Source organism: Sander vitreus, chromosome 19 (assembly GCF_031162955.1).
Source record: "Sander vitreus isolate 19-12246 chromosome 19, sanVit1, whole genome shotgun sequence".
NCBI classification, from domain to species: Eukaryota; Metazoa; Chordata; class Actinopteri; order Perciformes; family Percidae; genus Sander; species Sander vitreus.
The window spans coordinates 4244766-4310952 of record NC_135873.1 but is presented as its reverse complement, the minus strand read 5'-3'; the positions used below and the strand labels follow the sequence as shown (position 1 = coordinate 4310952).

General features: G+C 41.4%; 2 protein-coding genes across 2 annotated transcripts in view; both read left to right on the top strand.

Moving 5' to 3' along the window:
• Positions 1-8391: 8391 nt before the first annotated feature.
• arhgef40 (Rho guanine nucleotide exchange factor (GEF) 40) lies at positions 8392-55250 on the top strand. The gene is made up of 27 exons (XM_078276497.1): positions 8392-8629; positions 18267-18356; positions 19282-19389; positions 23187-23472; positions 23908-25051; positions 25328-25548; positions 25647-25835; positions 26533-26647; positions 27417-27510; positions 27640-27726; positions 28702-28818; positions 29514-29612; positions 29736-29887; positions 31027-31165; positions 32174-32293; positions 33899-34090; positions 34192-34704; positions 34832-35217; positions 35659-35908; positions 36510-36599; positions 38410-38616; positions 40581-40760; positions 41412-41592; positions 45206-45316; positions 48332-48441; positions 51711-51754; positions 51983-55250. Exons 1-26 carry the CDS (start codon positions 8627-8629, stop codon positions 51735-51737), a joined length of 5211 nt encoding a protein of 1736 aa, XP_078132623.1. The 5' UTR covers positions 8392-8626; the 3' UTR covers positions 51738-51754; positions 51983-55250.
• A 6606-nt stretch (positions 55251-61856) lies between these two features.
• The window catches only part of znf219 (zinc finger protein 219), an 18610-nt gene continuing 14279 nt past the window's right edge, over positions 61857-66187 (top strand). Inside the window, exon 1 of the mRNA XM_078275523.1 lies at positions 61857-62029. The gene's annotated coding sequence lies outside the window, so the exon portion shown is untranslated. The remainder of the gene's footprint in view (positions 62030-66187) is intronic.

Below are 66187 nucleotides of genomic sequence, written 5' to 3'. Positions count from 1 at the left end.
TTGTGCTCAAACATGTGGAAACAATTCAGGCGTTTCCATCAAAAATAGAATTGTAGCCGATTTAAAAGTAGCAACAGTGTCACTCTGGGGTCAAGTTTCTATTAGGATCCTCTAATTAGACTCTCAAAAGATTCAGCCACATTAGTGAATATATATTTTAGTTTAGACTGCTGGCCTGGTATCTAGCTAGATATAACGTTAGCTAACGGTAGCCATGTCATAGCCTAGCAGACACATGCTAATCAAAAGTATGTAGCTAGCTTAGTTAAAATACTTTACCTTACTTTAGCTAATTGTTGCCCAGTTAACAAAACCAAGTAAGCAGTAAGTAATTTCCAGAAGAAACGACGTCTTGAGTAAAACTGGGCTAGAAGTGAAAATGTGTTTACACTCAAGGTTAACGTTACGCATTTCAGCTAGCTAAAGTTGTAACGTTAGCTAGGAGCTGTTACAATAGCCCAGGTTCGTGCGACTTTGTTACACAGCTATTTTTTCTGATAGATAGAAACCAAACAAGTCAGCTGACAACACTTACCGCTGTTTTTAGGATATTTTCGGGATAACTTGATGACTATTCAACTGAAAGAATATATATTATGTGGGCTGCACATCTAACATTACGTCATTTGCCAAGTTGCTACTTTTTTCAGCAAAACAAAGATGGTCGCCGGAAGTGACATTCGCTATTTTATCACCATCGATTACATGAATGTATTGAGTGATAATTAATTGTAAAACAATGTATGTGTCTTTCAAATTATAATAGGCCTACTGTGCCATAAATCAAATAGTGTACCTAATACGACTTAATTTTAGATAATTCCACATAGATTTCCTGACAAGTTTAGATGGTCCATGAAGGTTATCATATGCATCACTGACCTTGCCAAATACAATGTTCAGTCTTTCCCTTCATACCCAAATCTAAAAGAATAATGTTAAGCTGGCTAAATGTTCATTACTTTCGTGGGAATAATGGGATATTTGTTACACTTTTGGAATCATTACACTTTTAAAGCATATTTTTATGGCACCTTAAAATTTAACAAGTTTTAACATAAAGAAGGCAACACTCAAGATATATCAACAGTTTTAAGCCATTTTTCATGTCGTGGCAAGTATATAACTATTAAGAAAGTAGATATTATAATGACCAGAAGAAGATACAGAATAATAATCACCTTTACTGTATAAACTAAGGAATAGATATTTTTACTTAATATGGGTGCATTTCATATTAATGATGACAATGATCACAATGTTTTTGACAGTTCAATGACTAAACGATTACTCAAAAGAAAATCAGAATAATTTAATGAATGTTAGTTGTAGCCCTACATAACATCACAAATATAAAGCTGGATTTATCTTTAAATGTTTAAAAAATATTATTTCTGCTTTCAAACCTGATATCTGGTACAAAGTACAACCAGAAACATTTAGTTAAGGCGTAAATCTGTTAATAAATCCATTTGGCAGATACATAATGAGCGACAGGTGGTTCTGGATGTCTGGCGATTCCATGAAATTCACCAAATGGCCATGAAATTGTGCCCCTCATCGTTATTCCAACCCCTGTGGAGGCATGGCCAGAGGAGAGCTCTACCTGTGGGAGGACCAGCCTTGTGAGGAGCTCCTCAACTTCATCTGCCAATCAGATAAAGGTTACACCTCACATCCTGGATGTGTGCATTTATTTTCCTTTACTTACTCTTTCTGTCCCATTGGTGCTGAGGAGGGAGCACAAAAAGTGTATTTCGACAGCACCAACAAAGCCACAAGTCCTAAGTAAGGGTTAACAATATTCAAACCTGTATTTCTAAGTTAGAAATAGCAATCTTAAACTTCCTGCACTCCTTGTATATCAGCTAGTGTTGGATTGGCATTTCAAGATGTTATGTTTCTACACAAAACATAGATCAGTCTCAACCATCTGGATCTCAGGAAAGCTGCTGGACCGGATGCTGTCTCCCCATCCAGCTTGAAGCACTGCGCTGATCAGCTGTCTCCAGTGTTCACAGACATTTTTAACACCTCACTGGAGACATGCCACATGCCAGCCTGCTTCAAGACCTCAACCATAATCCCTGTCCCCAAGAAGCCAAGGACCACAGGAATTAATGACTTCAGACCCGTCGCCCTGACCTCTGTGGTTATGAAGTCCTTTGAGCGCCTTGTGCTTTCACACCTCAAAGACATCACCGACCCCCTCCTGGACCCCCTGCAGTTTGCCTACAGAGCCAATAGGTCTGTAGACGATGCAGTCAACCTGGCCGTTCACTACATCCTCCGGCACCTGGACTCCGCAGGAACCTATGCCAGGATCCTGTTTGTGGACTTCAGCTCTGCCTTTAACACCATCATCCCGGCTCTACTCCAGGAGAAACTCTCCCAGCTAGGCGTGCCTGACTCCACCTGCAGGTGGATCACTGACTTCCTGTCTGACAGGAAGCAGCATGTGAAGCTGGGGAAACACGTCTCCGACTCACAGACCACCAGCACCGGATCGCCCCAGGGCTGTGTTCTTTCCCCCCTGCTCTTCTCCCTGTACACCAACAGCTGCGCCTCCAGTCACCAGTCTGTCAAGCTCCTGAAGTTTGCAGACGACACCTCCCTCATTGGACTCATCTCTGATGGTGACGAGTCTGCCTACAGGTGGGAGGCTGACCACCTGGTGACCTGGTGCCAGCAAAACAATCTAGAGCTCAACGCTCTAAAGACAGTGGAGATGGTTGTGGACTTCAGGAAGAACCCAGCCCCACCTGCCCCCATCACCCTCTGTGGCTCCACAATTGACACTGTGGAGTCTTTCCGCTTCCTGGGAACTACCATCTCCCAGGACCTCAAATGGGAGCTGAACATCAGCTCCCATTTGACGTTGCTGTCACTGCCAAGGACAAGGGCAGACTGCAGCATGTCATTCGGTCAGCAGAAAAGGTGATTGGCTGCAATCTGCCGCCGCTCCAGGACCTATACGCCACCAGGACTGTGAAGCGTGCTGGAAAGATTGTGTCCGACCCCTCCCACCCCGGTCACAAACTCTTTGAGACACTCCCCTCTGGCAGGAGGCTGAGGTCCATCAGGACCAAAACCTCACGTCACATGAACAGCTTTTTCCCCTCTGCCACAAGCCTTATTAACGAGGCCCGGAAACCACCCTGACACTCCACCTTCATGCCACTTTTCTCTCTCTGCTGTAATGCTCTTTACTCTTTATTTTTTATTTATATCTTTATTTATTCTTTATTTTTAACTTAATACATACTGTGTAAATATACTTATACTTAGGCTATATTGTTTGTACCTACACTTATATTGTTTAATATTCCATCTAAAGAATGTGTGACGTGCACCAACAACACCAAAACAAATTCCTTGTATGTGTTAAAAAAACGTACTTGGCAATAATACCCTTTCTGATTCTGATTCTCTGTTAAAATTACTCCCATATTTTGAATGTTCTGAGTTGAAATCACATGTTATAATTCCTACTCATTACAATATCAACATAAATAGTGTATAAAAAAGTGTGAACTTGCATTCCTACATTATATATGCCTCAGTATAATTTGTGTAAGATGTGTTTTATCCCTCAGTAGGATGTACAGTACCTGGGCTGTATATTTGATTATTCTAACTTAGGATGGTTGTGTAATGTGTAACAGAACTGAACTATGAATAGCCATGTTCACCACATCAAAGGTAGGTACATTTGCATTAAAGCAACAACACATAAAATGTGCAAGGTGTCTCTTTGTAGCCAGTATAAATAAAGCTGCATGATTAATCTGTTGGACTGTGCTTTATCACCCACCCATCCACCCCGTCCTCCTCACCACACGGACCAGGGCTCTCTTATACAGCAGCAGTCAATGTGGTGTGTGCAGCAGTAAATACATGGCATACATACGAATTACAGTGCGTTACTTTTCGTAGCTATATGTACAAATGTACAGTATCTCACAAAAGTGAGTACACCCCTCACATGGGGTAATTTTCATAAAATCATCTCTCAATGCAAATCAAACCAGCTATTAGGCAAACCAACATAAAACCATGCCAATCTCTAGGTATGGTGAAGGGTATGTGATGATGTGGGGCTATTTTAATTCCAAAGGCCAAGGGAACTTTATCAGGATGCATAGTATCCTGGATCCATGAAATAACTGGCCTTTAAAAATAAAGCTCTGCCTGCCTCTATGGGAATTTAACATAGGGGTGTACTCACTTTTGTTGCCAGCAGTTTAGACATTAATGGCTGTGTGTTGAGTTATTTTTAGGGGACAGCACATTTACACTGTTATACAAGCTGTACACTTAATACTTTACATTGTAGCAAAGTGTGATTTCTTCAGTGTTGTCCCATTAAAAGATATAATGAAATATTTACTAAAATGTGAGGGGTGTACTCACTTTTGTGAGATCCTGTATGTACGAATGGTTCATGCGAACAGCCTGCTCAGTTGCGTCACTGGCAACCCTTTTTCAAGTAGAATTTAACCCTCCCGGTTCTACAGATTAACATACTGTAACAGAACATCCCGAAAGGATAAACAGCTAAACAAAGTAACACGCATCTCTAAATTATATAGTGCATGCATAGGTGTAGCAGAGACCTGTTTGCTAAAGTAGTGTGTTATAGAAACTGACTTAAGATGCACGGACACACCAAGAGGCAGGGAAATTACCTGCTCTTCTTGCCAGGTGCTGAGTCATCATCACCTTTATCCAGCACTGAAACCCCAACAAATGATACAAGATTCAATAGAAGTCAAATTTGGTAAAATGCTTTTCGAAACCCAATATGTCATTTTTTTGTCCTCCTTAACGTTTTTGATAAACTAGAATCAATCAGGTAAAAAATAAAATCTCATATAGGCTAGTTCCGACACATCGTAAGAAATGTTGTCACCCCTGTTGGACTTAAAACATTGCTCTTTCATCAACATTGTTCTTTATAAAACTGAGCCTGAAACAAATGTGTATTTTACTAAACCATATTTTATTCAAGCAGAGATAAGTGTTTGCCTCTATCTATTGCAGGTAAGCACATGTGTAAATAACATTAACGATGGCTGAATTCCCTTTAGCTGATTTGATTTCAGATTCCTGGTATCATGCATGCTTGCTCACTCACACTCACATGAATATAACAGAGCCATAGTTAGTGTTGTTAGTTCTTGTTCTTGTTGACAAAAGGATAGGTAACTATAAACATTCAGGTAAATAATAGTAGCACATGCAGATCAAATATAAGTGATAGAAAAACCTATATATATATATATATATATATATATATATATATATATATATATATATATATATGGACAATGAGAGTATTAAAGCACAATTATTATATACAAATTATAACATACAAATAAAACTGGAGTATATATATATATATATATATAGTATAAAGTATACAAATATTCAGTCAGAGGTTTTGGGGGGGCAATCATAATTTTTTAAAAGCTTATTACTTTTTTGTAGTTTTTGTTATTGTAGTGCTTTTCCTACTATGACAAGTCACATGTCTGCTGGGATAAAGGGAAATTTTTGATCACCTCTGTCTGCAGTAAGCTCCTTTTCCTCCTCTTTCCATTATCACACAATAAACACAGGGAGGCGCTGTTGAACCATTGTAGTGGATGTTCAAAACTGACTCGATTCCTTCATTCATTACAGCAGTCCAAACAAACCATAGAGGTTAAATTTAGCAGTGGCATAGCAATCATTGTGGCACAATTATGGGGCAAAAAAGCTATAAAAGACATAAGAAATAGTAAGTAATGGCAATTTAAGCCTCGTGTTTAGGAAAAAGTAAGTCTCCATCACCATGATATAAACATTTCTCCATACTGGATGACATTTTAACACATGGCTTACATAGGTAATAGTGTAAGTACATTTTAAACAAAGTATGTAATGTTCTGTCTGAAGTGACTTAAAGCGTAACTCTCGCCAAAATGCAACACAGGCTCTTTTTGTGAATGTACCTGAGTCAAACTTTTGTTTAAAAGCATAATTAGTACAGACACGCCACTTTTAAAATCTACCGTATTTTCGTTTTTCGGTCAAATGGCCGTTTGAAAAAGAAAGGTTTTGAAAAACTCACCTTAGCAGTTGGTTTTTCCGGTCGCTGCCATCTCGCCAGTCAAAAAGAGTCGATCTCCGAATGCAACGTAACAGGAAGGAGAGTAAAGATGGAAAGCTCCTAAAGCTTAGTTCCATATAAATGCACGGATTATTCGTTGTTTTGTCATTAGTGAAAAACAATATTGACCTTGCAGTTGAAAAAGGAGCCTCATATAAGAATGACATTTCCTCCTATGGAGTCCGTTCATTCGCATTCGGAGATCGACTCTTTTTGACTGGCAAAGATGGCGGAGAGCGTAAACAACAACTGCTAAAGTGAGTTGTTCAAAAGCTTTCTTTTTAGTAAACTCAGTGTACACAAACAATGTTCATGTGTAGAGCCCCTGGTGATACTTCGAGCAAAGTTTCATGTTGCGTCGAGCCTTCTTAGTGTTTTAAAAATAGCGATTTTGATGCGATCATAGTAGTGCCCCTAGCTCTCCCATTCAAAAGGCCATTTGACCGAAAAATGAAAATACGGTAAATCTTAAAAGTGGCGATTCCGTCCTAATTATGCTTTTAAATGAAATTTTGACTCGGGTACAAAAAAAAACCCTAGGTTGCATTTTGGTGAGAGTTACGCTTTAAGTCCTTTAATGACAAAATGACAGCTGTTATGCAAAGTTTGTGATCTTGAGGACAATCCCCACTCCTAAGGGGATAGAAAGCAACTCCAACTGTGTGATTACATTGTTATATAGAGCCCAAAAACTTTGTAAGAGTTTGTTACTGAATGATTCACATAAGATCAAACACTAAAACCTTTCAACAGCTGAAACTTTGCTGCGTGATGTAAATCATATTCCCAGACACTTTTAATCCCATAAATAATGTACTATATTTCCTTGCTTAAATCAGACTACTGTGGTTTAACCTGAGAAGACACTTACATTTACTGTATGAACCCTTCAAGCCTGGCTAACATATAATCAGCGAATAGCTTTAAAGTGGCTCTTAACATGATGTCCAGTTAATTGGTCATGGCGAGCACTACTTAGCAAGTTAAAACAGAGGCTAACCCTTTCCTATGTGACTCTAGGGGAGCTGTCTAAAGTCTGAGAAAATAGCCCCTGATGATGTCATAAGGGTGATCTCGGTTTTGGCTCGGAGACGTCACATATTTAACAGGGTCATGGAGTAACTAGGCATATTTACGCAAGTATTGTGTTTAAAATCTACAATTTTAATGTAGCCTACTTGTATTTCACTTGAGTATTTCCATTTAATATTACTCTGGAAAAAATGGTGGTCTACTTTTGACAAAATGTATTTAAAGTTACTCTATGTAACTTTTAAATGTTTCTGAAAATGTGTAACGTTCCATCTGATGATCATAAGTGACCTCTAACAGCAAACGTGACTAACAGTTAAAAAATGATATTTTTATGTAGTTTTTAATAAAGCCTTTCCTGCGAATTCACAAAATGATTCATGGCAGGTAGATGGCACTACAGACACACATTGGAAACGATTTGAATACCTCTTCCACACCTGAGGAAAGATGGTATTGAGCTGCATTATGGGAAATTTAGGATCCAGCGTTTTGAAGCTGACCCAAGGAGTAAAAGTCATGACATCTCCACTTCTGCCACATCATTTTTAGCCATTCTTTTTTAAATTTGTCTCTTGCATGTCTACCAACGTTGTGGAAGCCATATCGTTGGAGTAGCCCTTTAACCCTTATTTGATGTCAGATGGGCGGCAAAAGGGCACTTTCAGTGACCCATGAAAAGAATGTAGACTACCAACTTCATTGAGACAGTATACAACATTCAATGCTGGAGTAAATTCCACTCCACAAAAAATAAGCTATTTGTAAATGTAATTTAGTGTGTTTGTTCCCTATCTGTTAACGGTTTTCTGCCATAATGAGACATGTTGGAGCATGCAGGCTATACACGAAAGACGTGCAGAAACAGATTATAGCAGCTCTTCTGTGAGTGAGTAAGCTATTTTCAGTGATTGCACCAGCCCTTTTCATCATAATCAGCCAAATTACGAGCAGACTTAATTATCTCCTTGCTTATGAGAATAAAGAACGTGCGATCTCAACAATAAAACATCAGAGGTTTAGGCTATTTTTGCAATTACGCCTGGGTGGGGTAAACGGCTTTTCATTGTCTATTCATTTAAGTTACTCTGGGGGGGGGGGATACACGGAAAGTTTGAGTGTAGAGAGTGACTGTAGTGCTCTTGTTAGGTGAGAGGAGGGGAGGGAAGGAGGGGAGGGAGGGGGGAGTGCGTGGGACTGGCGCAGACGGAGAGGGGAGGGGGAAAAATGCTGTAGGACATTCCCAGGCTGGGAAACATAGCGGAGAGTGAGAAGGAAAGACTAGAGAAGATGACTATTTTCTTGAATAAAAAGGGGGGAAATCACTTAAAGGAGGTAATGTAGGCTGTTTGATAACGACCGTTTTTTTGCGGAGAATGCGGAGAGGAAGCAAATGCAGGAAAGGAGCTGAGGACTATGTAGGAATTCCTGACTGAAGTCATGGTAAGTCCCCCTTTCTTAAACTATGGAGAACTCAAGTTTGTCTGGAAAATGCTAAAAGTGATCTAACTTTTCCAATATGAAGATACACGTTCCCAAACTCTTCCACAGACTCAACTTTAGTCCTAAAAGGCTGATAGTGTTTTCCCATGGCAACATGGCAACACTTTATAAGTTGTGTCTACCTTAAATTTAATTTAGATCTATCTATCTATCTATCTATCTATCTATCTATCTATCTATCTATCTATCTATCTATGTATGTATGTATGTATGTATCTATCTATCTATCTATCTATCTATCTTTGTTTGTATCTATCTATCTGTCTGTCTATCTATCTATCTATCTATCTATCTATCTATCTATCTATCTATCTATCTATCTATTCACCCAGGCTTCAACTTCTAAAACTCAAAACAGCTAGAATCACTTTAAAAAAAGTACACTTTAATCATTCTCATGAAGGCATGTGTTTGATTTGGGAAGAAGTTTAAATCAATAGTTATAACTCCCAGCTTACAAAGTTGTCCAATCCCAATAGCAGCAAATTACAATGACATTATTTAAGTAGTGTGATGTTGGTGATTTTTGTGGTTGACTTGCAGATGGAATCAAAAGGCTCTCTGTTGCATCTCTAGGGATTTTGTTTTACCATCCCCACCCACTCATGGTCTGATCAGTGACATACAGAGGCAGAGATACAGAGAGATGAGTCAGGCGGGCACATGCACACATATAAGAAGATAAATTGAATTATGAAGAAAAAAAAAAGATTAACAAAGAACGATTTGGATCATATTCCCGCTTCTGTGTGTCAGGCAGGGTGGAGCAGTTTGGCAGGGAGAGCAAGAGAAAAAGTGGAGAGAAAGGAAGAGCTGGAGTGGGAAAACGGAATAAAAGAGGAGGGTAGGGTTACTTTTTTTATTTTAGGAGACTTGGACAGCAGCAACGGTGGTTTTAGTGATGCCGCATTTTCCACATTGGACCTGGGAGAAAAGGGGAGAGAGAGAGAGAGAGAGAGAGAGAGAGAGAGAGAGAGAGAGAGAGAGAGAGAGAGAGAGAGAGAGAGAAAAAAAAGAGAAAGTGGGAACAAGGGATGGCATGGACTTCAGGGAAGGAAGAACATGTGCAGTACAGTTTCATCTTCCTCTTTAACCAGTTGGGAAAGTTTAGGGTGGAAAACAGCTACAGATGTGCACACAAGAATACATAGCGTCACAGCAAAGTAGAGAAATGGAACATTTCCTATAACACCAGGCTCAAAAGAGCAACACCTTACAGTAACAGACCTGTGTAAGCTCTAGGAGTGAACAAACAACCCTCCAAACATGTGCCCAAAAAGTAAAAACCCTTAACACATGAGAAATGTGTGCATGCATACTCGCTCATGGACAAACATGACTACTAACACATGCACATAGGTGTTAAAATGCATAATACAGTACCGTGACACACACAGCAACCTTTGCCAAGAGTATGTGACAGAGGGTATTTCCATTCCCTCTGTCTGGTCAGCTCTGATTTTGAAACTCCAATGGGGTGTACCAGTCCTCAAGTCTGGCCAGGGGAAAAAAAAAAGTCTGATTAAAGTTATTGCAAACGATTCTCTGTGTTTGTTTTAACCTGCTTGGAGTACCAGGCGGGTGGAGATAACAGCAGTAGAATAATCCAGACAGGGTCAGCGATATTGTCAATCACAGGAATCTTTCTTTAACTGAGTTTCCTGTGATTGTCAAGACTCTCTGCCATAAACAGTGCATGCAGACTGAGGTTGAAAAGTTTCAATGCAACTATTTGCTGATTATGGCTGCTTCATTGGCATCTTTATTGGGCAACCATGCAGTTAGTTTTTTCTTGTTTATAATTTGCAGTACAATCCAAAGTATAGCCATAAACATAATCTGGAAATCCTTCAATCTTGAGTTAAAGCTGTTATCAATATTTTCATTTGTTTCATTCATGTTTCATTTATTTTCATGTGTAATGCAACAAGTGTCAAACCCACAGAGAATTATCACCTGACTCTGTTGCTCTATGGAGCATTTTAGCGTCTTTCAGCTCATTGTTTTGGTTTTGAGGCCCACAACTTCGTCTCTCACAGCTCTCATCAGCTTTGTTTTTTGGCCACAGCAGAAAGCAGTTTTTAGTGGAAAAGCTCAGAAAAAAACATTCTACGCTACTAGGCAGCAGAGAAACAGTCAGCAACTAGATGGTGGAAAAAAATGTAACATTTAGCTCCTAAAGAGCCACATATTTCCTTCTTGGTTGTTAAATTAGACAGAATCAGAGCTAAAAGAAGGTTGCCAGAAACACAACTCCAAATGAATGCTAATGTTGCTACGTGTAAGCTGGATGTGTTAAGAAGCAATTGTTTGGTAGCACGTTCGCATTATCAATTTTCTAAGGTCATTATACGTCAGTGATATCGGGCCGACGTCTCTAAAATAAATGACAGGGCCAGAAACACAAGCATGTGATCTTACAGGTTGTAAACAAACCCTCATGTTAGTCAAACACATTTTTTTCAACGGTAAAAGTATTAGCCAAATTTACATTGTCACTGTAATAAACATGCATCACAGTTTACACAAGTACCTGCAATGAGGGATTAACAAACCAGGCCATGCTCAGTTTTTACCTCCAAATGAAGTGTTTTTTAATGAAATGGCAAAACTGTTGGCTTGTTTACAACCTTGTTTGCAACGGTTAGAAACGATAGTCTCAAAACTACAAAAAAAAAAAAAAAACACCCAAGCTGTAATAAACTAGAATTGTCCTTTAAGTTTTATTCTTCACCACCCAGCTGCTGTATCTTGCTAGTTGCTACATCTATATTGATGTGATTAGACAATTATGCATTATACATTCTGCTTAGCCTAGCAAAGCCTGAGCTAGGTTGCCTCAGGAAATGTCACACACTCGAAGAGCAATAACTCCAATAAATGTGACAAAATGCCATGCTCATTTGTCACTGACAATGAACAGACAATGAATGGAGGCTGTGTGAAATATCATCTGCTGTGAAACGTGCCTTTACCCTATTCAGCAACAGACTGTAGCACTTAAGTAGTCTGAAACAATCTGTAAAGAAGCAGTTTGACCTACTGTGGGTTAAGTTAGATTATACAGGAAGATTTAGGAGAGGAAATCACTCTCCTCTTTCTTCCTCTTCATCCTCATTCACTTTGTCTGTCTGCCTCTTTCCTTTTCCTGTCTCCCCTCTTCTTTTCTGTTCCCTCTTTCTCTGTCAGCAGCTTTCTCATTTTTGCTCCTAGTCATATCATATTCTCCGAGCTCCTTTCTGCTCTAACTCTCTTTCTTTCTCCGTCCTTCATACTGTATGGGTCTACATCTGGTTTCTATCATGGTTGCTGCTGCTCTTGTTTCCCATCGATCTCTCCCACCGGTCAGCCTCCTCCTCCTCCTCCTCCTCCTCTTTTCTTTTCTCTTTCCCTTTTTCTGTCTGAACCCTCAGTCTCTGTAAAGCTGTTTGGTTCTCTCCATGTCTCTCTGTCACAGTCTCTTTTTCAATATGTTGCTCAATTCACTCACACTTCAATAAGCTGAACTGACATGAAGAACAGTTCAAGTGCTAGCTATATTCCAAAACCACTTGAGTCTTCTCAATTCTATTACCATTTTGTCTATCCTCTTTTTCTAGACATCTTTCTTTCTTTTTCTGGTTTTACCTCTGTGCCAGATCTGTATGGAAGACTACTTTAGCTTCTTCCGTTTAAGTCTACGTACACAAGAGAAAGACAGGAAGTCTGACGCAAGAATGACATACCCTGATTCTGTACTGTGTCCATATCTGACACAAACACAAGGATACACATTCATTCACACCGTACTGATTGTCCTCAGCGACACTCTACGTGCCGTATGAACACACACACTTTTCCAGTTACTTATTTTCCTATGCGTACAATGTCACCTGGGGGATTGTGACTGGTATTTTGGAAGACAGGACATATGTGTTTGCAGATGTGTGTTTGTGATCTGTCACAGCAGGCAAAAACAACAAGTAACAACCAGCTTGGTGTAAAAATCTTTTTACATAAACATTTTTTTTTTTGAAAGTGTAACTCTCGCCAAAATACAACTTAGGATCTTTTTGTGAATGTACCCGAGTCAAACTTTCATTTAAAAGCATATTTAGGACGGAAGTGCTAATTCTTGTTTTTCGGTCAAATGGCCTTTTGAATGGGAATGCTAGGGGCACTTTCATGCTAGCCTCAAAATAGCTATTTTTAAAACACTAAGAAGGCTCGACACAACATGAAACTTTGCTTGAAGTATCACCAGGGGCTCTACACCTTAACGAAAGCGTTGAGAACATTGTTTGTGTACCCAGAGTTTACTAAAAAGAACTTTGAACAACTCACCGTAGGTCTTGTTGTTTCTGGCTGCTACCACTTCGGCAGTCAAAACGAGTCGATATCAAAACAAGTAGCCACAGATTTAGTATATCCCTTGTGCACCAGTGTAGTTAAGGTGTAGAGCCCCTGGTGATACTTGGAGCAAAGTTTCATGTTGTGTCGAGCCTTCTTAGTGTTTAAAAAATTGTGATTTTGAGGCTAGCATAAAACTCCCATTCAAAAGGCCATTTGACCGAAAAACAAGAATACGGTCAATCTTAAAAGTGGCGCTTCCGTCCTAAATATGCTTTTAAACGAAAGTTTGACTCGGGTACATTCAAAAAAAGACCCCAGATTGCATTTTGGCGAGTTACGCTTTAACTCAAGTTCCACTTACTACCTTCTTCCAGAAGTTTTAAAGTGCTCATATTATGCTTTTGGGCTTTTTCCCTTTCCTTTATTGTGTTATATATCTTTTTTGTTATGGGTTTACAAAGTGAAAAAGCCCAAGGACTTACCATCTTCCAACAGAAAACACTGTTCACAAACTGCTCCAAACAGCTCTATTGTAGTCCAGCCTTTACTTCCGTGATGAACGCTCGTCACTTTGTAACACACGTTATAATACTCGCCTAGCTGCTAGTGTGGCACGCCCTCATACTCTGCAACTGACTAGCTAGCAGTGCTTACCTAGGTACTGCGCATGTGCGACTCCCAACAAAGATGGTACAGAAGTGTGATGTCTCACTCTGTAGCTAAAACAGAGAGCTCAACACACAGGGTGAAAGGAGGAGCTGCAGCAATGTGCAGTACATCAAAAAATAATGTTTTTTTTTTTTAAATTAAACCACATAAACCTATTCTGGTACAGCCTCTTAATACAATTATGAACCTGAAAATGAGCATAATATGAGCACTTTAACTGCATGTTCCCTAGTGGATGGAGTTTGCCCTGGTTTTAGAGGGGTTGGAACAGTTTCATCAATAAATAAAGGGTCACTTAAAAAATAAAATCACAGAATGTTGGAAATACATGGTTTTCTTTAGACAGCAAAGGGGGGAGGGGAGGCGGGGGGGGGGGTTGCATTTCTACACTATCTAACCTCTTGGATTAAGTCAACAGCCACCTCCACTAGTCTAGATTAGATGCCAAATAATTAAATAAACGGGACTAATGCAAAAATATGAATAGCCATGTTACAACTCGTTGATTCAGCTCCTTCGTGAACATCCATTCTCAATATCAGAATCCTGTCCGATCAGTGGCTTATCGTTAGGTGGGCTGGCTGGCAAAGTTAACTAACCTTTTTTTTTTTTGTGATCCAATTTTTATTTATTTTTTAAAACAAGACAAGACAGTTTGTGCAGTCCAGTTGGAGTATAGAAGACAAAAAACAAACAAGACAAAACAGAAAAAATATGCTTATATATACAAAGATGCATACATGCAAACATACAACAATATAAAAAAAAAAATTAAAAAAAATATTGGCGATTGTGCTGGAAAGTCGGTATGCGTTATCGATTATGGGATGTGAAAACAAAGGCTCTATTCCATGTTCATGGCATCACATTATACATATGTGCAGATTTATCCAAAGTTACTTACAATAAGTAAAACCCCTGAGTGCATGAGTGTTAAGTATCTGATTGAAGAGTAACTGAATTACACCTATAGTCCCCTAAAGAAGAGGCACCAGGTTTTTCCATGAGAGGCTCCCTTGCTTGGAGTCTGAAGTAAATCGAATTAACAAATTTCATCTAGACTGCTTTGTTTCATATGTGCACATATGGGGCTGTGATCGAAAGGAAGCGTGACTAATTTAATTAGATGCACTGGTACTGTAAGCTACAGGTTAGACAGGAGTGACCCTTTACTTACAGTAGACAAAACGCACGGCATAGCTGTGTTGCAAAAAACTATTTTACTGGAAAATATGCAATATTCACATTTTTACATTGTTTTCATGATTTGGTGGAAAAGCAGCATCAGTATTTCCCCTCTCAATTAGACATCATCCCTTGTGTATTTGAGTGATTGTGCTTCCAGACTGAAATTCCTTTCTTTGGATTTTAGCAGTGGAATATCCTGCTGAAAGCTGTGTGTACAGGCATGAAAACACAGAGTCAATGCTAAGGAAATAAAATAGGGGGAAACAGTGTTGGTGGCATACAACTGTATATCACACATCCAAACCAAATATTGCTGCAGGCAAGCTCCCTACAAACAAAATGTGGTTGTGGCGACAAACTATATTAAAGTCCTCTATTGGTCTCATGACAACTGCATTACGTATCAATTTACGCCATATTAGCGTAAGGAACCGTCACTGCGACATTGCAAACAACACTGTGTATATGTTACAATAACATTGTAAAAACGTTACATTTGAAAATGAAATAAAGTAACCTTACCCCAATGTTGTGGTTACGTTGGCAGACAGTCATCATACAACGTTATGAATCTGTCCGTCGTAAAGTTATAGATTTGCATTGCTGACACGTCTACACGTCTTTGTTACGTTATTTACCATTCCACAACATTGCTGATTGTCACTTACTTACTAAACCATGGCCATACATTTAGACTTTGTGTATTACAAAAAGGTATACCATGGTGTTGTAATTATGATCACCATTCTATCCTACCAATGGCAGGCCATTGCTACTGTAGCTTGTCACTAAGCTACACTGAGTTCAGATCTGCCAATTTCAATGTAAACACAAATGTTCAATAACATGATGCCAATAAGTATTCCACTGGTTTTAGGACAGCTCCCCAAACGTGAGTAGCCTTTTTGTACCCACACTTAAGCAATGAATGAGTGGTGCATTGGGTTGTTGTTCTCTGGCACTAGCCACATATTTGATCCTGAGGGGCTCTATTGAGCCAATTGGGCTCAAATTGCAGAGTTGTTCCCATTCAACTTGCATCTGTGAGACACTGTTGAAAAGACAGAGGCATTGTGCACAATTATATTGGCATTTACAGTCAGTCTGATGACACATAAAGAGCTGTGCCTTTGAGAAAACACACCAAAAGACATTAGTGTCCACTGCCATGTTTTAGTATTTGCTTTAATATAGTGCTGTTGTGAATTAACTCAAGTCTTGTGGGATGCTTTAAAAAGGGCTTTAGTCAAAGAGGAAGTTCCTGCTGGCTAGCCTTGCAATCCCCTGAACCCCCCTGCTGTGCTTTTACTAGACTCAATATGTTCTGTCAGTGAGCCAGAAGGCTGTTTAAACCTCTTTTACAACCATGACACCTATTACAACATGCCCTCTGACAGGCTGTTGTTTACCAGTCTACGCAATGAGACACCTCCTCCTGTATACGTGATGTAATCGTCTTTACATGAACTTTAATATGAATGACTTTACTTTTTAAAATGATGCAATATTTGTGTTCTGTTACAGAGTATAGAGTGTGTACTTTACATAAGACTTTAAAGCTTCAAGTCTTTGCTAAAGTTATGTCTTTGAAAATAAGTTACATATATTAAATATATATAAATCTATAAATACATTTAAATACAAGATAAATATCTTTCAACCTAGTGATAAACTTGTTTCAAATGTGAAACGGTGCTTTTGTTTGCCTTGTTTTAATGTAATGACTCTTAACAGGGTTAATTACTTGGAAACTCGTATGACATGCCAACCATCTGGCAAAGTTTTCACTTGTTTTTAGATAAATAAGAATGATTGGACATGTATATCCTTTGATAAAGAGCATTTTATGTGTGGCTTCCAAAAGATTGTTTACTAAAAAGCCAACATACTAACATGACCTTAAAGCTGCTCTGCTTCTGGGAAACCAAGCTGCGTTCAGCAACATTTATGTAAGGTTTGTCATTTGTTTGTTTCCAAATTGCCGTTCTTTCTCCCATCCAAAATTCTCTGTTACCATGGAAAAATAAAGCTGCATGAATTTGATACCCTGGTGGTGACACTCCGCTGTTGGTGCCATAAGGGCTGAAGTCACAGTTTTGACTGAAGAAACAGTCAAAATTTTTCTTTGCAGCCAAGAGAGTGGATAGGAAACAGAACCTTACATCTCTTATAAGTGACCCTGAGCAACCTCAGCAGAGCAGGTCTTCAGCGAGTTATACAGTAGATCTGATGTGGCGTTTTTAGGTGTCTTGCTCTGTTTATAAGTCTCAGATTGTCTTCTTCCTACAGCTGATTCGCTCCTGTGCCTACATTTCCATTCCCTCCATATCTCTTTCAGACTAGGGTCAAAACACAATTGCAAATAAGTCTTTACATGTGTTTCAACCTTAGTTTGAATTAGTGATTTGTTGAATTTATTTTGTCAGGGCATTTCAGGCAAAGTTGCGCAATTGGAAAACAGCAGTACTCTTGTTTGTAATACTCATTCTATCCTCCTCTGTGGCTAACCCCAAACCCTCTGTGTCCACAAAACAAGCCCCAAAAATAATTTTCAATACAGTTGAACCTAGGTCTTCTTCCATAAACCCCCACACCACCACCAGCTCATTCCCTCCTGGCCCCTCTTTCGCTAGCAACTCTTTGCTTTTTCCAAACACTCTGTCCTCCCATTCTGGGTTTTCTCCCATTGCTTTCCATCCATCCCCTCGGTAGTCATTCAGCACAATATGCCGTCTGTTGATGAGAATCTCAACGTAATTGTTGTCAGATGACATTAAGAGAGTCGGACAGAGGTGAGAAAGAAAGTTGGGTAAAAAAAAGAAAACAAAAGATGAGATGAGAAAAAAGAGAACAGGGAGCAAATTGAGGAAAAGAAGCAGATGGGAGGTTTTTTAGAGGAAATGTGAAGGGAGGGAGAAGGAAAGAGAGAAGTCGGAAAAGAGAGAGAAAAAAAGTTGCAGGTTACCATGCCAACGGCCCATGTAAAAAAATAAACACTATGTGTTGCGTGCTCTGCTCACCCTCCACCTCACAGGCCGGCCCAGTGTTATGATGTGTATGGTGTGTGTGTGTGTGTGTGTGTGTGTGTGTGTGTGTGTGTGTGTGTGTGTGTGTGTGTGTGTGTGTGTGTGTGTGTGTGTGTAGGGAGTTAACATATTGCAGTGGTTTGACTCTTTTGTTCTGGGGGTTCTTACATTTACTGGGAAATGTTTGACACTCCCCAGAAAGACCATACAACAGGAAGTTAAAAGTAGAATATGTGTGTATATTTGTCTGTGTGTCAGCAAAAAGCGAGACAACCCGGCTGTTAAACACAAACACAGACATTCGAGTTGATTCAGCGTCCGGTCATGGATTAACCCTTTCTTACCACCTTTGTCGCTCTCAGGGTTCGGAGGCAATGGAGGACTGTGTGCAGGGGGCGCTCTCATCGCTTTATCCTCCCTTTGAGAGCACGGCACCACCCCTCCTCTCCCAGGTACATCTCACAAGCATGCACACACACACACACACACACACACACACACACACACACACACACACACACACACACACACACACACCATAATTCCAGTCTCACATCTTTTCAGCAATAAACAGGGGAATATAAATAATGCAGATTCAATTAAATGATAAGGCAAAGTTGGAGTAAGTGGTCAAGGCGATGTCATGTGTAGATAACACTGCTTACCCTAGATATAAACTGCTGCTAGAAGCCAACACAAACAACATCTAGCCAGCTGGTCAATTATAGCCAAACCCACTTCCTCCAACCAGCACCATTACGTGACTTGTTTCACCAAAACGCTGCACACTATTTCTGCTTTTAAGTCAATGGCAATCTCTTGCAGGTGCATTGTGGGAACTTTTAGTAGGCTCTAATATCTCCAACTTAGTATTACAGAGTGCCACAGTCACATTTGTTTTTAGTTCTTTTAGCTTTGTTCCCATATGAACCAGTGGACTAAGGGGCCTTTGAAGTAAATCTTTTGGGCCATTTTCCGTTAGCATTTATGGTAATTTGGTAATTGGTTTGTTCTAAGTTGCCATGTAGCTTCCAATCAAATTTCTTGTTGCTACAGAAAAAGCTGCTTAATGACTTCATAAAAGAGGATGGATATAATGAAGCAGCCTTTCTGATTACATGCTGTCTGGGTTGAGGAAATTCCTCCGCTCTTGAGCAAATGCATTTCAAAATCCATTTGATACACTCAAAACATGCATGCAGCTTTAGCTGAAACAAAGGCTGCTCTTAGTTCAGGAGAAGCTGGCATTCTGAACGTGAAAGGTTTTTCCAATGACATGAATGATAAGTAAACTCTATGCCATTTTGTTTCGTGCATCTAATCACCAAATGCACTAAATACAACTGCATTCACTATGCCTTTTTCCTACTCGTTCAGGTCTTTTCAGTCCTGGAGTCGACCTATCAACACGACAGTCTTCGCTACCTCCTGGACTACTTTGTTCCTGCCAAGCACCTCCTGCACAAACTCCAGCAGCATGCCTGCGTGAGTTCCAAATTGCAAACACTGCGGATGAGAACACACACATAGTTGTATAATCAGCAGCAGAATCAGCTGTTAAATACAAAAGTATAATAATAATAGTATAAAGTATAATGTGACAAATCTGTCAACTGTTTTTTGATTCATTTTCATGTGTGCTGACAGAGATATTTTCAGAGGTTATTTTTGGGAAACAAATGCAAGACAAGTCTTAACTCAGTCACAAGTTTTAAATCAAGTCTTAAGTCCTTAGAAGGCATCCCTGTTTGTAGCTATTTTATAACAAGTCCAAGTCAAGTTGTAAGTTATGTCAAACCAAGTCTCAAGTCAAGTTGAAAGTCCTAAAAAACAAATCCAATTCATGTCACAAGTGTTTATAAGACTTTAGTTGTTTCTAAGTCTTTTCAGGGCAAGTCCAAGTCAATCAAGTTCCAGGTCTCAGCAATGAAAGACTCAAGTCCTAAAGGGCAAGTCCAAGTGAGGCCAAAGGTTTTCAGAACATTTTTGTGGGCAAGTCCAAGTCTTGTCACAGCAAGTCTCAAGTCAAGCCTTGTTTTCAAGTCAAATCTCAAGTCAGTCTAGACCAGTCTTAACCCTTGTGTTGTCTTCCCGTTGACCATGCAACTTTTAGTTTTTCTGGGTCAACATTTAAAATTGAAACTTTTTTTTCAACGTTTTGGTCGTCTTTTTCGACACGTTTGTCACTTTCCCCAATGTTTTTGTCACTTTTGTCAACATTTTTGTTACTTTTGCTGACGTTTTTGAAGCTTTTCCTGACGTTTTCATCAATTTTTTCTGCACTTTTTTTTTCAATGTTCTTTTATCATTTTTTTCATTTTCAAATGCTTTAAAATGTTCAAATTTGACCAGAGGAAAACAGGAGGTTTAAGTCAAGTCTCAAATACTAAAGGACAAGTCCAAGTAAGTTTATAAGTCTTAATAAGATGTTGATTGTTTTTAAGGCTCCTTAAGAACGAATCCAAGGCAAGTCACAACTCTTCATATGTGCATTATTATTGGGATCATTACTTGGAATTTGGCAGGTAAAAACTTAACTTGAATGATATTGCTCAATTGTCAAATCAAGTTAAGTCAAGTGAGCTAAGACTCACAGCACACAGGTCCATGCCAATCTCAGGTATTTATTTTTGTGCCCTAAATATATTTTTCATCTGTAGTTCGGTTCATTAGGTCATTCATAAATAACATGCGGGAAAATTCCAACGGAACTTCTGGAAGTAAACAAAGAGAGGAAGCAAAGCCAGCAGACAACACACCACTTTTGCAAGTCCTACTATGGAGAGACAACTGCATGGGTTGATTGTAGCCCTGGTCATCATAGCACAGCGCAGCTGACTACGGCAGCTGGTTTAGCCCAAAAATGTGCAGTTCTTCCAGCAGTTGGGTCTGTTCGAGGTCAGATCATGTTTTCACCACAAACAAACCGCTCCAGAGTTCATTTGAAAGCATACCAAGACCACCTCTTCAAGGTGGTCTCGGTATGCTTGTTTGGTCTGTTTTTGGTGCACATCTGAGTGTGATTGCTGCATTCACACCTGCCCAAACGAACCGCACCAAGGGGGAAAACAAACTCTAGTGCGATTCAGCTGAACTAAATGAGGCAGGGGTTAAAGGACCCTGAGTGTCAAGTCTTCAGCCTATTATCACAGTACCTTGTGGCATGAAGACACCAGTGCAAGTTCAAGGCTTTTATAATTCAACACATGTGTGACCCTATGTCAGTTACCCATTACACTGTGGAGGGTCGAGTCTGCTCTAAAATTTGAGATTTACCAGCGGCTGTGAGCTGCAGACAAAAGAGGTGGTTTCCTGCTTTGGAAGCTCCACTGAATCAACAGAGATTAATGAAATACAGTGAAATAAGGCATACATAAAAGCGCTCTGGTTTTAATTTTCAGACTCCCACATGCATGCATAAAAGCAAACACATGGAAATAGTATGATAGATGATAGGATACATTGTGCAAACACGTGCAACTTCCACTTTGTGTATGGGCTCAAATCATTGTCTTTGCACTTTCTGCGTCACACGCACAAAACAAGATAAACAAATGAAATGCAACATTTACTTAACTCAAAGTTTTGAGGTTTATACTGAACAGAATTCTTTTTATTTTACTTTCCAACACACACACACACACACACACACACACACAAACAACACACACTGTTTAGCAGTAGCTCGGAGGCCAGGAACGGTCTCATATTTCCCTTTTACAGTTTTCCTAAGCTTGCACACACACACACACACACACACACACACACACACACACACACACACACACACACACACACACATGCACAGGCATTGTGAGCAAACTATGTTTTCATTGTCACTGAGTGGAGCTGCCTGGGACGGGAGTTAGACTGTGAGTCATGACAATAATTCCTTCCATATGTGAGTGTGTTATTGCTGTGAGAGAAAGAAAGAGAGAGTGAGTAACAGCGAAGTGGTGGGAGTCAAAGGAGAGAATGAACATGGCTTTCATTCACCATGCCTGCACGCTTGCACGCATGCGTCCGAAAAAAGAGAAGATGCTGGAGGTTGCAGACTATAGTAGACTGATTGAGGAATTTTTGTGAAACGGGAGGTGCGGAAGAAGGAGAAAACACTGGGGTACGTTGAGGGAGAAGTCGGAGGAGGGAGGAGGGCCAGAGGACACAGGGAGTTACAGAATGTGGACTGACTCAAAACAGACAAACTTTTTCAGAGAGGAAAAGTCACACATGGTTTTTAATGCTAATATCCACCATGACAGACTTTTGCTTGCCCCGATCTTTGCCACAGCAAAACAACAGGCAAGAAGAGAGACTTGAAGGGAATAAATTGAATAAGAGGTAGAGATAGAAAACGAAAGATAGAGGAGAGGTTGAGTAAGGAATATAATTTGATCACGTCTCGTGAGTCTGGAGGGCACAAAGGGGGGAGGGAGCAGCCGCAAGTCAGTCGATTAGACGTGACTGGGAACAGCAGAGAGAGGTTCTGGAGGAGTTTTATACCTCAGACTGCGATAGGGAGGATATAGATCTGACACAAGATCGATTAAGGTGGGAATAGCATTTGGAATAAGGTGTTTTTTTTTCTAAACAGATCAGTTGAGTGCAGGGGATCACACTCAGGGCCTTCTCTCTAAAGAATTCAGAATTCTTTAGTAAATGCTTCTTTGTGGGATTTTCTATATTTAGACCCATGTCGTTTAGTGTGCTAGATTTAGATTGATTTCCCAGTCTTACAGATTTACGTGATGTATTTTCCGCTAATGAAACAGTGGACTATTTTAACAGTGGCTGGCTGTTGTGAAGAGTTGGTCATCTGCATGTTTCTGTCTGACTCACACTCTGAATCACACTCTCTGCAGCTTTCCAGAGTCTTCTCAACGTATCATGCCAGCCAAGCGGTTTTACACTTTAGAAAACACAGTCACATGTCTGACATTTGTATGTGGTGCTGGCTTTTGGCCAGTTGAGCCAGTGAATAGTGTTGACTGGTGTGGTATCAGTTCTAGAAATTCGACTCATCTGAATGTCAAACAAAACCATGCAGAACTGGCTCATGTGGGCTGTGGTTTGTGAATGGAAGAGCAGATTGTGCGTGAGCATTAAATAGGATAGTTTGTGACAAGAGGGGATATTTCCAAATGGCAAAGAGTCCATTGCACAACCAACAGAGGTATAGAGAGAAGATTTGGCAAGCAAGATTTTATTTCATGCCGATGATGGTATAATTTTTTATTTATACATTCAACACACTTCCTTTCTTCTTCTCCTTGTCATCACAGTCTCAGTACCTTGGCTGCTTGTTCCTTCACTCCGGCTGGCCTCTGTGTTTAGGGGAGAAAGTGGTCATACAGCTGTCCACCCTGGACTGGAGGATCCTGCGCAGTAATGACTTCTACCTGCAGGTGGTGCCCTTCTCGACGCGCTGCCCCCGTCTGGCCTTAAAATGTCTGGCCCCTGGGGGGCGCACCGTTCAGGAAATCTTGGTACCCGAGTCACAGCACCCCCTTGTGTTCACCGCTGAGTGGCTGCACAGCGTCAACAAAGAACGGGGCTACAAGAGAGAAGGTAAGGAACAGACGACGTGTACTTCTTTTGACATTTCGTTCTTTAATTTTGTTTCTGATCATAGATTCTTACTGTTATTCGTTTTTTCAGCTTAAGTGTCAGAAAAAGGTCTCCAACAATGTTTTTCTCATGGTTTAAACCTGGTTTTTAGGGAAAAATAATTAACTCTTGCAGCTTAGCCAGTAATAATGACTAGGAAGAAGACTACACTTAAAACAGGCGAAGGAAGACATGTGGATAGAAGAGGCAGGGTTTTATCATGGATGTCATGTGGAAGGGCAACAAGAGAAGGGAGAGATATATGGGTATCATAACGTAAGGAGGCATAAGTTTAAACCTTTTCCACGTAGCTTATGTTGGTGTCTTTTTTTTAAGGATACCCTCAATAAACGTATGAATGTGACATTAAGTTAGTTCTCTTTAATCTTTGCATAGTTGGAGGAGGACTTGACACCTGCCTGGTCAGTACCTGTGATGGTGTCATTCGACTTCCGTGGAAGGAGGTTGTCTACCCAAAATTCATCCATGACCCTTCTGAGGAGCTGGGCCTGATGTCCAACCACGAGGGCCCCACATCCAACCGCCTGCCCAGTGAGGGGGGCAGCAGCCTCGGGGGCTGGGGTGGCTCATCGTCCGGAGAACTGGACTCCTGGTCCTGGGATGAGGAGGAAGATGATGGTTTATCACCAGACGGCTTGGCCTCTGAGCCTGCACTTCCCCGGCGAAGGCGCAGCGAAGATGGGCTCGGGCGGACAGCGAGGCACCCTCAGCTGGACGGGGACTATGTGGAGCTGTTGGAGCCCAGAGTGGGTCCTGATGGAGGGGTTGACACGAGGCAGAGGTATCTGGAGATGCATGGAATTTGTAAGACGAAGACATTGCCTCTGTGCAGGAGAGGTAAAGCTATCAAACTCCGGAAGGGGAGAGCTTGGGGATATGGGAGACTGGAAGGGTCAGGAAGCTTTCGTGCTGTCCTTGGTGCCAAAAGAGACGTAGTTACCCCAAAAGGTGACATTTTACCACCCCGGCCTCCACCAGTAGCCACTGAACCTGGCAGAGGGAGGCGGTCTTACTCTTCTGTCCACGACTCTGATGAAGGAGACAAAACAAGCAAAGACTCTGAGGGCCTGGAAAGCCACCGGCTTTGTTTTGATGGCCTTTTCAAAGAGAGGAGGCCCGGCGTGGGCAAGGAGAGAGATAGCAACGGCCTCACGCAGCCGTACAGAGACAATCACAAAGGTAAAGACTCTGAGAGTGGCGACAGCTTTGTCGCAAACGAAATCCATGACTTGACGAACCACAAAATCGGGCACGTTATAGAGGGCCACTCAGATCATGGATCTCATTCAGACTCTGTTTTCGAGGATACAGATAAACCACTGAGCGGAGACAGTGATGCCACAACCCCAACATCAGATGCACCAGAGAGACCATTCACTGGAGAAATTACCAACAGTGGGTCTAAAATGAAGAACTCGTCAAACCCAAAGGTGACAGAGGAAAAGGATGACAGGAAGACGGAGGACAGAGTGTGTCCCAGAGGAAAGGAAGTTAAAACTGCAGGATTCAGGGCGCCAAGGTACAGATTTATTTCTAATGGGCACCCCTTCTTATTTGTTTTCATTTTCACACTTCCATATGAAAGTACAGATCAGTAACACTTTGGTGCAAACTCTGCGCACAACGTACAGGTTTTGGGACTTACACACATATAGGCCTGACACCAGTGGTACAAAAGACACCCTCCTAAACCATTCTAAAGGATGTCATGTCTGAACAAAGTCATTTCTAAAGTGATTCAAATTATTAACTGTCTGTTGTACCTCATCAGTACCTTCCTGTGCTTTGTCTTTAGGAGGAAAAGGAAGGGAAAAGGGGCCAAAGGTAGGGCTAGGTCTGGTGGTCGTACACACCAGAAGGGATCAAAACATCAGGGTAAAGCTGCTCAACCAAGTCCCACCACCTGCTCTGCTTTGACAAAGCTGCCAACCACAGAGGAGAACCAAAGAAAACAGGCAGACGGAGTGCCCCCTTCAATTAATGAAGGGACAGAGGACACGAGGAAAAGCAGTGCAGGTCTGAGGGAAATTGAATGTTTATGCATGAGCATTAGATCCTAAAAGTCCAAAAATACCCCACAGAATATTTTCTCTAACTTTTATATCCCTCAACAGAGAAAGAAGCAGAATCTTTGCCTGTCTGCAATGGCCAATCAGGCACATCCTTACTAAACCACTCTAATGAGGAGGCAGGGTCAGGAGAGACATGTCCGGACCAAATAAATGCTGTTACCTCTAAAGTGCCTCCCCTGCTGAGGGAACTGGACACAGAGCTCCTGCAGTCAGGGAAGCTAAAGTTGACAGGCAAGTTTATTTCAGGCCTGTATTTTTCCTATGCTTATAGATGTGTGTCTTTGCTGTTGTTGTTCGTCATTGTCCAGCACACATAGTGCATAGGTGGGCTACTAGGTCTTAACTGCTAACCGCCCGATTAACAACATTCTGCATCAAAAATGTTCTTTTCAGAGCATAAATCAGTCAAATGTGAACATACGTACATGATACACATACATTGTTAGATTCGGTGGGACTTGAAATATCATGGGATACCAATGACTCCAATGTTTATTATGGATAAACATCCATAAACCCACTTGCAAAAAACACACATTATACTGTAATTCAGATCTTGTCTCATAATCAGGTCTGAAAGTTCTTTGGTATTAAAAATGATCCAGTCATTTTTATCTTTACATTTTATGATTACAGTGCAAACAGGAACTGCTAACAGCTACTTTGGCATCTAATTTCATGGTGCAAATTTGATAAACTGTAAAGAAATATATGCTAAAAAACAGAGCTCAAGGTGTAGCACACAACAAACTAGAAAACCTACTTTACTAAGTAATTATTCCAAATAAAAGTGGATGACACTGACAAGCTTACAGTATATATATAAAAAAAAACCTAATGAACCAATGTAGCAGACTAATTGTAGTCTTGTTAGACCTTTCTCTTGACCTCCTCTCTCAGACCTTAACCTGACGCTTACCGACCACAGGTACAGTGGACAGGCTGGGACGCGCTCTGGTTGTCACAGAGATGAATGCATCAGAGGAGAGCTTCTCTGAGGAGGAGATGGCCCGGGTCTTGGCCTGCTACCACAGAATCACTCGGTAAGTCTGCATTCTTCCTACTCCAATCAGACAATGAATCCAGAGATATATTTCAGTATAGTAGTAGTTCAATAGTTTGTTTCAGACATCCCTTCACGATAGGTTTCTATTTATCACCAGGGAATTAAGGCTTTTGAATTTCGCACACCTTACAATGCACATTATCCCATTTCATACCATCAACTGTTGTCTCTGATTTACCCTCTGCTTTCACACTCTCTAAAAAAACATGTCTGTACTTGCATATCTTAAAATCTATGAATAGCTAGTTCTCTGGTGTTTATATTTGGCCTTGTGCCACTTGTTTCTTGTCATGCCGCTCATTCACAAAGCTATTCGGCCAAAGGTGCTTCATAATTGTGTTTGACTTGACTTGGTATTTGCTAACTTTGCCAAATGCAGCAAAAGGTGGAGCTAAGAATACGTAGCATGTGCAAGAAAGCGAAAAAAAACATAACAAACTGATTCAAAGTCAATTTAACAAACCCGTTTTCCTAGCATAATACCCAGTCATCTGTTGCTCACAGCAAGTGTGGGAATAAATTATATAAAGTTTAATTTATGTTCAATATAGATAACCCCCTAACTGTCCCCTAGAAAGTATTATAATTGGTATACATCTTATGATTTCATTTCTGAAGAGTAGACATCATTCATCTTCTTTTTTTTTAACATTGCAGGTGTCTCATTTAAAAAACGCTTCTTTATTAACTACTGCTCCTGTTTAAACCCTACATTCACCCTTCATCTCTCCATCCATCCTCATCAGGCCTGCAGCCAAAGAAAAAGGTCTCACAGTATTAATGGACTGCAGACGCTCTCCACCCTCCACCCTCGGCCTCTCTGCTCTTAAATTGTTCCAGGTGAGACAGAAAAGAAATGTTGTTTAGCCAAATGTGCTAAATGTTTGCTTGTGTTGCTCTAATTTGCCTGCAGATGTGATGAAGTAGCTCAAACACATGTGTTTCTGAGTGTGTTTTTGTGTGTTCCAGGTGTTAGTTCCTGGCGGCCTTGGATTTGTTCTGGTTTTGGTAGAAGAGCAGCAGGAGTCCCTTTCTCATAATGTAGAAGGAGCAGAGGTGACCTCATGCAAATCACATGTTTACAGTTTATGATCCAACACACACACACACACACACACACACACACACACACACACGACATAGAGTAGGTTCAGTTAGTTTTATTTCTTTTATTTGCACGTCTAAGCTTTAAAACACAGGTAGCACACCCACAAGAAACTTAATAAGTAATAATAAAAAGATGTTAAAACCACAATGATAAAGTGTGCAAACATTAGCAAAATGTTCTTAAACCTCCATTGGCCATCATAACAGCAGGGATAACTGCTCACATATGAAATGCTAAATATTCAATAGTGAATAACATTTCATACTCCATGCTTTGTTTTCGTCCCTTGCTAAAATGTGATGAATGTCAAATGCACTTAGCTGGATCACACATTCAAGTTGGGCTTGAATCACATAGAGTTTGCAAATAGCTCTTATTTTACAGATCAATTCAGCTCATTGCTTTGCATTGATCAGCAGAGACCTTTCTTACACACGCATGAGAAAACTTGCCATGTGGTATGTATTTCAACTTGGCAGCTTTATAAAAACTTTGCATGTTAAAGGGAAACACTGCTCCAAAAGATGTTAACAGCTGCAGCGCACATTCCTCAGTCCATTTTGTTGTTTGGTTGTAATAATTTTTATTCCTGCTGATATATTAACAAATGTTTTCGTTTTAAGGAAGCTGAAAATAGGCCCTCAGAATCAGGAAGGGAGAGTGTTAATGTGTTACCATGAATGCAAAATATAAACATCTTATTGAAGTCTAAATTAAATAGAGATATATATTTCAAAGACTAAAGCTCTTAGATAAGAGTTTATTTGCTCAAGGCTACAGCACGATCTTCTCATAAGTTGCATTTTTGGTCAACTTTAAAAAAAAATATCTCTATTTTTTAAACATTCCTTTTCTCTACCGTTTGTTGCTGTACTTTTCTTTTCCTGCCCTTATCTTCTCTTATCCTCTCCTGTGCTATCCAGATCCACATGGTGCGAGGAACAGGGGTCCTTCAGCAATATGTTGACAAGCAACAGTTGCCCAAAGAGATGGACGGAGACTTCACCCACTGTCACTCAGACTGGCTGGCCTTCAGACTAGTGAGAATCTGCTGCTGTTTGTCTGTTTTTTATTTTATTTGTATGAATTTAGACCATTCTAACACAGAGTGCTTGTTGCAGCCCCGCAGTCTGAGTCTCATATAGATATATACAGCTCAAGAGCAGCTTTCAATATGCAGTATCACAGCTGGAGACTTCATACCAGTGTCAATTGTAGTGTGAACATCTGCCATTTGTTTCATTTTTCTGTTCTAGCACATTACAAGTTGTCATTACTGCTGAGTTTTGTGTACCTCAAGTTTAAAATATTACCACGAAGGTGAGGGAGTAGAGTGGGAGAAGGAGACATTTGGAGAGGAGGAATGACAGATAAGAGGATGTTGGCTGGAAAGAGCGATTGTTCGGTGGTGGTCAATGATTTTAAAGATTCCTGATTAACTGGGTGTGGATGTGGAGTATAAATCAAGCCGAGTAGGTCTGAGAAGAAGCTTAAGGGTTCTTAATGGCTTTCCCCCCAGACAGTTTATGTTGCTTTATCCAAACAGACGAAAACATTTTCCTGTCCTCTGCACTTTCTCTGACCTCTCTCATGGAAAGAAAAGAAAGAAAGCATTTCATGCAATTTTATAAACTAACCTGTGTCTGCTTTACCTCCTATTTGTGTCTTGTCTTAATTTGATGGAACAAATAAAATGCTAATCTCAAAGTCAATCATTCCACTCCCCCCCCTTCAGAGTCTGGAGAGTCTGACAGAGCGTTGTGAGAGCGCCCTCGCACTCCTCGGAGAAGCACTGCAGTCTATGGACACTGAGCCAATGCCAGACAACATCAAGGTACAGACGTCTAACATGGCGTGCTTTTTTTCAGTGTATCAGTGATTTGATGACATGACATTGTTACGTAGCTGACAGAGAATTCTCCACAGACACAATAAAAAGCACACTGTTCTTCTTCAGGCTGTTCCTCTGAGCATCGACAAACACAGACAGCTGATGGCGAGCGTCCTGGCCGACCAGCGCTTAACTGAACCACAGCAAAGGGGCGGGGCCTGGCTCGCGGGATTGACCAATAGTGCAACTGGACTGGCACAGAAGTCACCAGACTGCAGGTAGAAGCCTAATTCAGTGTGCCGATGTGCTGCAATAGCAATATCAAGTTTGAATAGAGTTTCTCCTCCTATTATGGAGCCTCTTTACTGTAGGCCGTGTCAAACAGCAGATTTAATGTTAGCCAGTGTTATTTGGATGTGGACCAAGTAGTAGGCACACTGTCAAAATTTCTTGCGGAATTTTCTAGTTTCTTATATTGTACTAGAAATATGGTGCTTTTGTGGTCCCTTCTGTTGTCATATTTTCTTTTTTTATCTCCTTTTTTTTTATAACACTGAAAATTACCAAAGTGAGTGAATGTATCTCCAAACAAGGAATTGATCAATATCATGAAAATAAATGAAATAAAGTGTATAATATTATTCAGTATATGCAGTACATGTTATACTGTATTAAAAGATTAGAAGTCTACACTCTATACCACACATTATTTAGAGGAGCAGCGTGTGTGTATCTGCATATACTTCCTCTTGTTATGATGCTAATGAGACTGTATACTGCTAGAATATACATTAGACACAGGCCTATTAAAGTAGGACTATTTTAAATACAAAACTATTCAAATTGGGCAAATACTCAAAAGTGCAGACATACAAGCAGCTTGGTCCCGAGGGGCAGGGAAGGGATCTGCATGTCCTTTGCCTTTTTCAGTTCTTGTATTTGATTGAGGGATTTTGTTGTTGTCATAGGTTAAAAATACTCTGCATCATGAAAACAGAGTTGTTTTGGTTTCAACCAAAAAATTAAAACCAGCCGGAGGAGAAAAGGAATGTGAAGTAAACATCAAATGGAGGACAGAGCGATGCAGCTTGTTTGTGCCCGACTAGAGCTTAAAGATGATCTAAAGACTGCTGTAGTTGTAGCTGTTGTTCTCATCCAGTAATGAGTTTTGGCTCAGTCTGCACACAAATGAGGCCAAATACAAGCATAGGCTGATTGCTGAATTCTTTTTTTGCTTGACAGTTGGTCTGCAAGGCGTTTTTGTTTTTCATAATAACATAATTTCTACCAGCCCAAACTGTTGGCGATGAGAAATTCTCACTGATTTTAGAATTAGAATAGAAACAAAGAAAAAACTCACTCTTGCTCATGAGTGATTACTTGGTGAGTTAAAAAAAAACAACTTTTGTCCCATCAGGGCTGCTCTTGCAGCAACCTCTAAACTCTACGACAGCGTGGATGACGCCCTCCATCGGCTCGTCCGATTGTCCAACCAGAGAGGTCGGGACCTGGAAGCTCTGGGACGACTAGCGGGGCTGGTGGACAAACTGGAAAAGGTGTGCCTGAGGGAGGACGAGTGTGGTTTTGTTCTCATTTCACAAACCTAGCAGAGTGTTTTGCTGCCAGCTCTCACGTCTCCTGAATCTTGTGAAACTATTGTATAAACCAGCCATTGTGGGCATAGGCATAATTTACTGGGGGGGGGGTGTTGGGGTTACAACCTCCCACTAATCAAAACTGGGCTCTTTTTTAATATGTCTTTGGTGCTTTTCTTAAATTTGTCATTTTTTTCGAAAGTTTCTTTTTACAAGTTTTTTTCTTCTCGACATTTTATGTATTTTTTTTCATGTTTTTTTTTATTATTATTTTTTTTTAGGTTTTTGTCTCTTTTTTCAAAGTTTTTTTACTCTTTTTTCGAGGTCGCTTTTCTCAATACATGCAGACATGTCCCAGGACCTCCCTAGATAGTTGGAGATCTTACGTTGGCTACACATTGGCTGCGTGGCGTGAGCGTGGCGTGGCGTGGCGTGAGCGTGGCGTTTCTGTTGCGTGTCAGCTGCGTGGCGCCGTTGGTTGAAGGATTTTAGATAGAAGATTAAAGTTGCGTTTTATGCATCATCACACTGTACATAAAGGATTTCACTGCTTTAACTTTGCCCATCCTCCCTCCTCTCTACTGTTCCTACCAGGGATTGGATGGAAACTCCCTGATTTGCTGTTTTGTGTTTTCTCTAAGATATGCTTCGTATCATTCTACTCCTTTGTCTTGCTCACCCACAGCACAACACGACAGATACAACATGTACAATGCAACACAGTATACTGGGAAAAAATGGTTAATGCGCTATGTACAGCACTTTGGTCAGTGCGAGCTGTTTTTAAATGTGCTATAAAAATACATTTTACTTACTTACTTACTCACCCCTATATCTTTCCGCTTCATGTAAAATCCTCCACTCCTCTGCAGTGTTTCACTTCCCTCGTCTCTCTGTTTGTCCTCCATGTAGAGTGAATGCCCTGTGTCCTCCTTTCACCCCTCTCTCCCTATCTCTCTTATACCCCAGTGTGATAAGGAGATTGAGCAAGTACAGTCACAGCTGGAAGACTACAAGGACCCTCCTCTGTCCCTCAGCAGACTCTCGCTCAAACAGCAGAAATTCAAGACATTCAGAGAAACAGCCAATGTGAGTGTTGCTCTTCATTTCTCGGTACAGTATTTGTTAAAAACCTTTTGTACGGCAAACATACGTTTGTATACATAACACATAGTATATGAGAGAGTATACTATTACAATGTGCTTTGCTCACAATCACAGCGTGATTCTTAAAATTAAAGCCACAATGTGTAGGATTTCAAAAGTCCCTGACTTTGGCGCCATTCGGTGGTAGAATTGAGAATGACATGTAGACACATAGACTACACCAATTTTCACCAGGATTGTCTCTCCATAAAAAAAGTGATCCCATCAGAATAATTTTTAAGAGTATAAAATGACATAAAACTAAAGGTTGGGTCGGTGTACACACTTTCAAACCGGTTTGATATTAAAGCAAAACACCGGACCGGACCGATGTACTGAATATTACCACTAGGTGTCACACTTGGTGCAGGCTAATGTTATGGCGTTTTTCCACTACATGGTACCTGCTAGACTCGGCTCGGCTCGACCGCGGTGCCCCGTCCTCCTTTTTCCATTGCAGATTTAGTACTGCCTCATGCGTGAGGCGAGCGTGGCTGGTCGTCATAGCGACGCCGCAGGAAACTGCCACGACCTAACCCGACACACACACAGAACGTCAAATGTGTGTTTTTGATTCTCGGCATGTGGCTGTTGCCGCAGCCAGAAGACACATTTTGTTTCAAAAGAAGCTGGAGGCAGCAAAAAAGCCACCGCTGGCTAAACTATTTAAAAATGGCGGGTTTGTTCAGGAAACCCCCGTCTGTCGCTAGCAATGATGACGCAGTGATTAGTGACGATTCTCTCTCCGACCAATCAGTAGTCTGCAGTTTTCACGTCACCTTTTGGTATCGCCTCAGCTCTCTTGGAACCTCGACGGAGGTGAAATTACCTGTTGGCAGGTACCAGGGACTTTTTTTCATAATGGAAAACCAAAAAAGGCGAGTCAAGGCGAGTCGAGCAGGTACCATGTAGTGGAAAAACCCCATTAGTTGATATTGGCACATTTTAGATAGATACTGATGTATAACTGATATTACTGAGTCCCTACTTGTTACTCGTTTTAGCTTTTACCATTATCCCGTAATTCCCGTAATTGGATGCTGTTTAGCAAATGATGCATAGGATTTAACTGGAAATATTACATAAACAACAATATGAAATTGCTTTACTTTTTTGTTTACCATCTCTGTTTAGACAAAGGAAGTGTATTGCACAACATACTAAAAAGCAAGGTTATATTCATTATGTTCTAGATTGATTTTTTTTTGTAGTTTTTTAGATGTCTGTGTGATTTTAAACGTGTTTTTATCCCTTCTGGAAAAATAATTTGCTCTCTATATGGAGCTGCTCCAATGTCTTAGAGGAGTTAATAGCTAAAAATGTCAAATGTAAACAGATGTGTTTTGAGCCCCCTTTGCTATTCAGTGGTATATTTGGGTCATTCTTGTGGATACAGACTAATGAAGACGTTTTGTGGGCATGTTCCCAGCAGAAGCAGCTATTATTCCATTCATGATTTCCAAAGAGTATCTTGTCAAGCCTCTACAGTAAACACTTTAGGGTTTTTCCAGGCAAAGACCTCACAGTGGATCTCCCTGAATCCTTTAGGAGCTGCACAGCGAGACTTTGTCAGTGCTCAGCAATTTGGAGGGCTGGTGCGAGTTGGACTGGGCAGGCCTAAGTGACGTCCAGATCCGACTTCCTCCGGTCAGGGAGAAACTGAGAGACATGTCCCACTGTCTGTCTGACTGCTGGACCACCCTGGATAACACACAGAGGCTGCTCTCCACACTGACCGAGGTAACGCAGCAAAGGAAGCCATCCGTTATGCACACAGGAAGTTATGATCACACATTGAAGGGCAAATAAGAGTCATCTTTTCTTTCCTGTCTCATGTGCAGGCCACCCAGTGGTGTGAGGTAGTCTTCTCCACCTCCTCCCCTTCTTCCTCTTCTTCCACCTGCCCTCTCGCCTCTCTCCCCCCGATCCCCCCGTCCCGTTTCCAGGACGCTCGTTCCCTAGCCATAGAGCTGGGCGGCGGGGCGCTCCTGGATCTCTGGACCCAGACGGTAGAGCGCTACCAGCGGACCGTAGCGCAGGTTAAACCTCGCTTCCTCCAGCCTGACAGGGCCCAGAATCAGGGCCAGGGGAGGCCAAAGACGCCATCTGCCAGCAGCCTGTGGGACCTGATGGGTTCTGAGGGAGAGGGCGACTGGGGACTGGGAGCTGGAGGAGGCGAGGGGGGGCTGCAGTCCTGGGGATCTCTGGCATCGCTGTTCAGGCCGCAGACCTGCTCCACGCTGAAGATAGGAGAGGAGAAAGGGAATAAGAAAGAGGGAGCAGGGGGAGGAGGAGCAGGCGGAGCTGGAGGAGGGAAGTTTCTGCAGAACCTTCTGAATCCGGCAAAGAAGAGTGTGAGTTTGTGCTTCATTTTGGATTGATTATCTGTTGTGTCTGCTCATCCTCTAGTCATGTTAAGGGCCAAATTTACAGGAAATGAGTAATCCTTTAAGAAATTCAACCATGTCCCTCAACTTTCAGCCCACGGAGGCCCCGCTCCCTCCCAAGCCCCCAAGGAAGCGCCACCCAAGCTTTGACCTCCAGGCTCTTCTGGCTCCCCGCAGAGGCACGACTGCCCCTAAACCTGAGTCCCCGGTGGGTGGGGCGAGCCGTAACTCCCCCATGTCCTGGCTGGGGAGACGGACGGCAGCTGACCCAGTGATTGCCACTAGCATGGCTGCAGCCATCCCTGGATGGGGCGGAGGAGGAGGAGGAGGAGGAGGAGGAGGAGGAGGGGTGTTAATTCGAGGGGTGGAGGTCAGCAGTAAGGAGGTGGTGGACCACACGGGGTCGCCACGGCAACACGTGCTGCTAGGGAGGACTGAGAGGGAGACAGGGACAGATAGGGCCGGATCAACTGCACAGAGGTGTGTTTGTGACATTTTTCCTTCTTTTCCCCCTTTTTTTTATTTCTATAGAAAGTCCTCCTTGTGTGTATTTTTCTGTGTGGGAACTTGAATATGAGAAAAGTTGGCTGAGAGCTCCAAAACAAGACCAACATCATAAATTACATTAACAACAGGCCAGGCTAATATAAAAGGGAGAAGTGATTCATCCTTGTTGGGACCATTTAAGTCCAGCTGAAGTCTGTTTCAGAATGATGTTATCAGTCAGCATGCAATCTCAGATCATTTGTTCATTACTAACTGTTTGAGCTCTGGCCATTGCTTATTGCTATATTCACTGCCATGTCCTCTTCCCTTCCCGCTTTTCCTCTTTCTCCCACGGTTGTTTGCGCTTTTGCAAATGTATTCATCCATTTCCTTGCACTCCTTAATCATTTCTTTGCTTCTCTCTTTCTCCCGCAGTAAGCTGTACCTGCTCTGGTGTAGGATGCTGAGTTCAGAGAGGCAGTATGTAGCCGTCCTGAAGGGGGTAGAAGAGACATACCTCCCCTTACTGGAGCTCTCAGACACCCCGGCCTCCATCAGGGGGAAGGCAGAGACCCTCTTCCCCAACTGGGCCAGCCTCAGCACCTTTCACTTGCAGAACCTACTCCCTGCCATGGAGGGCGCTCTTGTGCAGAGCTTGTTGCAACAGGACTGCTTCAGCAAATACGTAAGTTCAGGAATGTAGGTACAAATCTGGGCTTTATTTATCCCTCATCCCCTAGGATAGGGATAGGGGATCTGTGCAACCTGTGATGAGGGGTTACAAGATTCTTATACAGGGGGTATAAGAATCTTGTGGCCCTTCAGATTTATCCTTGGGTGGTCCTGACCGCCAGGTTGAATACCTGTGCACTGCAGAGCCTTCTTAATTTTTAATGTACTGGTATTTAGAAAGTATTATCAAAACTAACAAAGTATAAGATGAACATTGTTAAAAATCTGAAAACGATTGATTTGTAGTCTTACAGGAAATCCCATATTAAAATTCATGTTAACATGGCAGTTGAAAGCGTCACTTCTTGTGCATCAAAATATTTTGTGGCAAAATCACTTTTGTGGTACATAAAGCTGTGATAGTATCAGATATTGTTTTATAAAAGGATGTGATTGTGACTTTACATTCACCAGATTTTTTCTTTATCAGATGAGCACTTTTCTTTAATTGATTGAGCAGATTAAAGGCAATAAAAAAAGAACTTTGTCTTTACAAAACTTCCCCTACATTCTCTCCTTTATGTTTCATTTGTCCACATCTTTTTCTCACATAGCGGGAGCAGTTCCTGCAGTACTCCCACTACATCAGGAGCAAACCAGAACTGGACTCTCCGCTGGTCACACAGGCTGCCGACTTCTTTAAGGTAAGAGTCATCATCATTTAGCTGCGCTCCACCAAATCCTTGAATCTCTAAAACATCCAACTTATTGTGCACACAGAGATTTCAGCAGAAGTGTTTGAATCTGAGTTTAAGAAGCTTTTCCTCCCTGCTTTTCTACTATAAAATAAATTAGATTTTGGGATGTATGGAGTGATAAAAAGAGATCCAAAAAACCTCAAAGTCAAAAACCTATGACTCTAACATGCCAACCAAATGAAACAAGAATTTTGAACCTGGCTTTATCCAATGTTTAGATTTCTGTTCTGAAAATCTATGCAAATTAGCCCATTTTATTAAAAAAAATAGATAATGCATCATACGCATATTTGTAAGTAATCAACTGGGAAAGTTTCAGGGTGAAATGTGCCTGTGCATGTGTCTTACCTTAAAAAAAGCGCCCTGTTTTTTCACTGTTGATCACACATTCCTGAATCTACACATAATAAGAGTGTCAGGGTCATAGCATTTTTATTTGGTTTAGCTTCTTTTTTAGAAAATCTGTTAAACCACAATGTGAGAAGCTCATTATGAGTCATTTTTGCTCACATCACAAGCACAAAGCAATTAAAGTTGCTTTATTCAACGGTTGCTGCAATTAAAAATGAGCTGTATATAGTAAAGCTAATTACATGTTTAATGTACACTAGAAAAGCCAATTAAAGGCGGATTATAGAGAAAGTAATTTGAGCTTGCAAGCTACAATTAACTTAAACTAATACATCGACGGCATCGTAAGATTACTAAGAGGACTTTACAAGGAAAGATCACAGTGCTTAAGATCTTATTCAAGTTGTCAAGTGTTTCATAAAGGAGCATTTCTAAGAAACCACCAGCAGGAGGCGGTGTGAGTTCAAGTCACATTCCACAGCAGCTTTAAAAACACATTGTGGATTATGGCTGCATGAGGGTTTACGGTTATCGTGATGGACGTGACGATGGCGATCGTTTTGGGGATGGTGGTCATGATTGTTATGAGGATGAAGACACACGCGGTTTCTGGGATCAGCGGAAACCAAGAAGGACAATGGGATTTCACTAGGAAAGAAACAGATTGAGATGTCTTTATGTTTGTACTGGGTTTGTGCTTTTTCGACCAATAATGAGTGAAAAATCAAGTTATTTGAAGATATATTGGCCAAAACAATAATGATCGTGATTACACACGTCTCATGTGGTAATTGTAGCAGACCAAATGAGATTTTCACCATTTTGGTTTGTTGATTTTGGTTTTTCTTTTTTCTTTACATAGATTTTTCTTTTTTACAACATTATACATTGTGATGTGTAATGTTTTATTATTTATGTTGTGAAATAACAATCTTCTAATGTAAATGGCAAAAAGGCCCAAAACAAAACTTTCACAGCTTTTACATTGCCATTACATATTATAATATGTGTCTCAGATGAGATAACTTACTTACACATGCACATTTTCTTCATTTACACACGGGACATTTTAAAAAATTGACCCCTATATAGTGTGTTAGACTTGCCAGACCCTCTTCCGAAGCGCTGTGGAGGAAGGTCTGGCAAAACGAGACTAGATGGCAAAAATCAAACACATTTTCTCTCATCTGACCTCTTTCCGTTTTCTCTGCCTGTGCAATGCATTATGGTAAATAAATGTAGGTTTGTGAGCATATATCGTAAACTACTTTTTAGGTTGCACTGTGGGGTAATTGTTTTGTGGTTATCTTATAGTCTGAATATGACGTTGAGACACCGTAAGAGACAACTCATTGTAACTTTTCCTTTTCCTACAACTCCCCTCTTTTTTTCCCCTGTCCTGCAGTCCAAACTCCCCCCAGCCTCCCCCCTCTCCCCCCTGTCCTTCCCTCATTGTCTTCAGGCTCCCACTCAGAGGCTGGAGCAGTACTGTGATGCCTTAGAGGAGCTGGGAGGGATAAACCCCGCCTCCGACTCCGCCCTCTCCATCCTGAGACACGCCCAACAGCATGGCGAGGACCTCAGGGCCAGTGACCTCATCGTCGGATGTCCGGTGAGAATGCCTGTCCCAGTTTATGACTGTGCGACTGTAAATCAAGTCCCACTTTCTTTTCTCAGAGGGAAAGAAACTAACTCATCCTGATGAGGTCAGACAGTTGGAAGAGATAGAATTTTGAACGCTTTTATTGCTTGAGTTAATTATATACTGTTTTTTGTATGTTAAAAAAGGGAGTTTATTAGTATTTATTAGAATATAAAAAAAAGTACAAATGCTTTTTAGGTTATATACAGTATGTTTAAAATGTACTTGACTCCAAGTGCATAGCCAGGAGCTCATTTGCATTTTCTCCAATTTCTTTCTACTACTGGAAGATGTTAGGTATGTTTTCTCATCACAAGACAAGGTTCATTGTGAACCACAGTGATGACTATGTTCTTGCATGAGTGTGTGCGATGTAAAAGCCAGGAAATTTAAAACAAATAAATAATGAAATTGTCTCCTGCTCAGAACACAAATAGAGGAACGCAGCAAATAAAAGAAAAGAACGTGGGGGGGAAAGATGGAATTTTTATCGACAACTAGGAATACACTTCAACTCTTGCAGTTATTATGGATTGGATAAAAAAGAAAAACCTAGCCTCTAAAAAAAACCTTTTAACCCTAGAAAACACCACATCCATTTGCCCCATGCTGTGCTCTTCTGACACAGCAGAATCATTCAGAGCTACCCCCCCCACCCACACACCCACACACAACTATTCTCTCCTCCCCTTTTCGAGCAAGGGGAGATTACAGCAGCACAAACACTCCCATTGAGCTACTTCAAATCACGCTGCAAAAGCTCTCCAAGTGGAAAAAAAAAAAAAAAAGTAAGTGCAGGTGTGTGTATGGGTGGGTGTGTATGTGGGTGTTCATAAGTGAGTGAAGCATCAGTTATATCATGACACACATCTCTAGAGGTTTAAAAATAACGGCTCTGCGTGACAGGTTGCTGGTATATTATTAGTCCTTTTTAATTTTATTAGCAGAGCACTTACGGTTGAGAAAATGTTCACCCTATGTATCGCTTATGTCGCCCTGTTTGTAAGTCTAGTACTGAGTCCTTAAGGAGCGTTACGTAAGATTGGACTTTTATCAATCTCTAGCTGCTTCTGTTAGGAGTTGCAACAACATCACAAAGTCCTTTGACCCGGTAATTGACATGAACAATAAAGTCCCATTTTCACAAAAGATGTGAGTCAGCTGGCCAATTAGAGCAAAGATCCAAGAGACAGAAGCATCCTTGTGAAGAGGGAATTCAGTATGTCATCATGCAAGGCACTGTAATTATGATACTGCTTTGTCATTTTCTTTATTGACTCAAGAATAAGGCTTTTCAGTCTTTGTATAGCAGAAATTTCTCTCAACTCCAAATCAAAATTTTGAGTAGGTTAAGGAGAGAATTTGCTCGTAAAAAGGTGAACAGGCAAGAAAGTGACTTTTTTGAAAGCCTAAAATGAGTTAATAACCCCGTGAAGACTTTCAGATTTAACACAGTTATTTATTTTTGAGCTACGGAGCAACAAAATGTGTGCGCACTGGCCCTTTAAAATGTTCCAAAGAGTCTGAGATTATTCACTTGTTTCCGAAGCAGTTTGTTTTAAGAATCTACCTTTTTTTCTATATTTTGTTTTCTTGCTTCGAGATAATAAAATGAAACTGGATCGAAAAAAAAGTAAAAAATTTCAACCCACTGGCAAAAAAAAAAAAAAAAAACATGATTTAAAACTCAAGTCAAGGCTAAATGGCCTCTTAAGATATAAATTAAGATGGTATCTTTTGCAGATTAAAGCCCTGGGCCTGGGCCTCAGGCCAAGATAAGTGCATCCTAACGTGTGTGTGTGTGTGTGTGTGTGTGTGTGTGTGTGTGTGTGTGTGTGTGTGTGTGTGTGTGGGTGGGTGTGTGTGTGTGTGTGTGTGTGGGTGTGTGTGTGTGTGTGTGTGTGTGTGTGTGTGTGTTTTATGTGTGATTTCAGATCCCAGTGGCGGAGCGCGGCGAGCTGGTACGGCAGGGCGAGCTGACGGTGTGCGGGGGGGCTCGCAGGAAGCGGGCGGGCGTGAGAAACGTTTTCCTCTACCAGCACGTCGTCATCTTCACCAAACAGAAGAGCCCTAGCCCGGGACGGACCGCCTACAGCTACAAACACAGCATCAAGGTACAGTACACACCTCAAGCACGCACGCACGCACACACACACACACACACACACACACAAACACACCGGTCATTGACATAATGCATTCCCTAGCCCCTTACCCTAACCTTAACCATCACAACTAAATGCCTATCCTTAACCCTTACCCTGACCATAACCTAATTCTAACCCTAATCCTAAAACCAAGTCTTAACCCTCAAAGAGCCCTTTAACCTTGTGGGGTCCAGCATTTTGGGCCCCACAAGGCTGTGCAGACCCCACAAGTATACTGTATTCCCCGGTTTTTGGACCCCATGAATGTGAAGCACACACACACACACACACGCACGCACGCACGCACGCACACACACACACACACACACACACACACACACAGTTAACTCGCTTTCTCTTTCCCCTCTCTGTATTTCACACACACATAATCATTTCCTATCATGTATGAAGAGTTTTGAGGAAAAACCTCCTTCTGTACCTAGATCAAGTTGAAGGCAAGCTAAGAAGTTTAGTTAGTTAAAATTTCACTTTATTTAGCTTTAAATTTGACTTTTTTAATCCAATTATTTTAGTCCTTAGACAGTTTTGACTTCTCTCTTTCCTTCTATTTTTTCTCAGTCCTCTTGACTCTATATGTTTATCCTCTTCTCCCTGCAGACCAGTGAGATGGGTCTGACTCAGAGCGTGGGTGGGGAGGGAGTGAAGTTCGAAGTTTGGGTCCGACAGGCTCCTCGAACCAGAGACTGCATCACGCTGCAAACCAAGAACAGGGAAGACAAGGCAGCCTGGACTCATGACATTGCCCATCTGCTGTGGACACACGCCATCAACAACACAGGTACAGTCTGACCTTTGACCTCAGAGGTCCCATATCATGCTCATTTTCAGATTCATACTTGTATTTTGGGTTTCTACTAGGACATGTATATTTACATGCTGTTTAAAATACACATTATTGTATACTCATACTGTCTGTCTGAATGTACCTGTATACTGTATCTGAAACGCTCTGTTTTAGATCCTGTCTCTTTAAGCTCCACTCTTAAAAAAAACGGAGTCTCTGCCCCCGCCATTGCAGCCGGGGAATGACTGTAACGGCACTGTAGCAGCACTTTCTACCTATATATAGTATAGTTGTGACATCACAACCGTACAGAAGTCCTCACGACTCGTTTAAAGGCACAGTTTTTGAATACAGGCTGTGTGCATTTCTTGCTGGATTGAGCGTTTTGATACTTTCACAGTATATATTAGGGCTGTCAATCGATTAAAAAATGTAATCTAATTAATTACATACTCTGTGATTAATTAATCGAAATTAATCGCATACATAATTAACGGTGCCTGAACCGATACTTTTTAAGAAAGTAAAAAAAAGAAAAGAAGAAGGGTACTAAACAACAGTCGGCGACATTAAAGAACGGCTTGTTTATTGCTAGGCCATATGGTCAAAATGAAAATGATTTAATAATAATGTATAACATAACAATAACTTATTTCACTAGTAAATTGCTGTTGAACGACAAAAACAACCACCAGATGGGAAAAGGACATTTAACAATAACTTCAAATGCACCACGAGGCTGTAGTTTACCAGTTTCATTGAACGCACCGTCTGTGTTGTTTTTCCGACAACGGCAGCTGCAGATTGTTACATCCCGGTGTTGAATCCTCTACAGTAAAACACAGTCAAACTTTACACCGTTTAGTGTTAGCTGTCAGCATTTTAACCGTTTTTAATCCAGCTACTAGCTAGCGGTAGGCTAACGTTAGCTGCTGTCGAGTATAGTGTTAACTAGCGTCACGTGCAGCGGTGTTTGTGTTGCCTGTATCGTCTGTTTCAGAGCATCAGAGAGAAGCGCAGACATATCAGTGGCACCAGATTTTGGTACCCAACCCTATTGGCAGGAAGAAGATTTTTACACGTCGTCATCTTCACCAAACAGAAGAGCCCTAGCCCGGGACGGACCGCCTACAGCTACAAACACAGCATCAAGGTACAGTACACACCTCAAGCACGCACGCACGCACACACACACACACACACACACACACAAACACACCGGTCATTGACATAATGCATTCCCTAGCCCCTTACCCTAACCTTAACCATCACAACTAAATGCCTATCCTTAACCCTTACCCTGACCATAACCTAATTCTAACCCTAATCCTAAAACCAAATCTTAACCCTCAAAGAGCCCTTTAACCTTGTGGGGTCCAGCATTTTGGGCCCCCACAAGGCTGTGCAGACCCCACAAGTATACTGTATTCCCCGGTTTTTGGACCCCCATGAATGTGAAGCACACACACACACACACACACGCACGCACGCACGCACGCACACACACACACACACACACACACACACACACAGTTAACTCGCTTTCTCTTTCCCCTCTCTGTATTTCACACACACATAATCATTTCCTATCATGTATGAAGAGTTTTGAGGAAAAACCTCCTTCTGTACCTAGATCAAGTTGAAGGCAAGCTAAGAAGTTTAGTTAGTTAAAATTTCACTTTATTTAGCTTTAAATTTGACTTTTTTAATCCAATTATTTTAGTCCTTAGACAGTTTTGACTTCTCTCTTTCCGTCTATTTTTTCTCAGTCCTCTTGACTCTATATGTTTATCCTCTTCTCCCTGCAGACCAGTGAGATGGGTCTGACTCAGAGCGTGGGTGGGGAGGGAGTGAAGTTCGAAGTTTGGGTCCGACAGGCTCCTCGAACCAGAGACTGCATCACGCTGCAAACCAAGAACAGGGAAGACAAGGCAGCCTGGACTCATGACATTGCCCATCTGCTGTGGACACACGCCATCAACAACACAGGTACAGTCTGACCTTTGACCTCAGAGGTCCCATATCATGCTCATTTTCAGATTCATACTTGTATTTTGGGTTCCTACTAGGACATGTATATTTACATGCTGTTTAAAATACACATTATTGTATACTCATACTGTCTGTCTGAATGTACCTGTATACTGTATCTGAAACGCTCTGTTTTAGATCCTGTCTCTTTAAGCTCCACTCTTAAAAAAAACGGAGTCTCTGCCCCCGCCATTGCAGCCGGGGAATGACTGTAACGGCACTGTAGCAGCACTTTCTACCTATATATAGTATAGTTGTGACATCACAACCGTACAGAAGTCCTCACGACTCGTTTAAAGGCACAGTTTTTGAATACAGGCTGTGTGCATTTCTTGCTGGATTGAGCGTTTTGATACTTTCACAGTATTTATATAACACCTAGACCCACTTTATAAATAAACAAGCCACTCACTTTTTACAATATGGGACCTTTAATCAAAGTGTATGTAAAAGTGTTCAGATTATAAACAGAAAGAGCAACTTGGGGAGTACTACTGCACATGTAAAAACGTTTCATAAAGCCTGATAAGTTGCATCTAGTGACGTAACTCATTTCGCTTGAGGCTAGAAGCGCAAGGCTACATTAGCCGCTACTAGCATAACACACTCGAAGCTCCGACTAAACTGTCAGCGTTCGAGTTGCATTGTGGGTAATGTAGGCGCTAGGTTTTGACAAGAAAAAAGAAAGCATGGAATAAAAACACTCCTAAAGTAAGATGTCAACTCAGATGTAATAATAAATGGTATTTGCAACATTTTGTTTTCAAATTGTCCATCATTTTGTAACTCATACAGTAGCATTGTCTTGGTCTTGTATCTCATTAAATCCCCAGACAGAATCCCAGCATACACTGAGTGTAAAGCAGGAAAACATTCTGAATAAGTGGCCACTCCAATGTAAAGTTAGGGTGTGGGCCACTTACCCATTTTTCATCCTGAATCAGAACATTGTGGACATCTGAAATTATGGCCCAAAAACATGTGCAGGAGGTCATTTTAGTCTGGAATCTTTCAGTTTTTCTTTTTCTTTTTTTCACAATTCTGATTCCTCTCTGTGTAACTTTATCTGGCTTCTCTACTTTCCTATGAGTAGAGAACACTATCAGCACCATTCCAATCTGCTGTTTGATTGTTGCTTATTTATTTATGTCCAGCTTCCCAAGCACTGCTGGCTATCACATGTCACATATCCACCTCCTCATATCCATAAAAACTTCCTGTAATTGGTTCAGATTACAGTATCACACTTGATAAAATGCTTTGCAGCTGGCATTAAAAAAGGGGGCTGACACACTTTAGGCACTGTTAACTTAGTGATCAAACAGCATTGTTCCCATGTTCCCAAACCATAAACAAACTGTTTTCATTGATAGACCGAGTTCTTCCCATACCCTGTTACACCAGTCGTATTCCCTTAAAAAATAAAAACATTCAGTCAGTTTTACTGCAATGTGCTTTACATAAGAACTTCTTGCAAACGCAGTTGAGTACATTATGTGATTTCTGTATGAAAGTATTTTTTTTCTGTTCTTTTGTTAATTTTATTTTTAACAATTTCTCCTCCTTAATCTTCCAGAGTTGTGTCTGAAGGAGTCACTCTGCATGGGAATTTCCAGTAAGCTGCTGCTGGACGCGACAGGAACTCAAGGCTCAGAACTGGACTCCATCTACAGTCTCAATGACCGAGGTAGGTTCAAAAGAAGTCTATATCCACGACGTTGTGCGATTGCTCTTGTTCTGCCGGAACTTCCGCCGGATGTCACTCTTTTCGGATGTCCAATTACCTTCCGCTTTCTTTGTGTTGTAATTTTAAAATCTAGTCAACTTATGAGGACTATGGTTAACTGCTCCTCAGATCTCTGCAGGATAAATCCAGACAGCTAGCTAGACTATCTGTCCAATCTGAGTTTTCTGTTGCACGACTAAAACAACTTTTGAACATGTTCCACCAAAACAAGTTCCTTCCCAAGGCTATTTTGCAGCGGCATCGTGGCTACGCTCGGTGGTCAGCACCCCGCCAAGACGATTGTCATTGGTTTAAAGAAAAGCCAATAAACCACAGCACGTTTTTCTCCCACCCCTGAATGCTGTGTGGACTAGCCAGACCCTCCTCCGCAGCGCTGTGGAGGAAGTTCTGGCAATGCGAGACTAGCTCAAAAGGGAATACATCTGCAACACTTGTTCTGTACGTGTGGGATGCTGCAGGTACTAGGAACACTGTGATCTTAGGGGTGCTGCACAGGGAGAACAGCATTTGCATCAAAGAATTGAAATGAACTGGTATCTACAGGTAGATCACTAAAAACTGAACACTTCATCTTACAGAGAATGTGTTCATGTTTCGGGAAAAGGTGAGTAATAAACATCAAATAGCAGTTCAGTGTGGAGTCTTAATTTGAAACCCTGCAGTTTCTCTTCTCACCTTACAAATACAGAAAGTCTAAACCATTTTTCAGTTCACACTGTGGCTTCACGAAGTCGTTCAGTTTTATGTGACCAGAACGGGTTACTGGATTTTTCAAATTTGCTTTCTGAGCCGAGAGTGCTGCGGCCCTGAGATTACAGACGGGAAACAAAACGGGTCCTGGGTGTTTCTCGTCATGTGACAATGTAATAACGCGGTACATGTTTTTTTCAATCTGGCGCCCTCGGGCTATTCTATGAATTTTTGATATTTGACTCACACTGAGAAATTTTGAAGAGCTCTGACGTGCCTGCAGAGAATATGTAGCTCTGTTGAAAAGCACCTTTTACTTGTGCTGTGATAAAATCCCATCACAACCTTCAGTCCTGTGTCTCCCTTAAACTGTGGCTTTGTTGTGCTTCCTTTATCCATAACCACAAAAAAAAAAAAATCTGGTACTGACAGGGTGGTGCACTGTTTAAAGAACTATTGCAGATTTACATTGCAGTTCTTGTATTTTTCTTAATATGGTATATATTAGTGATGGAACTGTAGGGTTTTTGTAGGATTCATCCTCTGGGGAGGGTGAATGTCATTTATTTATTTATTGTTATTTTTAACAAGTAGTACAATACTGTAAGATATATTTAGTGACATATTATGTACACAAAACCAACGTGAAGAAACGTACAAGAAAAACATAATGGAACATAGTGATAATAAGACAACATACAATAACATTAAAAAAAATTCCAAAATAAATAAATAAAAAGACAAGATAGAAAACAATAGTAAGCTGTTCCCATGTTATTGGGAAAATTAAATAAACTTGCAGGGCAGAGAGAGCTGTATTAAGCGAGCATGGCTAATTCTGACATTTTACTTTTCATGGAACAACGAGTAATTTGATTTTCTCTTTAATATGATTAAGAAAGGGATTCCATACTTTATTAAAAGTCTTTGTGGAGCACCTTTATTTTCTCTAGCACTGTAGAAGTGTACGAAAATGAAAAATACTGAATTACAAGGTAAAAGTCCTGAATAAAAAATAAAATAAAGAATATTAGCAAATGTACTTAAAGTATCAAAAATAAAAGTATAAAGTAGCATAACATTTAGTAAAGTACAAGTATCCCAGACTGTACTGTACTTGAGTATTTACATTGAATTCATTGTTCAAAAATAGTGCTTCTTTAATAGTAATGTAATAAAGATTTTGACCATGTCGCCCATTCCTATTCCTGTACATAACTGGCCAAATACTGAGCTATCCAATGAGTAGCTACAATGCAATTTGATTACAGAAATCAGACATCAGTCTAAACATGGGTTCAATGATCAGGCAGCATTATGAATTAAGAGAAGTTCAGGAAAAATGAGTAAGAGATACTGAAAAATGATCTTGCTCCTACTACAACACTAGCACACTCTCCACCTAAACACATAATCAGCAACAGGTTCACAACAGTTCCCTGCTGAATAGTCAAAGTATAATCAGAACTCCACCTGGAAAACGAGGGAATTACCAACTGAGATAGAACCACGGGAGGCAGGTTGAAGGAAAGTATGATCTTTGTCACAAAACAACTCCTGGAACTCGCATCACATATTGATGCTATAGATTCATATTCCAACATATGAGAGGGAGTTCCCATTTAAGAAACGAGATCCTGCCCACAGTGATAAAAGTGAAATGAAAACACAGAAACTGAAATATAATTCTTCAGATTCCAGACCCACCATCCAGTCCCCCAAAGGCCACTGTTGCCTGAGAGCCAAAGTGATTTCTTTCCATTCATTGCTCGGTGTAATGCCCATACTGCTCACCAGGTGTCTCATTGAGTGCAGCAGCTCAGGATTTCAATGCATGAATTGTCCTCTGGGACAGAACGCTGTTAGAAATTCATTGAACAGGATGGGAAAAAAATGCCTTTTCTCTCTGACTCCTCTCTCTTTGTCTCTCCCACACCCAGCCTCTCCTAAACCCAGTTTCATTTCAAGACACTGATTTGTTTGCATTATTAAAGTACATATACACACAACGCCTAATGTAAATGGCAAAGAATCCATGCATGCAAATCAAGCCTGAATGCAGGATGATATCATTATTTGATATTTGATCCACTACCTGGAGCAAAAAGAGATAAAAATACATATTTGAAGTGTTTAACACCGGCTAGATATACTGTATTTTGATGCTATCCTATAACCGACTCTCTCTCTCTCTCTCTCTCTCTCTCTCTCTCTCTCTCTCTCTCTCTCTCTCTTTCTCTCTCTCTCTCTCTCTCTCTCTCTTAGTCCACAGTAGCTGCTCAGACTCCTCCTCTGTCGGCAGTCAGAAGGAGGGGGGATCCCCGGCGTCTGGAAGGGACCCCAGGAGAAGCTCCGGATCAACAAGTTACTCCCAGGTGGGGTCACAGTGTACCCACATACAGTAACACACAATCCAGTGACTGCAAAGTGGATGAAAATGTTTTTTTTATGTTTTTTTTTATTTGCTGTAATGACTCAAACACTTCACCATGGTTAAATATAGATTCAAAATGTGAGGAATGTGAAGTGGAACCACAGGCTCTTTTCACAATATCTGAAGGTTTTCCAGGATTCTTTTTTAGGAACCTGCATTTTTCTAAAAGGTCCCATATATGACTTTCTAAAGGACCGGGAACTACCCGGACAGAATTTGCAACACTGAACATGGTCAGTGTCAAGCCTTGAGACTGCTAATGAGTACAGCATTCTTTCAAACCATGCACTGGTTGTCACTGGGATCAGTTCAGCCAGCCAACTCACATAGAGTGGATTTTATTATGTGAATGTAGAATATGTACAGCATTGATATGTGGCATCAAGGCTCTGATTTTTGATGATATTACTGTCCCTTGTAGGGGAACGTAGAATAAGAGCCTACAGGTGGATGCTGGGGTGGAGCGGGGCTTATGAAGGGCTGCATGTATGAACAGCAGCCACAACATAATAATAATACTAATACTACTACTACTAATAATATGTTTGTTTGATATAGCACATTTTACAGACGTTTTTTAATACGTGGGCCGTTTAACTGACGTTCTCAACTACAATTCCGAGTTGTTTGAACTACAGAAATCTGTTTAGAATTATCTTAATGAATAATGCAACAAGGACGAAGCATGTAAACTGCGCTGTTTGTTTATTCAGAATGGCATGGATCGCAAATGGATCCGAATGAAGAAATGTAAAAAAAAAATAAAAAAAAACCTTGACCCCTAGCTCCCTCAGCCGAATAGTGTGGGTAACAGATCAAGGCAGCAACATAATCAAAGCCCTGGAACCATATAGGAGACTTTCTTGTCTCGATTACGTAATTGACCGACAACAGTGCTGCAGAGGGGGGGGAGATGCGATGTAGCACAGTTTACCTCACACTCAAGTCAGTGCAGGACACCCAGAGCTATGGGAGAAGCTGGAGAGACATAGCTTGCTCCCCACCGAATAAGGCTAATAAGCTAATGATTAAAATAACACAAATGCTTGTTTAAGGGCCCGGCCCGATCATAGCGGCGTAAAATGTCGGCCCAGCCCGGCCTGTGGGTCGAAAACGCGAAAGGCGGAGCAGTATGTCCTGTATGTCCCTTACTGGCTAACGTATTTCAAAATGTCGCATGAATATGGAGCGTCTAACCCGGTTCATGCGAATGCAAATGTAAAATTTCAAGCAAAAAGGAATACTTGGAATTGATGGTGGTGGTAAATATTCATGAAAAAGGACAAATTTGTGAACGGGCAACACAGATTTTGATAATGAACAACTAAACACGTTACACACTGGACCTTTAAGCAAGTGCATGGAACCACCAGTAATCCCTGGTTAAAAGGCCTGAGGGACCTGTTAGTAGTGTACGGATGGAGCAGGTCAGAGATCTAAACAGGTGCCTGAACATGCAAAGCTTTATAAGTCAGAACAAGAACTTTAAATTGGGCCTGAACTTTATCGGAAGCCAATGTAATGAGTATAAAAAAAAAGGAGTGATGTGCAACAACCTGCTGGACCTGGTCAACAGCCTTGCAGCAGAGTTCTGGACCAGTTGTAGACGGTCCTGAGACGACTTGCTGAGAAAGGTGAAAACGGAGTTGCAGTAATCAAGCCAGGGATGATATAAAACCGTGAACGATCATCTCAAGCTCGGAATGCGACACAACTGCTCAGGAGCGGTAAACGACAGCCGTTCCCAACCCGTCTAAAAGTAAGCAAAATTAGAAAGAGTTGCGCTGATGACACAGAGTGCAAGTGAGAAAAACAAAGCATAAAGATTAACTTTCACTTTCAACTTTACTCAACTTTCAGTCAGTAATGTAGCAGGGGCGCAGCAGTCTGTGTTGTTGTCAAGATTTGGGGCAAGTCGGGACCACTACTTAGTGATTTTATTTTCTTCTGTGGCACACTTCACTTTTCACTGTTTCTGCATGTCCATTTTTTACGTTGGTTTGTTTTCTTGGTGAATATGTGAAAAAGTGTGTTGTGTGTGTAGGTTGTTTTATGACAGAACCAAACCCCAAAAACACTTAGCAGGGTGCGTCCCTGTGGGTTAGGGGTTAAAACGCTGACCATGATCCACAACATCCCCGGTTTAAATCGGTCTGTTTTCCCTCTGTCTCTCTTGCTCTCTCTCTCTCTCTCTCTCTCTCTCTCTCTCTCTCTCTCATTTCCTTTCATTTCTCTACCACTGCTGTCTAATCAAGGTAGGAAAATGCAAAAACAGTTAGTAGATCGTCCACCTCTGCAAGTATTCTTTCAAGAATGTTAATCTCCGTTCGATAGCGAACAGTAAGGAGGAATGGACAAGGATCTAGGGGAGAGAAAATATGGATGGCGTGCAAAGGTTCCCGGCTGGACTCCAAATGGAGGCGTTGCAATTAGAAATCGTTGAAATGTGTCATTTTCTAATCAGTAATTTGCCTGATCTTCATGCATGGTTCTTCTTTAGATGGATGAGTGCATTCAAAAGCCCATTTGGGTTTTTACAATTTTTACCCACACTATCAATCTTCTCAATCTTTCCTCTTTTCTCATGGTTTATATATTACACATGAAAATAATGTTTATTTGTGCAAAATGGAAAACTTAAATGCCCCTCAGCTGCTGTGGAATTTCAGCCATTTGAATGTAACCTACGTCTGAGATTAGTGGAGTCATTCTGCTACAGTTTCAGTGAGGTGATAAAGTGTCCTTCAAATGGCAAATTCAAAGCATTTCTATATGTTAGTAAAGTGTAGACAGGAGTATGCATCCTCTTAGCTGTAAGGAAACAGCAGTACCTGTCTGCCATCTCCATGGTAAAGTTTAAACGAATTTGCTCTGCGCGCACACAACACACACACACACACACACACACACACACACATTCTCTCAATCTCCTTATCTAGCAAACAGAATATGACAGATTGGCAAACAGACTGCGCTGGGAACAGATTGACAGACAGACGGACACACACAGCCCAAACCGATAGGGCAAACACACAGACAGTGATACGCACATATTCAACAACAGAGGGAGGATTGCCGCTTGCGCCCACGTACGTGCACGCTATGGCACGCACGCACACACACACGCACACACACACACACACACACACACACACTTTAGTGCAGAATACAAAAATGTGACTGTTTCTGTTTGTCTTTATTCCTCCTCAGAGTCAGTCTCCCTCTACAGCCGTGTAACTGTCATCTCAATAAGAGTAAGTTACATTTCTTTCATCTTTTCTTCCTCTCTCTGTTGTTGCTCTCTTTATGGTCCTGCTCATGTCACAATGTCACAGCATCGCTTACTTTCTGATTATACAAGTTTTGTCAAGTCTTTTTCTACTTAAAGAAATCAGAAAACATATCTGTATATATATATATATATATATAGAAATGTAATGTTCAATTTCTTTGTGTCTCTTCCTGTATCTTTTTCCAATCAGAAACTGGACCCTGGACTGAAGATTTAAACATCTCCATTCCACCTCTGGGCAAACCAAACTGGACTTTGAGGAGCAAGAAGACAAAAGAGAGACCCTCAGACTATTTGAACTTCTCTTACATGCTTACTAACCTTCCCTTTCCCCCCCTTCACCTACTTAAAACAAATAAAATGCCAGCTGATTAGCCAGAGCAGAGCTGCACTGCGTTCCCCACGTTTTACCCCCCCCCCCCCAAAAGAAAAGCTGCCTCCAAAAAAGGATCAAAACTGCCCTGTTTAAACCATGACAAGCACCAGCAGGGCTCTCTGCGCTCCGCCATTTTGGATCTGCCAGTCTCAGTTGCTGGCAAAGTCATTGACACCAAAGGCACTTCAGCCATACAGTGCGGCCATTGTCTGCCCCGCGGCTCCCCACTAGGCCAAACCACTTGGTCTGAACCACTGACTGCCCGGCTGGTTGGCTGACTGTACGCATCACATGCTCCAGCATCTGACAATAAACAGGAAGTAATATGTGGGGCGTAAATCCACTGTAGGATTGCAGATTTAGAATGTATTATGTACTTTGTCATTTTCATAACGCTGAATGGAGTACTGTAGGCTTTTTTTCCCCTGCCTGTGTAAAAATGTGTGGCATAGGCTAGGTGTGATTGCATCTATGTAAATGAGGCAGGGGTGGTGTGAGCATGCATACACATACACACAAATACACACAGTGTCCAACACATGCAGTCATTCTTATTGTTATAAGACAGTGGAGCTCTATTCACATCCACATGCTCACACACACAGTCACTGTGGCCGTTTTAGAGCCTGGTACAGCGGCTAAATCAACATCAGGCAAGGTTACATCTGATCACACACAGTAAGCATTGCCTTGATATTGAACAGGAACATCTTACAGGATCATATCCATATGTTTGTTTAAGCTAATGATGTTGCATTAACAATGGCAAGGACTTATTTAGCCTTCTTTAAAGTATAACTTATGTTAGCAACATGAGCTTCTTGGTGCCTTATACGTACTATTAGGCGTTTAAACTATTATTTTGATATAAGTTCCATATTCTGTATGCCAAAGGTATAAATAATGGGTGTCTGTGCAATGTTGATGTGTGTACAAAGAGGTATTATTGTTACATTTAGTCTGAGCTTTCCTGGTCTCCATAAAATGGAGAAAGGTGGATATGTTTGATGTGCTATATTCTGGTTTTGCTGGTTTTTGTGCTTGTGGCCCAGAAGACATGAACTACATGTTATCATTCTTAAAGAGACAATTTACTCAACTCTGACTTCTACTGTAGGGAACTTTTCTTCATTTGACCAACAACCAAGATGCCCCCAAATGTTCCTTTTTAGCTTCTGCTTGTGAATTTTTGAGTTTCAAGATCACAGTTTGAAGAGGTCCTTAGTGATGTCTCTTAAGCTGATTGCCATTGTGATGTCAGGAGATTGCTTAAGATCAGGGGTGTCAGACTCAACTTCAGTAAAGGCCGCACTGGACAATAAGAATCACATCAAGGGCCAGACGTAACGTTTATAGACATGCTTTTATTTAAGAGAAAAGTCAAATATCTTTGACTATATTACTGCTTGTCTCATATAGTCTTCTCACTCACAGTTTGATCGACGTAAAGCCCTAAAGAAGTCCTTAGTCATCCTTGAAAAAAGGTCAGAAAAAAACATCAAAAAACTGCGAAAAGTGACAAAAAACGGCAGCAAAAGTGACAAAAACTTCAGAAAAAAAAACTAGATGGGCCAAAATTTATTGGGAACCTAAATTGATATGCAGGCCTAATCCGAGTCTGCGAGGGGCCGGATTTGGCCTGTGGGCCTTGAGTTTGACACGTGTTTAGATTAACATTTTTAAGCAATAGTTTGACATTTTGGTAAATATACCTACTCGTTGTTTTGACAGGAATTAGATGAGAAGATCCATACCAATATAATGTCTGTAAAATAAGGATGAAGATACAGCTAGCAGCTTAGCTTAGCATAAAGAGTGGAAACGGGGAAACAATGATAACAAAAACTACCTACAAGCACCTCTAAAGATCCCTAATCTGTAGGAAAAATGTCAAGTTGTGGTTTAAATACGGGATCCTGTACCAGACTATTTCTTATTTCTTGAGGTTGTCAGAAAAATCCCACTTATGAGCCCCTTTTAAAGGTATACTCGTTCGTTTTCTTTTTTACATATAACATGATTTTTAATGGGCTTTTGAGGTGCTGGTAGACAAATTCTGTTACCTTCAGATAAAACTAGGCTAGCTGTTTCCCCCTGCTTCCATTCTTTGTGCTAAGCTAACAGTTTGCTGGCAGTAGCTTCATATTGACCGTAGACATGAGAATGGTGTCAATCTTTTCATCTAACTCTTGCAAAGAAGGCAAATAAGTGCATTTCCCAAACTTTTCCTTTAAGATATCATATCTCAAGTCTAGGGAACATGCTTTATGAAAATATCTTCCACTCACTCGTGGGTCCACTAATAGAAATACATGTTACACGTCTATGAGATTACATTAAAGCTGAATATAGTACAAAATGATGCGCAACATATCTGGCACTTGTCATTTTTATGTTATGATGCAGCCAAAACAAAAAGCATCAATATTTCATATGATTATGTATAGTTCATATTGTATGGCAGCAAGCATACAGCCAGTAAAACCAATTATCATCGACTCTTTGGTTTGATTAGATAGCATGTGTATCCCGATCAAACAATATCATGCTTAAGGTACAATATGAAGCCATCGGGGAGCAGAAGCCAGCAGCGGGAGGTCAAGCTCCCGTCTGCAGACAGCAGCAGCAGATTGTTGCCGTTATCAGATTTAACACGTTTCATATCTGCATTCAAATTCAAAATTTGCAAATGGCTATTGAGCCGTTTCTGAATCAATATGTAATTTGTTGGCTTGGAGAAGGCCCGTACATTTGATAGCCTTTAGCTGTTTGGTACAATGCGTTATATTGGAAGCAATGTAATGAACACCATATTTCATTCTTACTGCAATATAGATTGTCATATGCAGAATCCCTGACTTTTGTATGCCGTTGCGAGGCAGTATTAATGTATAGAAACTTTCCCCTTGCCCTTTTCTACGACACACTCTGCCTGATGTTTACATTTTTTGAAAGGAATGTGGAATGTTGGAAATGCATGTTATGCTTACTTGATAATTGTACTGTTTTTTTTTTTTTACTTTTCTGTGTTGAATTAAAACTGGATGCAAGTTCCAACCTCGCAGATGGGGATTTAAGAGGAGTGGAGGGTTAGAGTTTGTGTGTGAACCGTGTAGCAGGTCTAACCTCAAAACGGGGCCTGTAACCTCGTAACCTTAAACTTGCTGTAATGAGTGGGGTCTATTCTGTAAAAGCCAGCTGTGCTGCCGCTTCCACCGGGCCTCACAAAAACCAGAATGATTAGATAACTCCAGTGCAGCGCCATATCAAATAGTCTAGGGATCAAATTCTCTAAAGGAGGGAGGGCAGTTTGAGAGCATGAGTGTGTGTGTCCATCTGTGCATGTGAGAGACATAGAGGGAGGAATGAGAGATAAAGGGTGGGTAAAAAGGGGGAATGAGGGGGGGCAGGAAGGGGCAGAACTGAGGGAGAGAGAAAGGGAGCGACAGAGGAGAAGGACAGGAGACAGTAGGTGGGAATGATGGGAAATGAGCGAGGGCGAAGGGGCAGACAGACAGAGAGGCACAGTCAAGGGGAGAGCAGGAGCACGAGGGGGAGAGGAGGCAGGGGAGAAAAAAGAGAGGAAGAATAGAGAGAGGGGCTTATAGAAAGAGGGAGACACAAAGTAGAGTTAGAACTTTTTTTTTTCTAATGGAGAGAACTAAGAGAGGGCCGAGAGAGCTGCAGAATGGATGAAGGAGAGAGAGCGAGCGGGGTAAAAGGGGGGATGTTGACAAAGCAGCGAGACTGTGGCGAACAAAGAGAACGTGAAGAGAATGAGTCGGGGGAAACATCAAAGGGATTTTTCAGGCCCGGTTACCGGGACAACAGACATTTGCATGCGATTAGCTTTTTACATCATATTAAGAAGGGTTAGGGTGAGGGAGGGAGGAGGGGGTGATGCAGGGAGGGGGGGGGGAGAGAGGCAGGGAACTATAGATCATACACACACACACACACACACACACACACACACACACACACACACACACACACACTGTATGAGATAGTGAGAGAGGAGGAAAAAAAGAGAAAGAAAAAGAGGGACGTTGGTCATCTCACGCGGATAAACTGACTTATAGGCAGCCAGCCAAGCATTTCTTTTGTAAATGAGAGTGCATGTTGGAGGGAGATACAGTAATATGCCGGCACAGACATTTTGGCAAAGGGAGGTCAGAGCAGGCAGTGTGTGCGTGTGTTTTATTTTATTTATTTTTTTATGCTTTGAATACAAGTTTGACACTAATGATTTAAAACACTGATTTGAAACAATCTGGCACCAGACTGATCTCTTAAATGAACACTGATTTCAGGTTCACAGGACGATTTGAGCATTTCATTTGTTACAGCATTAAAGTCATCAATATTTTTTTTTTTTTCACTTATTTTAACCAGAAAAATATTGTTCAGCAGCAGAAGAACATCATGCAGCATTACAATATAATAAAATAGATCAAATATAAAGAAAGTGATCAAGGGTCAAGCAAACAGATGGGATGTAAAACTGATAAAATGCCATTATAATGTCCAAAGAAAAACAGGTATCTCTAAAATCTTAAAAAAAAAAAAAAACCCTGACAGATCAAGGGTTCCTTTATGGGGTGAGACAATCTCCCACTTCTTAAGTTACGTAAAGCATTTAGAAACCAATTGGATAAGCAGATTAACGCATTGTCACAAAGCTGAAAACCAGGGCTGACATTTTGAAGCCACGTGGTTTTCACAGGACAGCGATGATTTGCTATAAATAAATACAGTAGATCATAAAAAATGATTATTACCAATATTTCCTAAAATTCCATTAACAGAATAATATATTTTTTTTAAAACAACACGCTCGCACATTCACAATCTCTAGACACTGCAGGCATGTATAAGTATCACGTATTTGTCGTCCAAAATGGATCCACATTACAGAATAAACATCTTGTTGTTTGCTCACACACATGCATACATCACCCTGTCAAAATAAAACACACTTCACACAACCTTCCCTGCAATAATAAAAGCCATTAAACATGTTTCTATGGGCACACACCCTCTGGCATTTTACACATGTAATATTATCCCACCACATCTCTCCTCCACCTCCTTCCTTCCTTCCTTCCTTCCTTCCTTCCTTCCTTCCTTCCTTCACTCCTGTCTCTCCATCAATCCACGTCCCCAACCCTTTCCTCTCCATCTCCATCACCATCCCTTTTTATCCATCCATCTTCCTCCCTCCCTCTTAATCTCCACCTCTCCCCCCCTCCTTATATTTCTCCTCCTTTTTTCTCTCTTTCATTCCCTCCTTTCTTTCCCTCTGGCCTGCTCTGCTCTGCTCTCTCTCTCTCTCTCTCTCTCTCTCTTTGTGTGTGTGTGTGTGTGTGTGTGTGTGAGATGCTTCAGTGACCTCTGTATTGTGGCTGCATTGTGCCAGTAGGCGTCGCCGCGACAGCCGTTGTCACGGCAGCATTGTGATGGGGGGGGATGTCTGTGTGGGGTGGGGGGGGGAGTGTATTACAGTATCAATACCCTGACACTGCGACAAAAAGGACAGCAGTCGTAGCCACATATCACTCCACCTCTGCACTCCTCCTCCCCCTCCTCCGTCGTCTCCTTCCTCCCTCCCTCCCTCTTTCCTTGCGACCCCCCCCACCTCCACCTACTCCTCCCCCCGAATCAATTCCTCCTCCCCTCCTTTCAATTGATTTCCCACCATATCTCAGTGAATATGTACATATTGATCCCTCTCCTCAGCCCACCTCAGCCTCATCCCTCACTCTTTTCTTTCTCTCCTTCTCTTGTTTTTACTCAAGAATCTATCAGATTTCACCCCCTCTATCTACGCCCCTCTCCCCTCCAAACTCGCCCCTTATCTCACTCCATCTCTCTCTCTCTCTCTCTCTCTCTCTCTCTCTCTCTCTCTCTCTCACACACACACACACACACACACACACACTTTCTTCATCTTTAATTTCATCTCCCCTATTCTTTCCCTTTCCCAGTGCCATCTCTTCTGCCCCCCTCACTCCATCACACCTCCCTCCCCGTCTCCCTCCCTCACGTTGTTTTTTTGTGTTTTGTGTGTGTGTGTGTCACTGTCTCACTCACTCTCTGCATATTAATTGGTGCATTTCTGCTGCGGCGGAGAAAACAATCAAAGCGTCAGGGGCGGGTGATGATGCCATTGTGGCAGCCGCAAACACGTACACATATGTACCGTGAGCATACACACAAACACAAACAGATAGGAAACACACACACACACACACACACGCACACACACACATATTCTGTTGAAGGCCGACACACACAAGTTCAGTTGCAGAGGTACATGAGCAGACAGAGAATGCATACATATATGCACTTGTACATATATAAGCGGTTGACATGCAAAATGTGCACAAACACACACACACACACACACACACACACACACACACACACACACACACACACACACACACACACACACTCGTATGCACACATTGATTTACTATGCACACACACTGAGAGAAGCATGCACTGCACATGTGCCACAGACTTAGTCAGTCACTCTCAGATACACAATGGCAGGCTTACAATGGCTGATCCACGAGATATGTTCTGCGTCAGCAAAGACATTTGAATTTCACGGCCAACATTTACCTTCACACAGCCTTTAGCTGAGGAACGTTCAGACTTACTGTACAATTCCTGTTTCTTCCATGTGTCAGCATAAACACACAAAGGCAGAGGTTACTTCTAAATACTGTTTAGGCTAAAGCCCTATTATTAAAAAGAATCAACTCAAAGTGAGAGAATTAAGTAAACATGTAAAGATGAACGTTTCTGCAACACTATTCAGCTGGCTTTTTGTTCCTCAATATGTTCTGTATACTCTGTTACTCTCTTTGATAAAGGCTGAAAGGTGGTGGAAAGAGGCGCGTGGGCTGCACCACTCCACGAGTGTCCTTACCCAAGTACTGTAGATTTGACTCTGCTTTTTGTTGTTGTCGTTTGCCCTTATACAGTACAATAACAGTACGCCACATAAATGGAGAATGGAACGCAAGAATAGGTCAGGTGAAAAACAAAGTCTGTGTTTAATTCAGCACTTGATACTTTAAAAAAATTCTGATGTAGATGGAGCAGATAAAACGGATGGTGAAGGTCCAATGAAAATACTTAATATTTCCAGAAGGACGATAAGTGGATGGAACCTCCAATGCAAGTTTATATGGCTATTTGTGGCCGAAATCTAGATCAATCATATCAAGATTGTAGATATGCATTCAACCAGATTCCAATTGAATCAGATATAAAGTTGGTGGATGAGACCCACACAAGTAGGCAGCCATTCAAGTCAATGCTTGATATTCCACCCCCCGCGTCCCAGAAGCGTGCGTGAAGCGGCTGTCCGCTCCGCTTCGCTAAAGATACGCACCAGGTCTATTTTCACGCGAGCCACAGGATGTTCGAACAGCCGGGCAGGAAGTGAAACAGCGAGAGTATCCAGTCAATTTACCATAATACACCCCCCCCAACCAATATCGTACACCTCTCCTCTACAACACCACGGACGACGAGAGATTCATCTTGGAGGTGGAAAAACATAACAAGAACTTTTTATAAGGACAACGGCAGAAAAGAGAAGGCATGGCATTTCATTATAGGAGTGCTTGGAGTGAAGGTAGATATTAGCTTAATAAACACGTGATTGTTCTGTAAAGTACTTGTAGAGACAATAAAATCTGCGAGTCGGGCAGCAAGACGCTCTGCTTCTGACGGTACAGATCAATTTGACCAAGCGCCGCTTCTGTCGCGCCGCGCTCCACTCTATTCCTATGGGTGACGTCAAGCGACTTTAACGTGCACGCAAAGCCTTCCGGGAAATGCTGTGCGTCCAAAAGCTGGCCGATGCCCATCTTTATGCAAATTAATCCGTTGAACGCGATGCGACTATCCAGTAGAAGTAGACGAAAATCTTTCAAACTAACCTTGGTCAATCTGAAATGAAGACAGATTCAGCAACTGCATGCCCTATTTCTCACTTAAAATGTTTTCAGAAACATGTTTCGGTGAACTATTTTCGTAAAACCCTAGGTCGTATTCTCAACGCGCCGCCATGACACTCGGTTGAAATTCTCGAGCAGCCAGACCCACGTCACGCGTTCGTCCAATCAGGGGTCACTCATGGTGTTGAACCCACAGAGAAGTATCACTCTGCAGTTCTTTCTCTCTCCTTTAGCTCGGTGGGTTGGTTTTAAAAACCCCTCCATTTATAAATGTGCTTTACTTATTGATAGTTCACTTGGATGTTTGACTGGTAGAGTGATGTATGTGTAGAGTTTGACACTAGGAGACTGTTTGAAGGGGGAAAGTTTCTCTGTGCTCACCTCGAGTCTGAATTTAAGACGTACTGTAGACATACAAGCAGCATTTTGTGACATCACAACTGGAATTGGAAGCCAATCGTGGTCCAGAATGCAACTCACAAATGTGTGATGTGGACACTTGAAACCTCCAGTGCTCAGACACAAAAAATTGTACGTGTCTTAAAACATGTCTGGATGGGTTCCCAGCAGCTGTTTTCAGCAAAATGGCACACTGTACACTGCCCGCCCAGCACCAAACGGCAGACAGACAAAGTTAGCGACTAGCTGGTGAAAAAAGTCAAATATCTAACAACTTGAGAGCTTAAAGGAGCGTGAATATTGGATTTAATTCATCAGGGGATCGGAAACATCATTGCAAAGGGGATGGGGACATTACTCCATGTCTGCTGAATTTGCGAATAGACAAATGTTAACTAAGGCATCGGCCATTACAACTTTTTTTTTTAAGATGTCTCTTTTAAGGTGACAGATCTTCTCCCTTCAACTGACCAAAAAAATCAGAATATAGCTTTGTAGCTTTTGAGATATGTTCAACTTTCAGCCCCTAGTCGCACTGCATTAATAACGGGACAAATAGGAAGACGCATGGGATCTTTAATGCAAATTATGTTGATGCGGGTTCATTGGTTGGACTAGACGTGCACCTGCTACAGCTAAACCATTGGCAACTGACAAAAGTGGGTGTAGCCTGTGCAAAAGTGTGTATTATGTGTACATTTGATGCTTTAGTACAATTTGCTATAAATACTTTGCCTGGCCTACATACAGTATTTTTCCAAAGCGATACTGTAGTTTTAGTCTTTCCCATTGCTGCTATTTTTTGCTGGGGACCCCCTGGAAAACTCCCTAGGGATTCCCGGTGGTCCCTGGGCCTTAGGTTGGGAACCCTACATCCAAATATGTGCACTTTGTATCTTCCCATCCTGGAAGTGGCCATGTGCTTCCGGGGTGGCTCACCACAACATTTAAGCTGCCTCTTGTCCCTGTCATCACTTTTAACACACTCCAATTGGTGTGAAACTTTCTTCTTCTCCTTCACGAAAAAAAAAAATGTCTCTCTAAATTGTCAGCTACCCGCCACCCCAGATGCCATATTTAGGATACAAATGTGAAGAGATGACAGCGTTGTAAAATGGTGCCCGTGCCGAGATTATAATTAACATTTCCAACCTACATCACTCTCCCTCCCACTTCTCCTCTGCCTCTCCCTATTCATCCACTCCTGTACAATAAATGGGAAAAAATGCAAGAAGAAAAGGAGAGAAAGGGTGAAGGAAAAGAAAGGGAGATGGAGGAGGAGAAGGAGGAGGAGAGAGTGAGAGAGAGAGAGAGAGAGAGAGGGAGAGAAGAGGGTGACCAAACGGAGGGAGGAGGGAGGGGGAAACGGCGTATGCTTGTATACAACCCTGATTTCCATTTTTTTCCCAACTCGTAATGTATTTAATTCAAGTGAAACGTAATCATGACGTGTCGTGTCATTAATCTCCTCGCCGCCTCTCCCGTAAGTACACTGAGTCTTTACTTTCAACATATATCCTATATCTTCATTTATCTACTTACATTTTATCCACCACTCTGTTTACATATGCACTTTTATGCATGGTGGCATGAAACACCGGTGATAACCATTTCCAAAATTGTTGAATTTATTGCGACTGTTGTTGCCTTTTTTTTTTTCTTCCACGAGCAACACACGGGATAATGGCCAATATAGTTGTTGTTGTGTTTTATTTGCAGTTTGGATGTGTACGTGTGTGCGCGCGTGTGCTTGAGTGATTGGCATGAAGCATGTATGTATGTAACCGCTCCGGACCACTTTACGTGTGTGTCATGTATGTAAACCGGCGTATGTGCGCGCGTGGCCGATATGCATGTAGCCTCTGAGCCCTCCTATAGCCCGTGACATGACAAAAACGGAGAAATTATGATATTTCCCCATATAATTCAGAAAACACTCGGTGTAACATTTGAAATAAGTCGATTCGGCAAGTCAACTCGAAATAAAATGCGACTTTAAAATGGTTGCAAGAGCACGAAAAGTCACTCGGAGTGTTTAATGATGTATTTTTTTTAAATTCGCATAACTTTGAACCAAGTTCTGTTAGCGAGTAGTTATTTCTATCCACGCCAGGAAACCAGTTGTGAAATTCAGCAGCGCTATTACCTCTTCTTCTTTATCCCGTGTTAACCTCGCGTGAAAACGACGTTTGCCCCCCAAAAAAAGTAGCTTTCACTAAAAAAAGAGGCACAAGTTCTCGGTGCGTAACGGAGGATTTCGATAAGCCGCAGACATATTGTCCAGGCGTAAAAGTGGATTTTTGCATGTTAGCAAGTTGGTTTACAAAGCGTAATTTGTGGGTAGACGCGATTAGCTGGACTAATTCTTTTGTTGGACACACATTAGGCATTGTGTAGTTCATTGTTTTCGAGATAAGCACCGCCACTTTCATCTGGGATGTGCGCAAAAACGCATCCACAGGCTGTAATCGTGTTTTATTAACGTTATACTTTAACCACCTTTTTACTACGATGTTTCCTACAACCCGTTTAGTTGTCCTAACATCACCTCCAGTGTCTACTAAGCTAAGAAAGTAGCATAGCAAGTGTGGCATGCAACGTTGTGGCCGTGTGTGTGCAAAACGCGTGTTGCCAAATTGTATTCTGGAAAGAGAAGTTACCGGTTTTCAGCTCCGGTTTAAAAAAAAATGTGCATTTTTGGACTCGATGTCGCTTTTTGGGACTGATGTCGGTTTGGGAGATTGACAGAGGACTCCAGATGAAATCCATGATGGCACTTTCTTCCTCCCGTCCTCTCCCTGCTCTCACACACTCGTCTTTTCCCCTCCCTTAATCTTTTGTATAGAAAATTTAAGAACAAAATGGAGCAGGGGAGAGAGCGATAGATAGGCTGACATGACACACACACACACACACACACGCCACCCCCGACTTCTCCAAACTACATCCCACTGTTTATGATTTTTAATCGCATTTTTTGGAAGCGGGATTGTGCGCCGACACCATCTGCGGGCAGGGTTAATCTCATTTTAGTGTGGGTGTTTATTAGTGCATTGTTTGTTGATGGTTATTTATTTCATTAATGTGCCTCTAATTGAGATGGCCGCGAGAGAGAAGAGGGGAAAGAGCGACTGAAAATGGTTGCACGTTATTGACGCACATCATAGGGGCGAGGAGGAAATTCCTCATGAGATAAGACGCAGACGTGTCATCTGGGTTGACCAAAGACACTCCTGTCGCCTTTTCTATATCCAATGGAATATGTTTAGGGATCCTGGAATGCCCTATTTTTTTTTAAATCCACCCAAAATGTCACACTTCTGAGAGCGTGTGCAGAGTGGAAGTAGGTTGACATTGCTGGCTTGTCCTATAAACTGGGATGTTGTGGGCTTCTTCTTTTTTTTTTTATTATTTTTTTTTTTTACACATATTCTCTAAATCAAATAAACCTTAACTACATCCTGTCTTAACAAATCCTCTGCGAGTTTAAAGCAGATAGATCATCTATGGAAGAAAGAAAGAGTCAATTCTGTTGAAATTCTTGTCGAAATTGAGTGACTTTTTGTAAGCACTGGTGGTAATATAAAAAAAAAAAAACTCTGTTGGAAAAAGTATCCCTCTACAGGTGCATCTCCTTTCCGATACAAGACGATGATTTCACGTTGCAAATAGGCTACTCATCTGGAACTCACTGTGCTAACGGGCGTGGAACACTGGCCCTGTGTCAAAAAAAAGAAGAAAAAAAAGAGTCTGATGGTTTTGCCTCATTCAGACCTCTCTCTGCTTGTTGTGCTCAAGTAGTATCCTCCTCCTCCTCCACCACCATCAATGCTGCCCTCCTCCCCATCTTTGTACATACTGTACTGTACTTGAAGGGGCACATACAACCCATCCAGGTGGCTCTTGAGGAAGAGATTGTATGTGAGGGAGAAAGAGACTAAGGGAGAGAGAGTAAAAAGGGAGAGGAGTGTAGCACCAATCAAGGCTTCTGATTGATATAATTGGGTCATTAGCGCGCTGCGGGAGAGGCACCTGCTTGGCCTCAGTTAGGGAGAAGCTACTGCATTGTGACATTTTGAGACTGTTGAGAGTTCTGCTGCCTGCTCGGGATTAGCGTGTATTTAGAGCATTAGGGTCTTACTTAAATAGTACGCCACTTGTGCCACTTGTATTGAGTTTGCAGACCAGTTTCAAACTGACTCGTACAATAAATAGGTGGACAGGTAGATGGTTCGCTTTTTCTTCTGAACCAGTCCCCTCCGGTGTGCGTTTGACCAAAATCTAAATCATCTTATCGAAAGCAGAGCAAGCAAAGCGGGTCACAACACCAGCGGGTCAAGAAAAAGATAGAGAGCAGCGGTGCGATCATCAAGAGATGGTGAGCAAGAGGGAGCTGAAAGGTGAGTTAGAGAGGCTGAAGGTATTAAGGCGTCAGTATGCTCCAACAGTGTCTGAAACTTCCTCCTCCTATGTTCATCCGACAATTTTCGTAACTTTCTGGAATTTGCAATCCGATAAGCACGCTGCAGGTGGACAGGTCGGAGGAGGTGAGAAAGGCCGTTTTAAACTTCTCTCAAGCTCTATTTTTTACAACTACTTTCGGCACTTTTTATGTGTGCAACCGAGTACAACACTGTGAATGCATTCTAGGAAAGTCTGCGCCGGATAAAGGTGCCCCCTATAAAAGATCCCCCTATTTAAATGATTATTCGCTCTCACCCCCGTCTATGACAGCGCTTCACCCTGCCATTCAGAACAGCTATGAACACTTTTGCATTCAATGTGGAGCACAAACTAGTTCTTTTTGAGCATACTCTCACCTTTACGCTCAAACGCCCTGACATAGAAAACCAAGTTACTTTCCAACCTTATATACAGTACGTACAGTCAAAGGGCCCTTGTGCAAGGTGCTTCACCCAAATTACAAGCCCCAAGAGGTGTTGATTTAAGTATTGACACTCCCATATACAGTAGGGGTGGAAATCACCAGAGGCCTCACGATACGATATCATCACAATACGATATTATTGCAATTTTAAACATATTGCAATATTCTGCGATTTATTGCAATTTATTACTTTTTTTCCAACTCCAGATTTTTCCCAATTTCAAATGATGTTAAAAGGACATTTTGTCAACATCTGTTTTATCTTAAAGAGATACATTTCTCTGTTTGTTCATCTCACTTCAATTGTAGTGCTGCAAAATGGGATTGTCAAGCAGACAAACTGACCAACACATATATAATAATAGATCCATACTTGGCGTCTGTGTATCAATACAGTATTGCCACGGAAAATATTGCGACACTATCGATCCCCCACCCCCCCACCCCTAATATACAGTATATAGCGGTATGTAATAAAAGTGTAATTGAGTGTGCCTGAAGCAAGGTGTTACTAAGAAAGAGAACACATGCTCCTCAAATTTCCCCAGGGTAAATAAAGACTCAACCGGTGTTAACAGTATCTATTTTTCTCTATAGGTGTTCACATGTCTGATACATGTCATACATATATTACACAAGGAGGTCACGGTGTAGGGTCAGCATCCCCGGGGCTTATGGGTAGTTGGTGTCTTGCTCAAGGACACTTCAGAGGAAATGGGTGCTTATTGCTGATTGAAGGGTTAGATTTTTTTT

Bases quoted from the DNA above. Each gene is read 5' to 3' on its own strand.
- arhgef40 (XM_078276497.1), top strand. The intron at 35,218-35,658 runs GTGTGTTTGTGA...TTTCTCCCGCAG, and splicing joins GCCGGATCAACTGCACAGAG to TAAGCTGTACCTGCTCTGGT. The intron at 40,761-41,411 runs GTACAGTACACA...TTCTCCCTGCAG, and splicing joins GCTACAAACACAGCATCAAG to ACCAGTGAGATGGGTCTGAC.